Source organism: Lotus japonicus, chromosome 3 (genome assembly GCF_012489685.1).
Source record: "Lotus japonicus ecotype B-129 chromosome 3, LjGifu_v1.2".
Classification (NCBI taxonomy): Eukaryota; Viridiplantae; Streptophyta; class Magnoliopsida; order Fabales; family Fabaceae; genus Lotus; species Lotus japonicus.
Genome location: NC_080043.1, coordinates 78,435,682 through 78,496,629, shown reverse-complemented (window position 1 = coordinate 78,496,629; position 60,948 = coordinate 78,435,682). Strand labels below are relative to the sequence as shown.

The 60,948-nt window shown below is 36.3% G+C and overlaps 4 protein-coding genes and 2 long non-coding RNA genes across 8 annotated transcripts; 3 read left to right on the top strand and 3 right to left on the bottom strand.

The window, feature by feature from the left end:
• Positions 1-603: 603 nt before the first annotated feature.
• LOC130746162 (WRKY transcription factor 22-like) lies at positions 604-2,334 on the bottom strand. Its single transcript, XM_057598710.1, has 3 exons — positions 1,818-2,334; positions 1,500-1,610; positions 604-1,387 (listed from the first exon to the last, which is right to left on the bottom strand). The coding sequence occupies exons 1-3, from the start codon at positions 2,192-2,194 to the stop codon at positions 877-879; spliced, it is 999 nt and encodes a 332-aa protein (XP_057454693.1). The 5' UTR covers positions 2,195-2,334; the 3' UTR covers positions 604-876.
• A 19,389-nt stretch (positions 2,335-21,723) lies between these two features.
• Positions 21,724-40,169, bottom strand: LOC130744774 (protein FAR1-RELATED SEQUENCE 5-like). Its single transcript, XM_057596932.1, has 4 exons — positions 40,020-40,169; positions 24,320-24,415; positions 21,880-24,237; positions 21,724-21,771 (listed from the first exon to the last, which is right to left on the bottom strand). Exons 1-4 carry the CDS (start codon positions 40,167-40,169, stop codon positions 21,724-21,726), a joined length of 2,652 nt encoding a protein of 883 aa, XP_057452915.1.
• A 1,204-nt stretch (positions 40,170-41,373) lies between these two features.
• On the bottom strand, positions 41,374-45,047 carry LOC130742715 (uncharacterized). 2 transcript variants are annotated; one of them, XR_009021249.1, is made up of 9 exons: positions 44,798-45,047; positions 44,574-44,697; positions 44,438-44,490; positions 43,934-44,120; positions 43,654-43,696; positions 43,486-43,530; positions 42,829-42,912; positions 42,030-42,097; positions 41,374-41,581 (listed from the first exon to the last, which is right to left on the bottom strand). It is a non-coding gene; the product is annotated as an uncharacterized LOC130742715 (long non-coding RNA). The 2 variants fall into 2 exon arrangements; XR_009021250.1 differs by lacking the exon at positions 44,438-44,490.
• A 2,503-nt stretch (positions 45,048-47,550) lies between these two features.
• Positions 47,551-48,927, top strand: LOC130743108 (uncharacterized). The gene is made up of 3 exons (XR_009021348.1): positions 47,551-47,577; positions 47,995-48,061; positions 48,765-48,927. It is a non-coding gene; the product is annotated as an uncharacterized LOC130743108 (long non-coding RNA).
• Positions 48,928-50,531: 1,604 nt separating this feature from the next.
• Positions 50,532-51,333, top strand: LOC130744773 (seed linoleate 9S-lipoxygenase-3-like). Its single transcript, XM_057596931.1, has 4 exons — positions 50,532-50,788; positions 50,937-51,010; positions 51,136-51,243; positions 51,322-51,333. The coding sequence occupies exons 1-4, from the start codon at positions 50,650-50,652 to the stop codon at positions 51,331-51,333; spliced, it is 333 nt and encodes a 110-aa protein (XP_057452914.1). The 5' UTR covers positions 50,532-50,649.
• Positions 51,334-53,806: 2,473 nt separating this feature from the next.
• On the top strand, positions 53,807-58,087 carry LOC130746161 (uncharacterized). Of its 2 annotated transcripts, none has more exons than XM_057598709.1 (9): positions 53,807-54,005; positions 54,105-54,372; positions 55,015-55,116; positions 55,200-55,282; positions 55,392-55,508; positions 55,731-55,833; positions 55,928-56,516; positions 56,647-56,840; positions 57,561-58,087. In XM_057598709.1, exons 1-9 carry the CDS (start codon positions 53,887-53,889, stop codon positions 57,675-57,677), a joined length of 1,692 nt encoding a protein of 563 aa, XP_057454692.1. In that variant the 5' UTR covers positions 53,807-53,886; the 3' UTR covers positions 57,678-58,087. The 2 variants fall into 2 exon arrangements, with proteins under 2 accessions (XP_057454692.1, XP_057454691.1); XM_057598708.1 differs by having other exon boundaries at positions 56,641-56,840.
• Positions 58,088-60,948: the final 2,861 nt, after the last annotated feature.

The following is a 60,948-nucleotide window of genomic DNA, read 5'->3' as shown; positions in this document are numbered from 1 at the left end:
TTTTTTCCAATTTCACTTGTAATTTCCACGTGACAAGTCCAATATATAAAAAAAAAGCTAAATCAGCTCATTCCTTTAGTTTTTTAACGTCCTCCTGACGGAGGGATAGACGGTGCACTGTTTGAAAAATGAGGGGTAGAAACATCGACAAAAATATAGTAGGGGCAGAATTTGCACAAACGTGAAACATCAGGGGCCAAAAGTGCTTTTTAGCCTTTTTCTTTCTATCTTTTTGCATTTTATGTCAGACACTACACTGTTACATCACATATCATATCACTTATTTCTTTCTCATTTCTTCACTAGCTCCCAAGATGGAGTGGAATTGATTGATGAATAAAACATTATTGATGATACAAGGAAAGAGTTAAGGAAAGCCTAATATCTCAATTTATGATACACATTGATTGGATTTCGAATGTATAAAAGGCTGAAAGGCAAGTTTAGACATGTTTACTTTTGTATTTTCGGGGACTATGGTTTGAATCTTGATTCAAACTTCCTCAGAATTCACTCCGTGAACAAGAGTTATAATCAATTCATGGAAGAAACGTGTGTGCGATTATCTTCTGGATTGTAAAATTGATTGAGAGGAAAGACAAATTAATCCAAACATGCTTTAACACTCTAGAAATGAATTGTTTCTACATTAGCAGAGCTAGAGCTAACAATCACTAGGAGTAACAAAGATATAAATGCCTAATCTCTAGTCTCTACATCATCACACTATACTTTGGGAAGAACTTTTCTTCCCCTTCACAATCACAAAGCACTGTTGGTTAAGATTCCTCCAAAATATACCAGCTCCTCTACAAAAAGAGACAAAAAACAAAAAGCTCCTGTTCTCTGTAACAAAAAAAGCATGAAACCAATGAGTCAGCTACCACCAGCAGCAGTGGCAGCATTACTGGCCACCCAAGAAGGAAGAGTAATACCACCACCACCACCTACAAATGGGTCACCAGAACAGTCTTCAGTAGTACCTACAACTGCAGACCCTGTCAGTTCATCTAAACCCTCAAAGAAATCATCTGTTACCAACATATCTGACACCCCAAATTCATGTTCTTCTCCATCATCATCATTCATCAAATCCTCCAAATCCTCTTTGCTCTCTGATAGGGGTGCAACCCCATCTTCTTCCGCCCCTGGGGTCTCTGGAGAAACGGGATTTGTCAGTGCTTTGCCGCCAGAGTCCCCTGCAGTGGCGGTTTCAGGTGTCAATGGCTTCTGGCGGGTGGAGCCAGCAAGGGAATTCCGATGAGTGGGGGCAGGGTGGTTGTGTTCCCCTGTGTAGGTGACAATGAACATTGCTGGTTCTGATTTGTTCCTCTCCACTTGTTTCCTAGCTAAACACCCTTTTGAGCTGCTACATCTGTAATATCCCCTGTTAATCACAAGCAAACAGAGATTGATTAAGCCCATATTTCACAATCAAAACTAACTTCACCCCATTTTCCCCCCTTTGATAAGAAAATTGAAATATTGAAAGGGCTAACCTTGGATATGGTGACCCTTTGATAGGTTTCTGACCATATTTCCTCCATGCCCATATGTCTGAAGAGAGATTCTCAGCTGAAACTTGACAAACCTTCTTAAACTGATTCTTCCTGAAACAGAGAAACCAAGCATTTTTCATACTCACATCATGAATCAATGACATGGGTTTTAGCTTTTCAGAGTTAACTAGCCTAGTGAATCAAAAGAAAGAGTTAACTAGCCTAAATTCAAGATCATTTTGATTTGGGGTATCTGATTCTGATCCCCCTTCAACAGTGGAATGAAAAACAAAAACAAAACAACAAAAATCAATTTACCTTCTTTTAGATCGTGGGGTGGTGGCAGAACCAGAACCAGAACCAGCAAGGTGATGCTGCTGCGGTTGCTGTTGTTTTTGCTTCATCTGAGGAGGCGATTTGGGTGAATAAGAGAAAGGAGGAGCCTGTGATTTGATGAAGAAAGGCTTGCATAGCTCATGAAGTCCACCAATGGAACCCTTTGATTCAAAGGGGTTTGAAAGGGACAAAACTTGGCTTGCTGGGAAGAAGGTGGAGGGAGGTGAAGATTGGTAAGAACTCCCAATAGCAGGGGAAGAAACAGAGGAGGCGGTGGCGGCGGCGGAGAAGGAGGAGGAGGAAGAGGTGACGGTGGTGCAGCCTCTGACGACGGCGTGGAGATCCCAATCGTCGTCCATAAGCGAAGAGACAGGGTCTGAAAATGTCTGTGTTGTGTACCCTGTTCTGGCTCTGGCTCTTGTGAGAGAGAAAGGGACAAAAGATGGCGCTGACTTTTTTCGAAGAGATAGAGAGAGAGAGAGGTGATAAGGTGCAAGAGGTAGGAAAAGACAAGTATATATAGATGGAGTTAGTGGACGATTCACAAAGTCTACTTTAAAAAATAAGAAATGGGAAACATTATACTCTAATCAAACCCTAATTTTACAACCCGCGGCGGAAAATATGAACGTTCTAGAGACATACGAATGAATGACGTGATGAGTGATGTAATAGAAAAAAATTATATATAAAAAATAATATAAGGAAAAAAACTCGTGATACTAATAATTTATAATCGTTAGAAATGTGCGTATTGACAATCACATTTGCGTGTCTATTTTAAACCTCCTGTTAAACCTCCTATCAGGTTTATTTTAATTTTTAATTTTTTTTACTTGGTGGCGGTTAAAAACCACGATAGATTGAGTTCGCGACAGTTAGAAATCGCAATAAACTACCTATGTCGATTTGATAACTATGAGCTTAGGGAAGAATGTTTCGAAAATAGTAGTACATTGGCGCCTCTACTTTACCCTACACTTTGATAAAGAGAGAAGAATACAAGAGAGATAAAAATGTGAAATGTGGTGAGTGATGTGATATAAGAAAATGATAATAATAATAAAAATATTATGAAGGCGAGAAAGCATTTCAAAAGTGATAAAAAATTGAATTCAAACATTGTGTTAGAGAAACAAATTTCTCTTAAACTTTGTCATTATATACTCGAAATGTGCCAAGTGTAGGTGACTTTTATACAAAATAGTGTAAAAGTTTATATACACATATAACTAGATATAATACTCGTGTGTTGCACGACTTTATTTACAATATTTTTTAACATTATGTAAATGTTAATATAGGTTAAATAAAAATTAGAATAATTTTAATTATAAAATATAATAAAATAAAACACTAATTGTGTTAAGACATTTTAGTAAATATTATTAGAATTATCTTTTGTAAATAATTAATATTAATATTACTAAATTTAATAATTAATATTGATGTGATTTTAAAAAATTAACAATTTATTTAATAATATGAAAAATCATACAGTTAATTTAAATAAAAATATTTTGAATTAATTAATAAGTTTTTAATATCATCAGATAAGTTGCAATAGAGTTTTTTCGTACTCTATACTGACAAAATTCAATAATATAATTTCAATTTTTTGAGATATAAATTTAATATAGTAAAATATTATTTAATAATTTTTTTTAACTATTCTAATAATTATATTCCTCTATTATATATGCTTCCTCAAGTCATATTTACTAATATATAATGAATAAAAATTATATTTAAAGAATTTTTTACATAATACACACATACATTATATTTTATAATAAATACCTTATAACGGAATATTTAATTTTAAAAATATTTTATCTAAAATATTTAATAATAAATATTTTTGTAATTAATTAATTTTAATTCTTAAAATTTTCATTGATGTAAAAGGTAAGTCAATTTTCAAGTTTATAAATATCATTATTTAATATAGGTAATTGAATAGTTTTGAAAAATTCAATTTTTTATGTTTTATTTAAGAGATTAATTTCTATGCACCGGCGGTGTAAATAAGTTTTACACCATCATTCAATCATATCCCTCCATTTTGTTAGCTCACAATTAATTTTGAATTTAATAATATCTAAAATAGAAAATGGAAGGTTGTGATTGAATGATGGTGTAAAACTTTTTACACCTTCGATGCATATAAATTAATCTCTTTATTTAATATATTTATCACAAAGGAGATTTGTTATTGTATTTAATGCAAAAGTTTAATTCTTTTTTAAGTCAATTTTTCATGTTTATACATATACTGATATACATATATATATCACCATTTATTTTATCTCAACTTTAGATCTATAACTAATATTTTCGCTACTTATTATATTTTAATTTTTAGTTATATACATAAGAAGTTTTAAAGATTTTTTTTTTTTGAGAACAAAGCTTATATTATTAGATGAGAAAAAACAAAGAGGATAAGAGTCCCTCTAATATGTATTACATAGAGATAAGCTCATTAAAATAAAATAAATCCTTCTCATGAGCAACCCCTCTTTTTGCCAAACTATCAGCCGCACCATTTGCTTCCCAAGAAGTTTTAAAGATAATGTATAGGTAACAATGAAAATGACGATAAATAATTAATTAATCTTGTATCTGATGTAAAAATCAAATTAATTTTACAAATTTAATACTTAATATATTAACATGATATTTAAACTTAATACTTAATACATTTTTATACATTTTCCGATGTACCAAAAAAATACATTTTTATACGTTAAAAATAGTAATATATTAACATGATATTTAAACTTAACAAGGAAGTAGATATAGTTTTATATATGTATCTATTTTATTATTTAATACAAAGGAAATTTTTATTGTTTAATGCAAAATTTCAAGTATTATATATATATATATATATATCTATATACTATTTTTATTAATGTAAATGTAGAAAATTTTAATCATTTTTTTATTTCTCCCCAAGTTGTGATTAATAATCAAAATCAAAATGATATTTATATTTAATTTTAAATATGAGAAATTGAAAAGTTTAATAATTATTAATTAATATAATGAATAATAAGTAGACTTTTTTTTGTAAGTTTTTATTTTTATTATTTAATGTATTTAATACAAATGAATTCCTTTATTGCTTAATGAATTTAATGCTTTGTTTCAAGTGTGGTCTAATTATATATATATATAGATATAGATAATGCTAGTGTTTATTTATTTAGTTATTAAATGGTGATAAATTAACTATGTATGGTTACTTATCTCGTTCTTTAACTATAAAATTGAAGTTCAATACTTATCCATAAAAATAAAACACATTTTGCAATAGTTGTTTTAAAGCGAGTATACACATCAAAAGGATTAGTTATTGGCGTGATATCTTCTTCTTGAAAAAGAGTGGCAATTTGGCATCCCTATGTGCTTACCTGTTTTGGGGTTGACATTATACAAATGTCAAAGTGAGGACTTGGTTGTGGATTTTGGTGAGGAATCAAAAAGCCACACGCACCCTTACTAGCGGCAACGTTAATGCCGACAACACGGAAGTGATTAAATAATGCAATTGCCAGCGGTATCAATAAGATTTAGATAGACACGAGATTACTACATCGTGAGAACAAGTTCGTTGAATCCATTCAACCGTCGCTGCAATTTTAATATAACCAACCTCAAATATTTTTTCAAAATAAAAACAATAATTTTCGAATATTAAATGTTTGTATCAATAGATCAAATATATTTTAATTTACTAACGCGGGTTCTTTTAATAACTTAAAATCTAAGTTTTCTCTTGAAGCCTATATTTCTCGTGTTTCAGTTTCCTGTGTGCTTTTACAATTTTCTCAAAGGGAGTTGATTGTTGTGGTCAAACTTACACTTGATATTTCAGCAGGTATGAGTAATAAAATATGTTTAAACATGGGAGCATGGGTTTGCGCAAAACTTCCAACGCGTGATGACATTGGATATCATATGGATGAGTACTGGGTACGGGTAGTATATGTTCATCACTCACTTTATGCCTTTAAGGGTAAAAATTTACACTCATATCTCCTTCATATGAATTTTAATAGGATTTTTGAATGTCCACGGGTACCCATTAAGTGGATATTCATGAATAATTATTAAAAAAACTTAGTTAAATATAAATCTGAAATAAATAAATAATTTTAAATATATCAATTTGTAATATAAGGTTCTCCCTAATATACACCACTTTTAAAGTGGTAAAAGTGGTGTAATTTTACACCGCCTACTTTGACCTGGTATAGTATGTTAACACATTATTTTTTTTTTAGAAAAAATATCATTAAAAATTTGTCATATATTAAATTTCTTTAAAAAAATATATGTTGACCTGTTATAGTAGGTTAAAAAAAGTAGTGTAAAATTACCACTTTAAAAGTGGTGCATATTAGGGGCACCCGTAATATAATAGATACGTCTAGCCTTTTTACGCCGTTACCAGAGCAAGTGGTGCAGCGTATGCAGGGTGTTGTTCCTCATATCACTGCTCAAGTCCAAGACCATTGGGTTTGGAAGCCGAGTAGTAGAGGTATCTACACGACGGCGGAGGGCTATGCTTGGCTCAGTTCTCGTGATTTGCCTTCATCTCCTCCAGATTCGTGGTCATGGATTTGGAAGGTTAGAGCTCCTGAAAAGGTGCGTGTTTTTATTTGGCTGCTTATGCATGAGGTGATTCAAGTTAACAACTATCGTTTTCGTTGCCACTTGCCTCCTCGCCTAGTTGCCCTCGATGTTCTCATTCGGTGGATGATGTTTTACATTGCTTGAGAGATTGTGCTTTCTCTAAGGAGGTTTGGCTCAGGCTCAATGCGTTGTCTTGGTCTGGTTTCGGTGCCACAACCCCCCGTACTTGGGTTCGTTCGCAGCTTCGTGGAGAGCATAGTAGTTTGTTTCTTGCTGGCATTTGGGGTTTGTGGCGTTGGCGGAACATTGCAGTGTTAGGAGATAACAACTGGTCAATGGAAGTGGCAACCATGTGGATTTTGCAGGAGAGTAAGGACTATGATAATTATTTGAGCCTCGGTGTTGATTTAGTTGATTCTGCGATTGGTTTTGATCGGTGGAAGCCCCGCCCGTTGGTATGCATAAGTTAAACATTGATGGTGCCTTTCATCATACTGTGGAGCGAATGGGTATGGGTGGTGTCCTTCAAGGGCCAGCAGGAGATTAGGTCTTTGGTTTCATCGGCGGTGGTGGTGGTGGGAACCCGCTCATAGTTGAGATTCAAGCTTTGAAGATTGGTCTCTCTATGCTTAGGGATTCTAGGATTTGGGCTGCGGTTTGTGAAGTTGATTGTTTGGAAATCGTCGAGGCTCTGCATGGTGATTCGTTTCATTTTCATGCTCCAGATTTGGTGGAAATTATGCAGTTGTTGCAGCGGCAATGGAGTGTGCAGCTTCATCATGTTCCCAGGAGTGCCAACGAGGTGGCAGATTGTTTGGCTAGTATGGGTGTGGATCGCGGATGTACACCCCTTCGTTTGGAGGCTCATCCTCCCCAGGTTGCTCCCATCTTGGCTAGGGATTTATTAGTCTTGTAGTTTTCTCTTCCCGTCTTTTAATTTTCCGATGTACCGAAAAAATATAATAGAGCTATAGAGCTTGGTATGCGGGTTATGGCATGCGGTTTGGATTGTCAAATCAATTTGTTACACTTAAATCCTGTTTGGAAAAACTTATGATCAACTTAATCTTTAAGATAAACATTTGTATATGTATTCGAAGATGTTATTAAAATAGATTTTAAGCTTCTCATAAGCTGTTTTTAGCTTATTTCAATAAACTTCTACTAATAGTTTGTGGAACAGTTGTTTTGGAGCTTATCTCTGTATCTCTTTCGAATCCTACACAGTTCACTTTTTCCACTTCTTATTTTGATTTTATTTTTAAAATTTAGAAACCTCAAATCTCAACTCATTGTCTTTCTTTCACTCACGTAACTTCTCATTCCATCACATCGATCCCCGCTCATATTTGTATATTCATCTTCTTCGTATGTGTTTCTCTTCCAGGATTTAATTTTGTTAGTATTTGAGATTTGTTTCCCTTCGTTTTATTTTTCCAGGTAATGCTTCGTTCCGTTTGTCCTTTCCCTCTTCAACCCTCTTCTGATCTGTAAGCTAGAGGTCTCCTCTACCTTTTCAATTTTCATTCTTAAGACATATGCAATTCGTTGATTGAATCTACCTTGGTTTTTTTATATTTCAAATTCTCCTATCTGTTAACTTTTACTGATAGTTTTCTGCTGTTCCATTTTTTCCCCTTTCATAACTTTTTTAAGGCCCCTTTCGTAACTTTAATTCTTCAGTTTTTAATTTTTTATCTCAAGAAGTTCTTATGTAAAAATGTACTCAAAGACTTTAAGCTATTTTCACTGTGTGCATCCAAACGGAAACAACTTATTGAATTGAAGTGCTTATAAAATAAGCTCTTATACGATAAGCACTTAGGTCCCATTTGAGAAAACAATTTAATTAAGCGCTTAAGGTCATAGGCTACTAGGAATTGACATTTTTACTTTATGTATTTTCATTAAGATGTATAAGCCATGAATGAATAACTTGTGAATTCCGCTCTACTGGAATAGTCAAAGATAAACCCCACATTCAAAGATTGAAGAAACTTATGCTCCATACCATGCCTCATCGTAATAATAAGAGCGCTATTAACATAAACCCTAAATTGAGAAAAGTTAAAATTTTGATTCTAAAAGTTCAATCTCCTATGATTTTAGAGCCGGCCAAGATCAATGTAGTATCCAGATTGACCTTAGATAACACAAAGAGACATTACATTTTTTTTTTTGAAATTGACATTACATTTTCAACAACAAAGAAATTGGTTTAGAGGAGATGAGCGTTGAAGAAAAGTGATTAGGGATTCTCTGTGTATTCCTTTTTTTACAAAAGGAATTCTTTGCTATTATCTTAAAATTATAGGTTTGTTCTGCAATTAAATCATTTAATAAATTAAATATTACGAAAATGTTAAATTAAAAAGTTTATTGAATGAGGTGGATAATATAAAGACACATGTTATAAAATGATTGGTACACATGAACAATGGGTGATTTAACCCAAAATTTCGCATGGGTTATTTAGACAGCCCCTTTTTCTATGCAGCGTTTAATTTAATTTATCTTTTTCTTTTCTTTTGAATTCTGGTATATACACGATACCATAAATTCTTGAATTTATCATTAAGATGTCAAACAATATGTTTTTTTTGTGTGTTTGTCGTGGTACATTAAGTTAGGTCAAGGTATGATACCTAAAATCAATTGCTATAATAATAAAGACTCATGTCATGTATCACATGAGTTAATAATTGTATTTTCTCAATAATGTACTCCTTAATATTAATGGCATCGACTTCATCAGTGTCAGGCCTCTCCCTTGATCGAAACCATGTCGCTCAGGCCCAATGTTACGATTGAGATTTGCGGCAACCGCTTTAAGGTTGCGGTGGAGCCGACATAGGTTGTCGAAGGATAGTTGAGTTGCCTAGTGAACGAGAGCACTATTTCTCCAACATTATAACTTCGAGAATTATAATTTCAATTACCACATGTTATTAATCTACTGAACCACCTAATGTGGGTATCACACCCCAAAAAAATGCGGATACCACATAATTCACCTTCTTTTTTTCTACATTCCTTTTCACGTGTCAGTGAGATAAAATTAACATTTAATGTTTCTGATCAAGTTAATTATTTCAAAATTCAGGAATAAAATCAAATGAAATTTTCCTTAAGCTTCTAAGTATCATTAGGGTCAACCTGATTCCGTCTTATATTAACATGGTCCTAGTTAGATCCTTCATTAGGTTTTTCTTAAAGGGGTTTTCCTAGTAAGGTTTTAATTATGCATTTTTAATTAGTCTAGCCTCCAAGGGGATACGTTAGTGTATGTCGGATTTTCCTTGATTCTTGTTTATCTATCTCTTTGCATTGGGTTGAAGTACCCCTTATACTTTACTTCAATAAATTTCTTAGCTTATCAAAAAAAAAGTTTATAAATTGACCTTATCAACATTTAAAGTTAGATGAGAGACAACATACTTAAACCTATTTCTGGTACACTGTGAGAATTCGCATGTGCACAAACAAATATTATTTTTGAGAGATAAAAAAGTCGCGTTCGGCTAACATGGAGCCAGATTTTGGGGCTCCAATTTTGGAGCCCTGTGTTTGACCGGTGATCACAGGTTGCTTATTTCTTTTATTTTTTTTCCTAATTGTCATTATGTTTTAATTAAAAAGTGTTTTGAAATAAATAATCTGACCCTACTATAATCGAATATTAGGTTTTGTTGAGGTAATGGGTATCCAATTTCAACTGTAATTGGGTCCGGGATCGAGCATCGTGGATCTGCCCCATCTCGTTGGCCGCCGTTGAAGCTTAACCGCAACGGCCGCCGCTGAAGGTTGACCGCGACGGTGAAGTTGCATGTGATGGAGGAATTTCCGGCAACGGGCATCGTGGATCTACCTACTCCATGCTCACCTCGTGAATTGCGGTACTGTACAAACTTTGAATCTCCCGGCAATGATGTTCTATATGTTGTATCCATGATGTTCTATGTGTTATCTTAGTCGAGTACAGACTCAGATCTTCTGAGATGACAATCAAACGAATATTAGAAGTTTTTTTGGTAGGATTTTTGATGTGTTAAGGTAGGTTGGGCTGGAAGAGGCCCCGGACCCGTATTTTTGTTAATTTGAGGCCCAATTTATTCGGCTGTAGATATTAAATTTATTTGGGCTTGCAGAGGCCCGAACCCGTTTTTTTTACTAGGTCTGTTAAAAGTTAAAAGTAATTTATGTTCGTAGCACCTATGTGTCATAGGGACCCATGTGCCATAAGCAGACAAATTTTGTATCCACTATCATCTCCATTCCATTGCATGGAAAAGTAGATTCAGATGTTGACACATGTCCCCACTAACCCCAGTAACCCTCACATATGAGTATATGACCAGACCCCAACTAGTGTTTGTATTATTGTTTTCCATGGTCATGGTCAAGAGGCTAGTGGGACCCTAGTGGACCATCTCAAAACTGCCAGTTAATATGCTTCCAGTGGCAGAAAGAAAATGTGTTCCCTTGACTCAGCACATTTTACGAAACGTAGCCTTGCATGGATATATATGGAACTTACACCATTAGTTGAACTTACAAGCATTTTCTTTCACAGTGTAATGGCTCTAGCGATTCATCGGAGGAGGAGTATGAAGAGTTCCTGCCTGAATGGGATGTTGTGCTAACTAAGCATCAGGCATCAGGGGGACAAACACTGGTTTGGGCTTATTCTTTTTTATCCTAACCCTTTACATTCATGTATATTTGTTTGCTTTGTTTATTTTGACATATAGTACCTTGTATGATTTTGATTTCAGGGTATCCCGGCACGTATTGTGAAACGCTTCCTGAGCCACAAGCCAAAAACACTTCAGATCTGGGTTGACACCGATGGCGACCTTTTTAGGGAACCCATAAGAACTTTTGAATTGAAGTGGTGGGACAATAGACCCAGGGAAAGCTCTTTTGCGGGTGGCTGGTATGAATTCTGCCACGACAAGAAACTATGTTGTGGTGATCGTGTGACTTTCATGTTGGATGGTGATAATGGTAATTGCACTAGTGCAACCATACTCATAACAAGGAAAAGAAAGAGGGGAGGGAGGGAGGGAGGCCCTAGCCAGTAAAACACTGTGTGCTATGTTCTTTACTTGTTTTGGTTGATCTTGTTCAAGTGTTTATTGTACACAAATGAAGTGTTTTAAAGAAATGTTATTTTCGTCGGTGTGCTTATCCTTGTTTTTCTAATTACTCAGCTCATTTCACACACATCATAACAAATTTGTGAAAAAGGACCAATGAAAGAGTTGAACAAAGTTAAAGCACAAGGTAAATAGAAATTATGCATAGAGTATTTTGCTAATACACTTAAATAGTAAGTAATTACAGACATAGTTAAAGCACACATTTAACAGAGTTAAATCCTCACATGAGGGTTCCAAAAAAATAAGCAGAGTACATTTTAGTTCCCATTGCCATCCATGAAACGAACGAGTTGAACGTGCAATTCTTGTGGGTTTCCAGCATTCCAGAAGGAGATTGTATCACCGTCCTTCATGTTCAGGGCTTTGCACAAGGTGTACCATCCTGGTCCAACATATACTTCCTTTCCCCCACCCCGCTTATAAACCTTAAGCTTAGCACGACGTACATCAGGCATTCCGTTGCAAAGCAAATCAATGGTGCTTTGTCCAGGTAGGAGATAGTCACGGACAATTTGAGCAGGTATATGCTTAAAAAAAAGAGAAATAGAAAAAAACTGATTTAGAATAAATTCAAGAGTCCTAAAATAAACGAGCAATAACTAGAGCCCCAATAACTATTTCAGCAAACAAATGAAATGCTAGGAACAATAAAATTTAGATACACTCACCAAAGGGTTTTTACCCCTAGCAAATTCTATGGTCACATCTCTATCCCACAATAGAATTTGTTGTGGTTGTGGCTGTGGGTTCTCCACAGGTTGTTCGATTATGGGATTTGCAACAGGCAGCACTTGTTCTGGAACAGCAACATCAGCATCTGGTTGGGGGACAGGGTCTGGATACTGAATTTCTTCCAACTTCTCATTCAGTATTGTTATGTCAAACATACACGCTCTTCTGTACTCCATTCTTAACCATTTGAGACCCCTAAGACCATAAAGATCGACTAGTTTGCCTGTCTCCTCTAAATAACCTATAGTCACTAAATTCTGCCGCATCTCTCTTACCATCAACCTAGAGACATTACCTTTTGGGTCTTTTAATTGAACTTCTCTGTTGAGGATCTCTTCCTTATGTAGTTCATAAAAAGTCTTGTTCAAATAAACAGAATTCTAATCATAAAACAGATAAGTTAAGTGTCAGTTATTGCTAGTAATCTATTAAGAATATTTTGTCAAAATCATCAACAAAATAGGCTACTAAATGGCTAAAATTGCAAGTAATTGCTAAAGAAAAAAAAACAACTAGTGTCATGTAAGTTAGAGAGTAAAACTTACACGATCAGAACGGATTCTGACAGCGAAAGTAAGCATGTTCGATTCAGTCCCAAAAGAGTCCATTTTGTCACTGCATGAAGACAAAGACACAAAAAAGGTTCTCAATAGGGTAACCCATAACATGTCAAGAAGATGACAGTGTATGTAGAAAACGATAGTTACTCATATAAAAACAAATTTTCAACAATGTGAATCTGGGGCTTTTGAGGATAAGTTAAAAAAAAACATTCATGGGTCCCAACAATTTTTTTTGTCAGATATGGTAAACAAAGAAGAGCATATATTCATTGTGCATGATAAAAATCGTTTTAACACCATATAGTTACCATTTTTCCAGTAATAGGTAAACAAGATCTAACGAAAATTTACCTTATGTTTTCTGGGTTGATTGGATCGATAAGAGGTAGACAACGTTTGGTTTTTGATTTTTACTTTTTGTGGGATGGGATAACTTCGAACTTTATGAGGGAGGGATTGAGTGAATGGTAAGAGAAAAAAATGATGGTTGAGTAGATATGATGATGACGGTTCGCAGTTTAAAAAATTAATTGCAGGAAGAAGGCTTTTCACCTTTCCACGAGAAGGCTTTTCACCTTTCCACGCGTCTTATCTCAAAGAACCACCGTTTTGGGAAAATCTTAAGTGTAAAAAACACAACTAGTGTCATGTAATTTATTATTATTACTTACTTAAATTTATTATTATTACTTAAATCTTAAGTTAAAGATTTAGCAAAAAAATGTGTACAAAATTTGTACCTAAATTTCAATTTAAATTACCATATATTTTAGTGGGTTTTAACTTTAAATTAAAATTCCACAAGGGTTTTTAAACAAAAAAGTTTTAGTATAGCCCAATCCTTTGGTTGGTTTTTGTTAACTTCATTTTTTTATTATGGTTTTTCCCATTGTTTATTAAGATTTATTTGTGCTCGAAAATAGTAATAAAAAAACAGTTTGAAGAAAGGAAAAGTGGAGATAAAAAAACACAAAAAAACAAAAATTGGAAAATAACATAATTTCATTCATGACAAAGGGGAAGAGGGAAGGGGAAGAGGAAGGGGATGGGGGAAGGGGATGGGGGATTACATTTTCATATTAAAAAAAAGGAGGGGGGCATGGAAGCCTACTCCCATAAGCCCCCTGAACAAAACTCCCCTGGTGGCCATTGTTGTGCCAGGGGTAGGAGATTTCGCCTTCACCATCCACCGTGATCCTCATCATGAAAATGCCAGAGGCTAGCATCTGGAAGTGCAATCGGACCGGGCCGTTTGGATGGTAGAGGCTGATCACCTCTTTACTGAAGTCTTTCCAGAAGTAAGCATGTTTGCCCCAGCGGCGAAGACGGCAGGAGAAGGAGTTGCCCACAGGGTCGATGATGGTGACTTCATCGTCGATCTCGTCTGCCCAGTCATTCCAGAAGTTTGTTGGGATGAAGAAAGAACGTTGCTGCAGAAAACAAAAACAGAAACAAAGACGTAAGTAAACAAACTTGAAAAAATCAAACAGAAAGCAACAAGTGTAGTGTAGTGTTGCAAATTTACATCTTCCCGATCCCACTGGATCGTGAAAGCTCTCCAGTTGAATCCCCAGACGGAAGGTTCTATGAATCTGGTAGTGGAGTGTTCTGGGAAAGTTGAAGACGAGAAAGGAGAAGATCTAGTGTAGTGTTTAGGGTTTGTGAGTTTTCCTTATTTGCATCATGGAAGTATTTATATAGTTGTGGAAAGGTGGTGAGTGCGGTTGTGAAGGTTTAATAAAACGTGTTTCATTGATTACCCCACTACTTCGTGTTCCGCAATGGTTCATTTTCCCGGAGTGATTTGAATCGTTTTGCCCTTTGGATCCAACCTTTCATTTAATCCTACGGTTTGGACGCGGCCAAGCTTTGATGTTGATTTAATCTATTTAAATGGAACCCTTTGGAATCTTAATCAATGGTGGAGAATGCACAGTTGCACTAATTCGAAGTACAACTGAGCGTAGATAGCCAGTATTCTAACTTTGGATGATGAGATGGAGTAATTTTTTTTCGGAAAAATCTCCTCATAATGACCTCCGAAACAAAATTTAATGTTAATAATATATGGTTTATTAGCTAATTATACAATTACGTAATGAAGTTACAAATTTTTAGTTAAATAATGATTTTTTATTAGCTAATTATACATATTAGCTAATTGTATATGGTTTATTTCAAAAAATGATTGTATATGGTTTATTTAAAAAATCACACATATTTTTATTTAGTTAAATAATGATTGTTTATTAGCTAATTATACAATTACGTAATGAAGTTACAAATTAGTTAGGACTTTAGGTAAAAGTTTTGTGTTTATGAAAGATTAAGGCCAATTAACAAAGGTTGTGTGTTACTAATAGGTTTATGATAAATAAGGCCCATTAGCAAAGGTTGTGTGTTAATAGGATTATGATAATTAAGGCCCATTAGCAAAGGTTGTGTTAATAGGATTATGATGACCTTATGAGAGTGATTAGGGTTTGTTGACTAGGATAGTGCATGTGTGGTTATGGGTTGCTGACTAGGGTTTGTAGCACTAGAGGTGTGATTAGGAGTTGTTGACCAGGATGATGATGACCTTATGAGAGTGATTAGGGTTTGTTGACTAGGATAGTGCATGTGTGGTTATGGGTTGCTGACTAGGGTTTGTAGCTCTAGAGGTGTGATTAGGAGTTGTTGACCAGGATGATGATGACCTTATGAGAGTGATTAGGGTTTGTTGACTAGGATAGTGCATGTGTGGTTATGGGTTGCTAACTAGGGTTTGTAGCACTAGAGGTGTGATTAGGAGTTGTTGACCAGGATGATGATGACCTTATGAGAGTGATTAGGGTTTGTTGACTAGGATAGTGCATGTGTGGTTATGGGTTGCTGAATAGGGTTTGTAGCACTAGAGGTGTGATTAGGAGTTGTTGACCAGGATGATGATGACCTTATGAGAGTGATTAGGGTTTGTTGACTAGGATAGTGCATGTGTGGTTATGGGTTGCTGACTAGGGTTTGTAGCTCTAGAGGTGTGATTAGGAGTTGTTGACCAGGATGATGATGACCTTATGAGAGTGATTATGGTTTGTTGACTAGGATAGTGCATGTGTGGTTATGGGTTGCTGACTAGGGTTTGTAGCACTAGAGGTGTGATTAGGAGTTGTTGACCAGGATGATGATGACCTTATGAGAGTGATTAGGGTTTGTTGACTAGGATAGTGCATGTGTGGTTATGGGTTGCTGACTAAATGTCTGATAATTGATATTTTGAAAATAAAAAATTATTTTTTCCAAAATATCAATTATTAGAAATTCATCAATAGGATAAGTTAAGTGTGATTACGGTTGATTAGGATTAGGACTTGTTGATTAAGATCATGACCCTAATTAATTTAGAACGTCCTAATTTATTCAGATAATACAGTTATCGGTAATGGAAACCGCCTTTCCTCTCTCTCGCTGAAAATGTCAAATCAATTTCAAATCAAAGTAGATGGAGCCAGCTTGAAATCGTAGGTGACGTAGGCCTGCGATAGGTTCAGCTGCGTCAGAAGTAGCAGCGCCAGCGACAGAGTTGCTTGATTGATCTTTACGGAACCATATGACAATCAATCACGGTACAAAGTCAGTCATTGCAGCACCACTAAAATGTGAAAGAAATTGAAATCAGCCAATCAGGTTAAGGTTTATATGAGACAAAAAGCAATAAGTGGAGACCTCACATGTGGATGGAGGGTTTTATCAATTGGATTGTGGTGACCGAATTACATAAATGACCCCTCATTAACTTATGGTGTATATGAACTAGGGTAACCCTATGAACTAAAACTTAATTATTGGACCCATATAAGCCATATTAAGAAGCACATAAAAAGCAACCTTATGTTCAGTAAATTTTGTTTCTTACAAAATTTGTTTTCAAAAATTTAAATCAATTATATTTTGGAATCTCCCTCATTTGTCGAACAAGGACAATAGGGTCATTATACGTGTGGAGAAGGAATGTAGTAATGAGGAAATGGGGACCAAGTACAGAGATGTGATGTTACTTCTATGAAAACTGCAATTAAAGCAAACTTTGTTTATCCTGTAGGTTGTGTCACATTTAAACAATCACAACGGCTAGTAAAGGCACATTGCCTATATATATGGACCTTTACTTTTATCCATTTATTTAATCACATTCACCTAGACAAACAAGTTCTTCCCTTGCAAATTAGCTTCTGTTGTGTGGTATGGAGGCTCCAATGATCCACCAGCGTCAAAGATCCAAAAGATATGTGGTTTTCAAGGGTAGGGAGCCAGGGATATACTCTTCATGGGGTGAGTGTAACAATCAGGTTTCTGGATTCTCAGGCAATTTGTACAAGGCATATAATAGTGAGGAAGAAGTTTTGTCAGCATGGAACCTGTACTGGGCCAAAGCAATGTCAACGAAATATGAAATGGCTCATGTGGACATGTCAATTGCTGGAGATGTGCAAACTAAATCACTTCCTGGAGATGAGTGCATGCCACAACTTATGGACATTCAAGAACCAATCAAGAGTTCTCATCCACATGAATCCCCAACTGTCAACGAAGAAATTGTTGAAGGCAAATTAACAACCGGTGGTGCCATTATTTTTGGAATATTCGTGGGTGTAATCCTATTGAAGATATGGCAGCTCATATTTTAAAGTGTTGTTGCCTGATCCACCTAATTGTTGTTAGGACCTTGTTGTTAATTATGCTAATTTGGGTATATATACCCCATCAATGTTTGAGCCTAATCCTATAATTTCCTTTGCATTTCAATTTATGCCTCTTAATATTTGTGCCCCCCTCACATGGAGATCCAACTACATATCCACTGGATAAAGAATTTATGTGCTGAACCAACTTTGTTTAGATTGAACTAAATAGTTGAACTAGTTAGTAAGCGTTGAGTTGCGTGCTGTTTAGTTTAAGACAAAATAAAAAAAAACATCGTCGTACGACATAAGTAGTTCAAACCAATTATGCGGTGACACGTAATCACACTGGTTTTAGAGGGAAAATTTTTGTTCGGACAAGCTTCTTCCCAATGTGGTCCAAAATAAGAGAAACAACCAATCACCGTATGGACACGTAGCGCGTTTACTTTTGAAGGAAATTAGGTTTCAGGAGCGAGAGCATCCCAATGTAATCGGTTGGCCGAATGAAATCGTGACACGTAAGCTCACCTACTTTATGTTCAACAAAGGTCTGAAGTGCTTCATTCACATTCTACACACTTGACACTTCTATGAACTGCACCTCTGTTTAAACAATCCAACAACCAAAGTGTCAACCTTTTTTTCTGAAGATCCCATGGAAGATCCCATGGAAGAGATTGCATCAAAGAACTCTGCCGGTGTTGAAGCAAACAACAACATGTAAGTTCACTTAAACCATAAACCTTATTTGTTATTTTCCCCTTAAACCCTAAACCCTCAGCTCAAACTAATTCTTCTGTCCTCTTTACTGAAGGTTGGAGAAGGCTCACATAGAGGACAAAGGGCGCGGAAACGGAATGGATGTTAAGGACGATATCTCACAAATTAAAATGGCCATTAAAGCCCTTACTGAAACGGTGACAAAATCACTTGTGCAGAACAAGGTAAGTTTATCTTTTCCAGTTGCTATTCATAAATCAAGTCTGATGTGGTTTAAAAGCTCTAATAAATTGTATTTTTTACTAATAACAGGTGATGAACACTCGTGTTGACGAGTTGAGCTTGACAATGACCACCATACAACACTCCATTCAGCTGATGGGGAAATCAGTATCTGCAAGTGATGTAACACATCTGAAGCACACTCCAAAACAAACAACACAAACTGATGGAAGTCAAAGCTGCACCCCAGTAGCTGCAAGTGAGAATGTAACACCAAACACGACTGCTGCTAAATCTGTAAACAAGAAACGCGAGGTGGACCTTATTGGGGATGAAGACCTTGACTTGCTGACATATATTTCAGATGATGAATACGTGGCTGATGACAATGACGAGGTTATGCTTAGCCATGAACAACACAAGATTGGTGCCTTTTCTATCACATGGGGTCAAAGATTCGTTAACCAATCAGTCAACAAAGCACGCAAGACACCAGAACAGCCTAGCCCTACTCAGGTGGTGGTTCATTACCAAATTATTTTTTTATGAATCGTATGTGTAATGTAGTATGCTTGCTGATGGTGTAATATCTTTGTTGTGCATCGACAGAGTCTGATTCGTGCATTCAACGTAGATGATGGACTAACAGGGAAAAAACTTTTTCATTCACCAACACCAACCAAACGCAAGGGCAAAGATTCCAAAGCCGATGAAGATGAAGACCTTGTTAGCGCTAGCACTGAAATGTTACCTTCATCAGATCCCCCAAAGCCTGACAAAAAGGGAAAGGGCAAATTGTCTGCTGCAAGTACTCCAAAAAATGGGAAAAGGGGTAAAGAAAAACCACCTTCTTCAGTTGCTGAAACACCTAAAAAGAAAGGAAAGGAGATTGATACTGCTCTGAAGCCAGTTGAAGCTATCCTCAAAGAGATGAAAGAACCTAAGGGTCACACATTGCCTCAGGTTGTTTTAGTTCCTTTTTCTTGCATTTTCCTTTGATGCAACAGTTTATGATGAAAATGACATGTTTATGTTTGTTTTGACATAGGGGATTCTATGCTATTTTCCCCCAACAGAGGAAATGCTCCTGGGGATGACTGAAGTGAAGCTTGCTTGCTATGTGTTTCATCCAGCTCTGGAGGCAGGGTGAACATCTTTTTACTAAACATTATCGGCGTGAACATTATCTTAATTGTCACATAAAAACATAATTGGATGAAATTTTGATACAGGGAAGTGTTGCGTTTGGGAGACATGTCATTGACCAGGCTAGATTTTCACTGCATGTGCCCAGAGATAGACATCAGACCAGAGGTAATGTAGACATTACTAGAAGTACAATCACTAATATCTGAATGTATTACAATCATAACTGTATGCATGACACTTTTCTCCATTAATTCCAGATGGTAACCTTAATGAGCATGAAGAGCACATGCGTGCAACATGATGCAATAACTCCAACGGTGTGGTCACTTCCACCAGCTTTCGTGGTGTGTTACGTGAACGATTATAGTGTTTATAATATAGTAGTACAATATTGGTCAAAATGGAAAATTTCATTGAATTGCTGCTTTTTGCAATGATCAGGATGATGTTTTCAAGGGACATTCAATTAAACAACTAACAGAAACATATGCTGAAGTCTGGATGAAACCTTTTGAAAGACTGAAATATGTAATCGCTCATCAAATGTTGTCAAATTTAATTCAATATCAATGTCAATGTCAAATTGTTTTTGGAATTCCCACGTGTTGACTACAATTTCTTCTTTGTGACACAGGTTTACCTTCCCATAAGAAATGAATATGGCCATTGGTTCTTAATGGTCATCTCCCTAGTTCATCAAAAGGTTTTCCATCTAGACTCATATTTGAATCGGATGGATGTTCTACAATGGTCTGACATGATCTCTACTTTGGTACAACATATTAACCTTTGTATAATTGTGAATTAAATCTGGAAAATGTATTAGAAGTTGTCTTCACATTTGTGCTTTAATCAGACCACCGCTGTATCGGACATTGTCACAATGGGGGTGTACCCACCATTGTTGACAAAGCTTGCTGCGAAGTTCCCGTCCTGGAAAATCAAAGAGGCTACGGGCACACCGAACTGGGGAAACAGGTTGGCCACATCATTGTAGTCTGTAGTTGCCAATAATATTTTGATACTGGATAGTTAGTAATCCATTGACTGTTTAACGTAACAATATCTTCATGTATTGAAGCAAACACTCTGGCATTTGGACAATGCATTGGATGGAGATGGAGGATGCATTCAATCCAAATCTTATTGTCAGTGTAAGCACACTCTCACTCTCACTGCCTTTTTTGTTGAATACAATAGCTAAACTCAAAAAGAAGCTTAATAGATTGGGTTGATTATTTTACCATATTTTACTTTCAGATGATGCCAAGCCCTTTGAGGATGAGGTTGACTCTTTCTTTGCTGACTGGATGGTACAATGAGGAGAGGAGGAAGCTACAGACAAGCAGTGAGGCCTTCTGGGATACTCTGACAAAGCTGAGTTGATGTTGGGTGGTAGTAGGTCATGCACATAGTAGCTTAAGATTTTTTGAGAACTAGACGAGGTTTTTGGTACTGTGTATGTTCCCCTCGTACTTTTGGTTTGTAATGTGTATGAACCTGGTTAATGGTTTGTAATGTTGTTGATGTTGGTGCTTCTGAACCTGCTTAACACTTTTGGCTCGTAATGCTTACGAAGCTGCTTATTGGCCTGGGCCCGTTAACTTTTTATTTTGGGCTGGCCCAGAAAAATACATGTAATTAGATCTTTAGGTGTTTCTTTTGGCACACTCATGGAAAAATATATGGTTGTTTGTGACAAATTCTGTTTTTCGTTCATTGGTGCCTATCCCCATCCCCGTGGCCCATTCTACACTTTTAATTTTATTAGTGCACCTTTAGGCAGCACTCATAAACCCTTTCCTACCCCAATATGAACTACATATTAAGTCAAAACATGCAAATAAACTACATATTAAGTCAAAACAATAACACAATATGAATCCAACATCAAATTAAACTTAATACACACCACAAGTCAACATTTACTCAATACAAATCCAACAGTAACACAAATTATTTTGTACCTAATACACCACAATCTAATTAAACTTTCTAATTAAAAAAGACATACTACTAGGGTTCCATGGAACTAAACTACGTCAGCCTCCGTAAACCACACCAGCAAAGGATCCACAACCTGAAATTTATACGCATATTAAGCACAATGAAACCATTCATTTGAACAACATAAGCACATGAAATCATAAAAGAGAGGATAGTTACCTCCTCAACATCTGTCTCAAACATTTTCATTTTCTTCTTCAAATAGTCTCTGGGTGAGACCAGCACCAACTTGAGTTCCTTGTTGAGTTCCTTGTTGAGTTCCTAGTTGAGTAGACGTTTGGCCATCTCTACGTGTGCATGTTGTGCGGTTGTGTCCTGGCTTGCCACAGATACCACAGCGAAGAGTACGCTTACCTTTCATTGACCGTTGAGAGATAATGGCCCCACATCCCTTAGATCTGACAACATCAGGATTCCTAATGTGCCTCTCTTCACCTTCCTCACCCTGTCCCTCATCAACTGTTGCACCATGGTCAGCAGCACCATCTCCAGCTGTCACGTCAACCTGTGAATTACTGCTCAGTCTTTTACAGTGCTCAAATACAAGTGATTTGGTCTCTAGAAATTGTGCACTTGTGCGACAAGCAAGTTTACACAGGTTTCTACAACTTGCAAGCATTGCAGAATATCGACAGACTGTTAGTTGATCCCATTCATTCATTTCAGTTTCTCCAAAGCCCTCAATAGATTCCTTAGCATTAATAGTCCACCTACCAAGAACAAGGGATTTAGGAATCTCAACCATGTCTATGTGCACCATCACAAAAACAATGTGATCACAAGGAAGGCCTACTGACTCCATTCTCTCACAGCTGCACTTTAACTCACTAGTAGGTTCATAATAAGTAACTTGCCAATTCCTTCCAGTTGAGGGGTAATGCTTCACAAAGTAGATAACACACATTGCTGTTCTCTTGAACCCAAAAACCCTCCAAGTTGAAGCCCTTTGAAGAATAGCCCTAAAACGAAGAAATATGTTACGCGTGTAGATCTTTGATGCGGACCTCTCCAGTGCTTTTAGAGATGTCAACAACACTTGTTCCCCATGTGTTGAATTAAAGTCATCTTCAACCTCCTTGAACCTAAAGTAGATCATGCGCCTGTGAAAGTTCTTCAAGAAATTACACAAATTATTTTTATAATTCACATATCTACCGAGCTGAGCATGCAAGCCTTCAACTCGCGAGGTGGTCCTAAAACCACCAAAAAACTGACCGCGCATGTATGCAGAAGCCCACATTTCCTTCTTCTCATACGTCTCCTTCACCCATGGTTCATCTTGAACTTCAAATTCTATCACCATCTTTTCCCACCTATCTTCAAACCCAGCCACCTCATAGTCACCCAACATGCATCTTTTAAACATTTCTACGAATTTGGGCTTCTTCACATTCCTTCCTGCGTTCTCCAATAAATGCCACGCACACAACCTATGGTGGACATCGGGAAATACTCTTCTAATCGCATTCCTCATGGACTTGCATCCATCAGTAATGACAGATACAGGAGCTTTGCCTTTCATTGCATCCACAAATTTTTCCAGCAGCCATACATAGGTTTCTTCTTTCTCATCAGATACAATTGTTGTGCCAAACACAATGGTCCTGTTATGATGGTTGACTCCAGACAATACCACAAGTGGGCAACTATATTTGTTTTTTCTATACGTAGCATCAAATGCTAACACATCACCAAAAACACCATAGTCTCTACGACTTTGTCCATCGCACCAAAACAAGTTCAGCAACTTTCCTTCCTCAGACTTCTTATGGCTCCAGTACATGTCTGGATCTGTGCTTCGCAAAGTACGCAGATAGCCAAATGCACCTCTTGCATCAGGCAACTGGTTTCTCCTCTCCTTATCCAATACATTGTACATGTTCCGCTGATTAAAATTTACATTCAGATACCCACCCGCTTCACCAGCAAATGATGCATAAACTTGGGGAGGTGAAATACCAACTCCAATCATGTTGTTCATCTGGGAAACATCCATGTCACACATCTTCCTATGATGACCGGCTAGCAAACCTACATGCTTATCAGGGACAACCAAGTGACTATGGCCATCATCGAGATGTTTAACAACCCAACGTTGACCATATTCAGATTCATCAATATGGACCTTGTAGTGTGCTAAACATCCACACCTAATGTCCCTCCTAGGTTCACGCTTGCGAACTCCATCTCCCCCAAACCTATCTTCTCTGTGACCTTGTTTATGACAGACAAAATTCTGCTGCACAATTTCTCCCTTAAAGTTTTTCTTGACAACGCTCCGACGGGCAGAAAATCCATTAAAGCGAGCATACATATTGTAAAAATCGTAGGCAACATTGCGATTTAAAAACCTGTATTTCTTCATGTCTTCAAATGTTAAAGTGACGAAATTGATGTTACCCATATCTTCAACACCATCTATGGGAATTGTACAAGTTTCTCCAATGGATTGCACAGCATCTTCACCATCACAGAAGTCTTCAATTTCCTCACTACCAGAAGTCTCATTCTCGTCATCACTATCGGAATCCTCGTTCTCCTGAACAAAAATAACGAAACCATTCGTAATAAGGAACAAGGATAGCATCGTCAATAAGGTTTGAAAACAATAATTACTAAACCTGCAAAAAATCTTCTGCATTATCAATCTTTCTTTCTCCTTCCCCAGTGGCCATCTTTGAAAAGTTGAATAATCGCCGGAGTGCTGCCGGAGCGATCTACAAACAGTAAATCACAAACATCAGTTATGTGTATTCGAATTGAACTAAGAGCATCTCAACATAAAAATTTGAATTGGGGGTTTTCAGATCTATAAACACGACAAACGAAAAATCGTGATTTCGAAGGATACCTTTGTTTTCGCTGCTATGGGTTACGGGGTTCGTGGGTTGGATCTGCCGGAGGAGGCTGGTGGGGGTACAACCAGAGCTAAGGAGCTAAGGGTAAAGATGAATGTCCTTCTTCTTGAAATGTGAAATTAATTCCAGCTGAGAATATATATTGGTAATTAGTGCGGAATCATGATTAGCAATTAATGGAATAATTAAAACTTTAACTAAAAACATTTACTTTTAATTTTTTTATTTTTTTTTAACCGAAAGGGTGATGGTAGGTAAAAAACAGGGATCCAAAATTAGAGCCCGAAAATATGGGATCCATGGTAGCGGGACCAAAAAAGTCAGCCCATATCTTGCACATAGTGTATTTTATATGCCCACATGGCATCTTAGAACAACATTTGTTTCTTGTAGATAGAGAAGATAAACTGGCCCATTTCACTGGCGACTACTATAATGGGTTTGGGAGAATAACATGCAAGTGACAGATACCTACAAGCATCATCAAAAGAGGTACGCATCATGTAACTGATAACCTAGTAGTGATCACAATAGCTCCAATTAGTTATGGACATGCATTGTATGAAAAATCGATGCCTCTGAAATAAGAGTTGATAAACAATTTTGGTAACTAGCTAGGCTCCACTCAAACTCAATTTGCTTCATGAGATATGGAGAACAGAGGAAGCACTTTATAGTGGGGGAGGAAGGTGCTACTACTCTAGAAGATTATTAGGAGGCGTTCCACCATGTGAGGGCAATTCCATGTGTCTCACCATAATATACTTTACGTCTCTATCCATGTTTTCTCATATGCAAACTGGACTTGAACTCTCAACCCCTATATGTGCCGTCCTTCATCATTAACTACTATCATTACTTGTTAGTGCAATGATATAAAGTTTTCAAAAGATGGTCATGATATATATGCAATGCTGATGCCAAAACGACCATAAATTTCACAGACCTATTTCAAACTGCAACCATAAAAAATAAAAATGAGTTGTTTAAATCATCGCTGAGGGTGATTTAACCTATCATAAAATGAACAATAGAATTTAAGAGAAATGCGTAAATAAATTTATATTTTTTTTTTGAATTCCTTAATTTTTTGTTGGAATTGATTCGAAATTAAAAAGTGAAAGAAAAAAAGATGGGAATGCGTAGATAATAGATTTTTTTAGAAGTAATTACCTTTTTTTGTCAAGTTTTTAAAGCTAACTAGTGCAATAACCCGTGCGTTGCACGGAATTTTATTTTAAAATTTTTTAATAAATAAATTAGTGTTCATATATATATATTTGTAATTTTTAATTTTTAAATTATAAATAAGTCAATCGTGTATGAGTCGATCGTGTAATAATATATGAAGAGAAAAAATGAAAAAAATAAATGAAATTGTGTTGTATACATCAAACATTTCCAAAATTCCTTAAACGCTACATTTAAAGTACTGATATGTTGTTTGTCCGACTCATCCAGTATACAAAGTTTAAGACGATTTCTTGAGCGTACTCTAGAGAGAGCTACATATATCTGACCATGAGTGAAGACGGGTCTCGGAAGGAAGAGTCCAATCTGAGATAGTGTTTATGCTTGATTTTTGTTTACGGTCCTCACAAAGCATACTGCAATCGAAAATGATATGCGTCTTATGAGAAATATACCAGAAAGTATTTCCATGGAAAAATATTTTTCCCCGTGAAAGTTTTTACCCTGTAATTTGTAACAAATGAAAGTAGATTATAATTTTATATTTCTCATGTTATGTTTTTTTTCTCATTAATAATATATTCATCTTTTCTTTCAAAAACAAAAGTAGTGATTAATACTTATTTCTCTATTAGAATTTACATGAAAGTGTTTTTATGCACAATATTTTTTTTCATGGGAGTTTTTAACACTATAATTTAAACATAAATAAATATAGATTATGTATATGCATGAATGCTGAAGAATCTTCTCTTCGCACGACATATGTTCATGTATATATATATATATGTGTGTGTGTATATATAATAATTTAATTTTTAAAAAATATTAAAAATTATTTCTAAATTACTTTTAACATTGTATTATTTTCATGTAAAATATTCCTCTATGTGAGTTTTTGAATTTATAATTTAAACAAATAATTAAAATTATATATATATATATATATATATATATATATATATATCAATGTTTTCACGAAAGTATTGTACTTTCACTATTTGTCTTATGTTCCTCCCCTTTTGAGCTCTTTACTTTGTAATTTAATCATAAAATAAACATAGACTGTAAGATCAAGTTTTGATCTAGTAGTACAACTCTATGTTTTGATGATTACAAGTTAACCTTTTGATATGAACAATTGTGGTACTCTAATGTGTTTTTCTGAGTGTGCTATTTACAGGCTCTGACCTCAACTCAATTTCACACAAATCAGAAGCACTGTGTATAAAGGGTAATCCAAGCAACGCTTTCGCATTCACCATGTTCAGCATGAACAGTGGAAAAGCTTCAGAAGATCTGAAGCTATACAAACTCTGATGAGGACTCAGTCGCTAGAAGCTCTGAAGATCCAGAAGTTCTGACAACCAAGAAACACTGAAGGTTCAGATGTTCTGATGGTGTAGAAGACTCTGAAGATCCAGAAGCTGAATAGTGGAAACTCTGAAGTCCAGAAGCAAGAAACTCTGAAGGCCATGTTCTTCCCTCTGAGTTCAGAATCAGAAGATACAATGGTCAGAGGATCTGTGCTTTCCCTCTGACTCTGATCAACCGGCTTCACAAGTTCCAATATGAAGTATTCCTCTGATCAGAAGTCTCCTAGGTTAAAAGGTCAAGTCGCTATCCAAGTACAAAAGCAGTGTACCTTCCTGACGACCTACCTAACGTTCTCAGCCACAGCAGAAGCTGGATTTTCCAGAACTGCCCTCCAACGGTAGCATTTCCCATGCAACGCTCAACCCTAATCCTTGGAGTATATATAGAGGCTGAAGATTGAAAGAAGCGGCTAAGAAACTAAGAAGAAGCAACACGCGCAAGATATTCAAAACATTCTAAGCTTTCTTTCATCTTGTAATTTATTTAGTTTACACTCAGCTTATTCAGAAGCAAACCCTTGTAAACACCAACCTCAAACAGTTGTTTGATTTTCCTTTAGGAGATCAAGGTTGATCGGATCCTAGAGAAGACTAAGAGAGTGAATCTTAGTGATAGCTAAGTCAGTGTATTGTTAGTCACTTGTAGGTTTCAAGTGCAGTTGTAACAATTATCTGATTAGTGGATTGCCTTCATTCTAAGAAGGAAGAAATCACCTTAACGGGTGGACTGGAGTAGCTTGAGTGATTTATCAAGTGAACCAGGATAAAATCCTTGTGTGCTTTTCTATCTCTATCTTTTGCACTTAGTTCTCGAAAAGATTTGTTAAAATCTTTAAGGTGGTAGTTTTGTACTGAAAACGTTATTCAAACCCCCCCTTTCTACCGTTTTTCATACCTTCAATTGGTATCAGAGCGCAAGTTCTGATTACCACACCTAACAGTGTTCAGTGATCCGGGCCGGTGTGAAAAACAATGGCTGCCACCACCAGTGAAACTCAAAGAGATGGTTACAACGCAAAGCCTCCTATGTTCGACGGTCAAAGGTTCGAATATTGGAAAGATAGACTGGAAAGTTTCTTTCTGGGTTTCGATGCAGATCTCTGGGATATTAATGTGGATGGCTACGAGCGTCCAGTTGATGCAGATGGCAAGAAGATCCCAAGGTCAGAGATGTCTGCAGATCAAAAGAAGCTGTACTCACAACATCATAAAGCAAGAGCAATTCTTCTAAGTGCTATCTCCTATGAGGAGTACCAGAAGATTACAGATCGTGAGTTTGCTAAAGGCATTTTTGATTCTCTGAAGATGTCTCATGAAGGAAACAAGAAAGTCAAAGAATCAAAGGCATTGTCTTTGATCCAAAAGTATGAATCCTTCATCATGGAGCCAAATGAGTCCATTGAAGAAATGTTCTCCAGATTTCAACTGCTTGTAGCTGGCATACGTCCTCTCAACAAGAGCTACACAACAAAAGATCACGTCATAAGGGTCATCAGGTGTCTTCCTGAAAGTTGGATGCCTTTGGTGACTTCAATAGAGCTCACGAGAGATGTTGAGAATATGAGTTTAGAAGAACTCATCAGCATTTTGAAATGCCATGAGCTGAAGCGCTCAGAGATGCAAGATCTCAGGAAAAAGTCCATAGCCTTGAAATCCAAATCTGAAAAGGCTAAGGTTGAGAAGTCAAAGGCTCTTCAAGCTGAAGAAGAAGAATCTGAAGAAGCATCAGAAGATTCTGATGAAGATGAGCTGACTCTGATCTCCAAGAGACTCAACCGCATCTGGAAGCACAGGCAGAGCAAGTTCAAAGGCTCTGGAAAGGCAAGAGGAAAGTCTGAATCCTCAGGTCAGAAGAAGTCATCAATCAAGGAAGTCACTTGCTTTGAGTGCAAAGAATCAGGGCACTACAAAAGTGACTGTCCAAAATTGAAGAAGGACAAGAAGCCAAAGAAGCACTTCAAGACCAAGAAGAGTCTGATGGTGACATTCGATGAATCAGAGTCAGAGGATGTTGACTCTGATGGTGAAGTCCAAGGACTCATGGCTATTGTCAAAGACAAAGGAACAGAGTCAAAGGAAGCTGTTGACTCTGACTCAGAATCAGAAGGAGATCCAGACTCCGACGATGAAAATGAGGTATTTGCTTCCTTCTCTACCTCTGAACTGAAACATGCTTTGTCTGATATCATGGATAAGTATAACTCCTTGTTGTCTAAGCATAAGAAGCTGAAAAAGAACTTATCTGCTGTTTCTAAAACTCCTTCTGAACATGAGAAAATCATATCTGATTTGAAAAATGATAACCATGCTTTAGTTAATTCTAACTCTGTGCTTAAGAATCAAATTGCAAAGTTAGAAGAAGTTATTGCCTGCGATGCCTCTGATAGTAAGCATGAATCTAAGTATGAAAAATCTTTTCAAAGATTCCTGGCTAAAAGCGTAGATAGAAGCTTAATGGCTTCAATGATCTATGGTGTAAGCAGAAATGGAATGCATGGCATTGGCTATTCTAAACCAATTAGAAATGAGCCTTCTGTGTCTAAAGCTAAATCCTTGTATGAATGCTTTGTTCCCTCTGGTACCATATTGCCTGATCCTGTACCTGCTGAAGTTGCTAAAAACCCTCTTAAAAAGGGATCTTTCTCTATGACTAAATATCATGCAAATATTCCTTTAAAATATCATGTTGAGACACCCAAGGTGATCAGAACCTTTGGGGTAACTAACAAAAGAGGACCCAGAAAGTGGGTACCTAAGGACAAGATTATCTATGTTGCAGATATCCTTGATAGCTCCACTGAAACACCAATCATGGTATCTGGACAGTGGATGCTCGCGTCACATGACGGGAGAAAAGCGTATGTTCCGAGAGCTGAAACTTAAGCCTGGAGGCGAAGTTGGCTTCGGAGGAAATGAAAAGGGTAAAATTATTGGTACTGGTACTATTTGTGTAGATAGTAGTCCATGCATTGATAATGTTTTATTGGTAGACGGCTTAACACATAACTTATTGTCTATAAGTCAATTAGCTGACAAGGGTTATGATGTTATATTCAATCAAAAGTCCTGCCGGGCTGTAAGTCAGATCGATGGCTCTGTTCTGTTTAACAGCAAGAGGAAGAACAACATTTATAAGATCAGATTATCTGAGTTGGAGGCTCAGAATGTGAAGTGCCTTCTGTCTGTTAATGAAGAGCAGTGGGTATGGCATAGACGGTTAGGGCATGCCAGTATGAGAAAGATTTCTCAGCTGAGCAAGCTAAACCTTGTCAGGGGCTTACCCAATCTGAAGTTCGCTTCAGACGCTCTTTGTGAAGCATGTCAGAAAGGCAAATTCACAAAAGTCCCTTTCAAGGCAAAGAATGTTGTCTCAACCTCAAGGCCGTTAGAACTTCTGCATATCGACCTGTTTGGACCAGTGAAAACTGAGTCTATAGGTGGCAAGAGATATGGGATGGTTATCGTTGATGACTATAGCCGCTGGACATGGGTAAAGTTTCTAACCCGCAAGGATGAGTCTCATGCTGTGTTCTCTACCTTCATTGCTCAAGTGCAAAACGAGAAGGCTTGTAGAATTGTGCGTGTCAGAAGTGACCATGGTGGAGAGTTTGAGAATGACAAGTTTGAGAGTCTGTTTGATTCCTATGGAATTGCACATGATTTCTCTTGTCCCAGAACTCCTCAACAAAATGGTGTTGTTGAGAGGAAGAACAGAACTCTTCAGGAGATGGCTAGAACCATGCTCCAAGAAACTGGCATGGCTAAGCACTTTTGGGCAGAGGCAGTAAATACAGCATGTTACATTCAGAACAGAATCTCTGTGAGACCAATTCTGAATAAGACTCCTTATGAATTGTGGAAGAACATAAAACCCAACATTTCTTATTTTCATCCTTTTGGCTGTGTTTGTTATGTTCTCAATACTAAGGATAGATTGCATAAATTTGATGCTAAATCTTCTAAGTGTCTATTACTTGGTTATTCTGATAGATCTAAAGGTTTTAGATTTTATAATACTGATGCTAAGACTATTGAAGAATCTATTCATGTTAGATTTGATGATAAGCTTGACTCTGACCAGTCAAAGCTAGTTGAAAAGTTTGCAGATTTAAGCATTAATGTTTCTGACAAAGGCAAAGCTCCAGAGGAAGTTGAGCCAGAGGAAGATGAACCAGAGGAAGAAGCTGGTCCCTCTAACTCACAAACTCTGAAGAAGAGCAGAATCACTGCAGCTCATCCTAAGGAATTGATTCTGGGCAACAAAGATGAACCAGTCAGAACCAGATCTGCCTTCAGACCCTCTGAAGAGACCTTGCTGAGTCTGAAAGGATTGGTGTCCTTAATTGAACCCAAGTCCATAGATGAAGCTCTTCAGGACAAGGATTGGATTCTGGCCATGGAAGAAGAATTGAATCAATTCTCCAAGAACGATGTTTGGAGCTTAGTGAAGAAGCCTGAGAATGTCCATGTTATTGGAACGAAATGGGTATTCAGAAACAAGCTAAATGAGAAAGGAGATGTAGTCAGAAACAAGGCAAGGCTAGTTGCTCAAGGCTACAGCCAGCAGGAAGGAATAGACTATACTGAAACATTTGCTCCGGTAGCAAGACTGGAGGCAATCAGATTATTGATTTCTTTCTCAGTAAATCACAACATAGTTCTACATCAGATGGACGTAAAGAGTGCCTTCCTAAATGGTTATATCTCAGAGGAAGTCTATGTTCATCAACCCCCAGGTTTTGAAGATGAAAAGAAACCAGACCATGTGTTCAAATTGAAGAAATCACTCTACGGTCTGAAGCAAGCTCCCAGAGCATGGTATGAGAGACTTAGCTCATTCCTTCTGGAGAATGGGTTTGTAAGGGGTAAAGTAGATACAACTCTCTTTTGCAAGACTTATAAAGATGATATCTTAATTGTGCAAATTTATGTTGATGATATTATATTTGGTTCTGCTAATCAATCTCTATGCAAAGAATTTTCTGAGATGATGCAGGCTGAATTTGAGATGAGTATGATGGGAGAATTAAAGTACTTTCTGGGAATACAAGTTAATCAAACACCAGAAGGAACATATATCCATCAGAGCAAGTACACTAAAGAACTTCTGAAGAAGTTCAATATGCTGGAATCTACAGTGGCCAAGACTCCAATGCATCCAACATGCATTCTGGAAAAAGAAGATATAAGTGGTAAAGTATGTCAGAAGCTCTATCGTGGCATGATAGGTTCACTTCTGTACTTAACTGCATCTAGGCCAGACATATTATTTAGTGTTCATTTATGTGCTCGTTTCCAATCAGATCCAAGGGAAACCCACTTAACTGCTGTTAAGAGGATCCTGAGGTATCTGAAAGGCACCACTAACCTTGGCTTGATGTATAAGAAAACATCAGAGTATAAGCTTTCAGGTTATTGTGATGCTGATTATGCTGGAGATAGAACAGAGAGAAAAAGTACTTCTGGAAATTGTCAATTTCTGGGAAGCAATCTAGTCTCATGGGCAAGCAAGAGGCAATCAACCATTGCTCTATCAACTGCAGAGGCAGAATATATCTCAGCAGCAATATGCAGCACTCAGATGCTCTGGATGAAACATCAGCTGGAGGATTATCAGATCCTTGAGAGCAATATCCCAATCTATTGTGATAACACTGCTGCAATTTCGTTGAGCAAGAATCCTATCTTGCATTCAAGGGCAAAGCACATTGAGGTAAAGTATCACTTCATTAGAGATTATGTGCAGAAGGGCGTACTTCTTCTGAAGTTTGTTGATACTGACCATCAATGGGCAGATATCTTTACAAAGCCCTTAGCTGAAGATAGATTTAATTTTATTCTGAAAAATCTAAACATGGACTTTTGTCCAGAGTGAAGATAGATCAGAACCTCTGACTATGATACTTCTTGATCAGAAGATGTCTAGTCCAGAAGGTAACTCAATCAGAGTGTGTGTGCCCACTGGTACTGACTCTGAAGCTGAGACAACAACACGTGCGTCAGAATTTCTGATGCATAGTTCCTTGTGCCCGTGTGACAGTCTGTTGTGATTGCGTGTAGATATGCTTATCTTCTGTGTGTGATTGTGTATTTTACTGTTACTGTCTATCTTTAATTTTCAACCGTTGATCTTAAAGTGTTTTTTGAATCAACAACGGTTATTTGATAAAACCCACTACACACACACGTTCTCTCTCACTTCCGGTTTTCACTCTCGCAATCCCTGCTTTTCAAAACCGCCTCCTTCGTGATTTCTCTCTCGATCTCTCTTCATCCTTCAAACTTCATCTTCAACCTCAAACCTTCAACCTCTTCAAGATGGTGAGACAAACCAGAAGATCTACTGCAGATGCACCTCAGTTCCCTCATATGGTAGTCGGTTTGGCAACGGGTCAACGGGGCCCTGAGAACCCAGCACAAGAACAAGCTCAAGCTCCAGAGCAGGTTGTTCCTATTGCAGAACGGGGCTGTGCCGTTCACTGTGTATTTCCTCCTGAGGAACTCCAAGTCCTTGCAGAATGGAGATTCAACCTCGACAACTTGGCTGCAAATGGGTTTGATCTCCGTCCCGAAGTCCAAGCTCAAGGTTGGGGAAACTACTTCAATCGACTTCGAGGACCGGTGTATGAGAAGCTAGTAAAGGAATTCTGGAAGCACGCTGATTGTGATGACACTCAGGTGGTCTCTTACATACTGGGTAGGAAGATCATCATCACGGAGAAGTCCTTCGTGAATCTGCTAGGTGCAGAAACTGCTCATGGGTATCGGTTCTCACTGACGGAATCGAAGCTGAAACCCAGAACCAAAGACATCGTCAACAAGGCCCTGTACACCACTTTCAAACCGGGCAAGACGAGTTACAAGGTGATGGACCTTCACCCCAAACTGAGAATCTGGCACAAGATCCTCCTCAACTGCATTAATCAACGACCAAAGGGCAGTTCTCCAGACTACATCAACTTCAATCAGAAGGCGATGCTGTTCTTCATTCAAGACAAGGAGAAGATCTGCCTTCCCTACTTCCTGTTCTCCTATCTGAAGGAATGCATCCGGAAGTCTCGCACCACCTCCTCCATCAAGTCAGCCATCAAATATATCCCTTTTGGGAGGCTGCTCTCAGACTTTCTGATTGAAAGCAACCTGGTGCAAGATTTGATCAATGCTGGTTGCACAGAGGACTTGAGCACAATTGTCAGCGATGTCTTCACCGCCACCTCTCTGAAGAAGATGGGCTTAGTCCAGAAGAAGATTGCTCCTGCTCATGAGGACACATCTTCTGAGATCAGAGGAAGAAGAATGCCTCTGAATGACTACCCTCTGTGGACTCAAGCAGACCATCCTGAAGCCATCAGATGCTATGTTGAAGACCTCAGGGCTCAAGGATTCGAGATTGACCTTGATGATTTCGTCAGCAGACTTCCACCAGCTCCAGAGTTTCCTTCTCCTCCCAAGAAGAAAACCAAGAGGAAGATGGTTCTGGACGAATCCTCAGAGGAATCTGATGTCCCTCTGGTCAAGAAACCGAAGAGCAAGCCTGCTGATGATGATGGTGATGATAGTGAGGATGGTCCTCCAAAGAAGAAGCAGAAGAAAGTCAGGATTGTGGTGAAGCCTACTCGGGTGGAACCAGCTGCTGCAGAGGTCAGAAGGACTGAACCTCCTGCCAGAGTGACTCGATCATCAGCACATACAAGTAAGCCCGCACTTACCTCTGATGATGATTTGAATTTATTTGATGCACTCCCAATTTCTGCCTTACTCCAACACTCTTCAAATCCCCTCACTCCTATTCCCGAATCCCAGCCAGCCGCACAAACCACCACTCCACCACATTCCCCAAGATATTCATTCTTTCAACCTTCTCCTACTGAAGCACCACTCTGGAATTTGCTTCAGAACCAACCCTCTAGGTCAGAAGATCCAACCTCTCTCCTCACCATTCCATACGACCCATTACTTTCTGAACCCATCATCCAAAACCAACCAGAACCCAACCCAACAGAACCACAACCCAGAACGTCTGATCACTCTGCTCCCAGAGCATCAGCACGTCCTGCTATCAGAACCACGGATACAGACTCTTCATCAGCCTTCACACCTGTATCCTTCCCCATCAATGTCATTGACTCCCCTCCTTCCAATACCTCTGAATCACTTAGAAAATTCATGGAGGTTAGGAAAGAGAAGGTATCTGCCTTGGAAGACTATTACCTTACCTGTCCAAGCCCTAGGCAATATCCTGGCCCTAGACCTGAACGTCTAGTTGACCCAGATGAACCTATCTTGGCCAATCCTATCCAAGAGGCAGACCCCTTAGTCCAACAGACTCACCCTGTTCCTGACCAACAAGAACCAATTCAACCAGACCCTGAACCTGAACAATCAGTATCTAACCAATCCTCGGTTAGATCACCTCACCCTCTGGTTGAAACTTCAGACCCTCACCGTGGAACCTCTGAACCCAATGCTCCCATAATTAACATTGGTTCTCCACAAGGTGCCTCTGAAGCTCATAGCAGCAATCACCCAGCCTCTCCTGCACCCAACCTCTCCATCATTCCCTATACTCACCTTCAACCCACGTCTCTCTCTGAGTGCATCAATATTTTCAATCATGAAGCCTCCTTGAGGCTCCGTAATGTGCACGGTCAGACTGACCTCAGTGAGAATGCTGAAAATGTGGCTGATGAGTGGAACGAGTTGAGCACTTGGCTGGTGGCTCAGTTTCCCGTTATGCTGCAGCTCCTGCATGCAGAAGGCAGTCAGAGCATTGAGGCTGCAAAGCAAAGATTTGCTAGGAGGGTGGCTCTTCATGAACTAGAACAGCGAACCAAGCTTCTTGAAGCCATTGAAGAAGCCAAGAGACAGAAAGAACAAGAAGAAGAAGCTGCCCGTCAAGCAGCAGCTCAGGCTGAACAAGCCAGACTTGAGGCAGAACGTCTTGAAGCTGAGGCTGAGGCAGAGCGACTTGCACCAGTTCTGTTTACTCCTGCTGCTTCTGCTTCCATTCCAGAACCTCAAGCTGCTCAGAACGTTCCTTCAAGCTCTACTCCGACAAGCTCATCCAGACTCGACATCATGGAACAACGTCTTGACACTCATGAATCCATGCTGATTGAGATGAAGCACATGATGATGGAACTTCTGCGCCGTACTGACAAACCTTAGTTTTTAGGATCTCTTCTTTTTCTTCCTTTTAAGTCTCTTCTCCACAGTCTCCTTCTCTTCCAGCAGATTCAGCTCCCGCTGGCAAAGCTCCTGAATCTCTTCCACGAAGCAGAGGAACTCCTTCAGATCTTTCTCCATCTCTGGACCAAGATCTTCTTCCAGCAGTGTCTTCGTCAGCTCTTGTATGGTCTTTGTACCATCGGGATGCCTAATATTGAGGAACATATCTTCCTCAAACGCCTTCCTTCTGAGCTCTTCTAATGCCATTCTGTATGATGCCATTTTTCTTACTGAAAATTATTCGAGATGTGCAGCTTACCTTTCTCTCCAACGTTTTTATAGGCTTCACTTTCTCTCTGAAAGTTAATGCTCTTACAGTTTCTCAAGGTTAAGTTCTTGGTAACTGACCCTTCTATTTACTCCCTTGACCGGTGGTAAACGTTCATCCCTTGCATTAACTCTTCTATTTATTATCGCCTCACTCTGACTCTTACATCGTCTTCATTTTCTTTCAACTTAGACCTTCTCTAAGGGGGAGTACCTTGTACTTCAAGCTAAGTTTTTCACACCCCGAGCTTTTTGCTTATGACAAAAAGGGGGAGTAAACCCAGTTTTTGATGTGTAAGATGTGTTAGTGTGACTTATTTTTCTTTTGGAGATTTTAAGAGTTCCACCTTCATGACCATAGATGTGTCACTGGGCAAATACAAGGAATACATTTCACTTCTTCTGAAGTGATTCTAAGTTGACTCTGATACCCAAGACTCTGATACCTTGTCCATGACTCTGATCACTTATGCGCTCTGATTATTCATTTTTCATCTATGTCATAAGCTTTTCACTCTGAACTCCTATATAATTTAGCTCAGAATCTAGACTTTACTAACGTTTTCATCAAGTATTAGATTCAGGGGGAGCTAAGCTCAGAATCAAGCAGTGACTTGAATTCAGAATGAGCAAGATAAACTATTCACATCAGGATAAGTCTTATTCTATATCTCTAAACTCTGAGTGAATTCAGTTTAATGTTTAAGAATTGTTCATCAAAAATCTTAGTTTTGTCATCATCAAAAAGGGGGAGATTGTAAGATCAAGTTTTGATCTAGTAGTACAACTCTATGTTTTGATGATTACAAGTTAACCTTTTGATATGAACAATTGTGGTACTCTAATGTGTTTTTCTGAGTGTGCTATTTACAGGCTCTGACCTCAACTCAATTTCACACAAATCAGAAGCACTGTGTATAAAGGGTAATCCAAGCAACGCTTTCGCATTCACCATGTTCAGCATGAACAGTGGAAAAGCTTCAGAAGATCTGAAGCTATACAAACTCTGATGAGGACTCAGTCGCTAGAAGCTCTGAAGATCCAGAAGTTCTGACAACCAAGAAACACTGAAGGTTCAGATGTTCTGATGGTGTAGAAGACTCTGAAGATCCAGAAGCTGAATAGTGGAAACTCTGAAGTCCAGAAGCAAGAAACTCTGAAGGCCATGTTCTTCCCTCTGAGTTCAGAATCAGAAGATACAATGGTCAGAGGATCTGTGCTTTCCCTCTGACTCTGATCAACCGGCTTCACAAGTTCCAATATGAAGTATTCCTCTGATCAGAAGTCTCCTAGGTTAAAAGGTCAAGTCGCTATCCAAGTACAAAAGCAGTGTACCTTCCTGACGACCTACCTAACGTTCTCAGCCACAGCAGAAGCTGGATTTTCCAGAACTGCCCTCCAACGGTAGCATTTCCCATGCAACGCTCAACCCTAATCCTTGGAGTATATATAGAGGCTGAAGATTGAAAGAAGCGGCTAAGAAACTAAGAAGAAGCAACACGCGCAAGATATTCAAAACATTCTAAGCTTTCTTTCATCTTGTAATTTATTTAGTTTACACTCAGCTTATTCAGAAGCAAACCCTTGTAAACACCAACCTCAAACAGTTGTTTGATTTTCCTTTAGGAGATCAAGGTTGATCGGATCCTAGAGAAGACTAAGAGAGTGAATCTTAGTGATAGCTAAGTCAGTGTATTGTTAGTCACTTGTAGGTTTCAAGTGCAGTTGTAACAATTATCTGATTAGTGGATTGCCTTCATTCTAAGAAGGAAGAAATCACCTTAACGGGTGGACTGGAGTAGCTTGAGTGATTTATCAAGTGAACCAGGATAAAATCCTTGTGTGCTTTTCTATCTCTATCTTTTGCACTTAGTTCTCGAAAAGATTTGTTAAAATCTTTAAGGTGGTAGTTTTGTACTGAAAACGTTATTCAAACCCCCCCCTTTCTACCGTTTTTCATACCTTCATAGACTAATATTAATATATATATATATATATATATATATATTATAATCCCCAACATAAATTTTTCATATTTTATATAGGTTTAATCCCAAATATATTTGAAACTTGGAACTGAGAAATAATTGATAACAAATCCCTTTTAGAGCAAACATGGAACTGAAATGCTTCTAGGTCCATGCCCCAAAATCACCATCAGGAGCAACTCCTACTGAAGGTGGACATGCTTATCCTGCAGAAAAAAATCATTTAAATAGGGAATAAGATAGTGAATGATATAAAGCATTCTAATTTTCTACTTTCAAGACATGTCCAAGAAGTTAGATTAAAATATAACAAATATATCTCATGTAGAAGAAAAGAAGGAGATTTACCTGGTAAAGAAAGAAGAGAGAAAGAGATGGCTATGGATATCATAGTTCCAGAAGATGAAAGCCCCCATATATCATGGATTTCTTGAAAACCACGCTTTTTCTCTACCATTTCCTTCATCTGCCCAACTTCACATCTAGCCGGCTCCAATTCACATGGTATTCTACAGTTGCATATGAAACCTGAAAAATTGCTATCACCATGAACAAAATAACAGCTCTTTGTATAAAAGTTACATATATGAATTCCACAGCGAAAAACACAAACTAAACGCTGACAATCAACCTTTCCGCTTCTCAACCACTCAAATGAGCCCTCATTTTATTGTTACTTCTTTAAGCCAATCTATACTGGTATGTTACTACATTTTACCGGCCCTTAGAATTGCAGGTCTTTCATTATGTGCGGAAGGTCAGGATATGTATATTTAATCAATTTCATTCATGGGTCAGGACTAATTGGGATGTGCAGATCTGGCGGGATTTGAAAGTTATACTCTCTTGCTACGGAATTAGGATGATCACCATTTATAACTCTTTGATTTTAAGAATCCAATCTGCAAACTCTTTGATTTATTTTTCTTCATCAATCGTCTTAGCTGTCGTTAGGCACATGTTCTTAGACAATTTCATAATTTTGCAATGCTTCCACAATGACGAATAGTTTAGAGTAGCTTCCTCTGGTTATTACAGGTAGTATTTGTCTAAAATCACCTCCAAGTATTACTACTTCTCCTCCAAAAGGTTTATATACGTTGTCTTCATTTTTCAACCTCATTAAATCTCGGAGTGTAACGTCTAGAGCTTCGGAACAAAACTTTTTCAACATTGGAGCTTCATCCCATATAATAAGGTTTGTTTCAAGCAGAAGCTTTGCTCGTAGACTTCCTGCTTTATATTACATGTTGAGGTCTTTGTAGCATCTAATGGAATGCAAAATTTAGAATGAGTGGTTCTACCTCCAGGCAAGAGTAATGATGCTATGCCACGAGAAGCAACATTAAGCACAATTAGTCCTCTAGATCTTTAAGTGACGCATATAAATTGTATAAACTTAACGAAAGATACCTTCTCATCAAGTAGTATCATCACAATGGTTGTAAATTTGGTGTGGTCATTGATATCTAAATCGTTCCACTTCCTGATGACTCTGGCTCTGACTCTCCAGTCCACCTTCACAGGCTTCATTTCAGATAAAAGAGTAAATTGCTTAAACATTGTAACAAAAGGTAGGTTTAGAGAAGAAATAGATTCAGTAGCCCGTGCAATACACGAGGTTTTTGAGTAAAATATATATTTGATTTTTTAATAATATTTATGTTAAAACTAAGTTTTTTTATAGGCAAAAATATTCCTAAGATAAATATATTTTCTAAAATGAAAACCTAAATGATATAACAGATGAAAGAGTAAAATAGCTGATCAATATAGAAATAATATAATAATAAATTTTTGTGAGAAAGTTATATATATATTTTTAAAACAAAAGTTATATTTGATAACATTTATTTAGAATAGAAACATTTTAAAAAATTAACTACAACATATATTGATTGGATGTTAATAATTTAGTATAAACTATTTATACTGATTGTATATATCCATTAAACTCTTAAATAATAAGCAAAATATGTAGGGCTTGCCCCTCCATGTTACCTAAAAAAAATAAAAAAATAAGCAAAATATGTATTACTGTTTTTTGGTAAAGAAATGATTATTACTCATTTTTTTTATAAATAAGAAAAATAAATTTTAGCCAAATATTTATTACTCTAAAGTGAAGTATTTTAATGCTTAATTTCAAAATAATTAAAATTTAAAATCTTTACCAAGAGGCACGAGGTATCAATGCATGGTAAATAGGTAACAAAAAACTGATTGGCAACTATTACTTGTGTGAGGCACTTCTTGCCCAATTGCTCTTCTAATTATGTTTTGTCCTTTTTTATCACAAGACCCTTCATTTTTACTCTTAGCAAGGATGAGAGACAATACCTTGAGAATCCATGATATGATATAAATTGTCAACTTCAGTGTGTCTGTTTGACATATATTGACTAATATGGAAATTCTTAATCATAAAGTTGAAGAATATTGGGAGACTAAAGAATCACAACTGTAATTGCAGATGAAGCACTATCTAATACTACAACCTTGTTATAAGTCAATTTCATGTTAATAACTAAGACAACAATAACAATAAAAGCTTTATCCCACTAAATGAGGAAGGAGGGCAGTTATATGAATCACATTACGTTATTGCGCTCTTTCAAAAACTTAATTATGAGGGAATATTAATGCTAATAGATATAAAAAAAAATTGTTAGAACCTAGAAATCTCTCACAATCATTACTCGATAGTTCCATGAAAAGATCTTGTTCTAATACCAGAGACAACTAAAAGATCTAAAGAAAACAAATATGAATAAAAAGCTTGAACTTCACTAAGCAAAAAGACCTTAGTAAGGATGGCACAACATACAACCATCAATAAGACTAACTTAATGAATATATTAAAACATAGACATGAGCTTAGACACTGCCATTTTATCCGAGTTGTCACTTTTCAAAATCTTGCAATATGTTCAGGCACCTTGTTGGTTGGTTATTACCCTTGGTGGAAGGCAATCCTGGTCGAATAAAAAACAACAAAATCAGTATTGTTTAATGGAACTATAACGCAAAAAAGGTATTTCAACAGGGAGTCTATAAGCTAATTTTGTTAATAAAACTCTACAGAACTGATAACACATTAACTCTTTAATTTGTGAAGTGACTCCATATAATATATGGAAATGGAATCCTACATTTGTCAGCTGATGGTTAAATGTGAAAAAGAAACATTTCTTCAGAGTGAAATTAATAATCCTATAGTTTCATTATTAGATTCATCTCTTTGGGAGAGTGAGATTTAGGATCCATTCCAATGAATCCATATGGAGATACAACAAAACATGTTAAGAAACATCTGAATGGAAGAAGTTTGTCTAAGCCTTCCAACTCGGTTTAATAAGTTTAACTAACTTACCAAAGTGAAAAATAAATTATAATAAACTTGGCTTATGTTGCGGGCTTTACCTTTACTCCTTTCTCATTCTGCCTTTACTCTTCTCTCCATTTCCAACCCACGATGTCTTCTTTGGATTCTACAATGAAAAATCCTCAAAACTACAAAATCATCACTCCATTTACAAATTCATTCACCCAAACACAATAATGATATTTTCAGTCACTTGTAACATGCAAGAAAAGAAGGTTTCATATTATGTTAAGAATTTTTCTCTTACGATATAATCATCTTCCATTTAGCTCCAATCATGTCTGAAATGTTCTTAAATTCTGCCCCTGGGTTTAATTTCTTATTCTGCCTAAAATCGCAATCCATAGATAAAGATCACAAATACCCAATTTCCATTGAGGTTTATTATACCATGTAATTTGATGAGAGCTAGTGTTATCAGTTCAAGGAAAAGGATGCTGCTAGCTGGCATCTTATATGAAGGCTGAAGGTAAGAATGCAATGGAATCTAAGGTGGAAAATGGTGCTATTGTGTGTCAGAACTGTTGATGATCTCAATCCTTTTGGATTAAGGAGAATTTAAATTTATAAATAATAAAACAGATTCACAAAAGCATTTAAAGAGAAACTGAAGATATGATAATTAATAAGACTTGTAGTATTGCAAAGTTTGCTAATAGGTGTGTTGTTCATAAACAAAAGACACTCTAATTAATTAAATTTTCACCATTCCACTCACTCACAAACATAAGATATTTCAATCATCCCTTTCGTAAAAGCCTTAGGAGAAACAAATAGCAAATAAGCAATAGTTTACAACATGTGCAAAAGGGAGAAAGAGATAAAACAGTCCCTTACAGTGGCACTATGATACTCAATTTCTCGGGAGGATGAATCACCGATCGAGTAGCACTCAATAATGAACATAAGAAATTCAGTAAACTGCAAAGATTGAAATTTTTCAAGGTTGGAAATCATGGAATGGTAAAAGGGACATAGTAATAATAATTAAAAAAGCTGAAACTTGAGTTTTGAGGATTGGAGCTGATTCAACATTTCCACTCTTTCCAACCTTATCTTTCCAGGGAGAAAACCTCAACTTCAATAATAGTTGTTAGAATATAAATACTCTAAGTTTGCTTGACTCTTTGAATTGATAAGCTTTCATATCTCATAACCATGAATTCTAAGTTTTCTACTGCAGACAAATCGGTGATAGAAACCTTAAAAAAAGTTTAAGGGAACACACAAATCCCAACCCAAATTTGAGCAAGACAAACAAAAGCTTATTTAAAGAAATATAAAGTAATCAATTTCTTTATGAAAAACCACAATTTACTGGTTTCAAACTAAATACAAACAAAAGAACCAATATCCAAAGCAAGAGTTAAATAGAGAAAACGGTGATATTGGTCAAAGAAAAAAGAACAAATTCAGTTAAGTCCAAAAACCACATGAAAGTAAATAAATCAGATCACTAAAAATATAAACCAACAACTTAGGAGTGAAGAGTACCTGATACATGAATCAGTTGTTGCTAGGTGAGTGAGCATCAAGTCGCTACGGATAACCATCGCAGTACCCATAACCACATAAGAGAGAAAAGAGGAAAAATATGAACAAAATAAAATAAAAAAATTCCAATCATGTAACCACATAGAGAGCAGAGAAAAGATAAAGTACCTGTGCAATGAAGCCTATATATCTCGTAACAATGAAGAAAAATCTGAACCACAAACGAAAAGAAAAACTAATTAGAAAATAAGCATAAACAATGTCATGTAAGTTCAACATGTCAATGAAACTGAAATCTAGTTGACAAAGGGTTTGGATTTCATCACTAAAGCATTTCCTTCTTATCTCAGCGAGCAAATGAACTCAAGAGAGAAGGAGCATCAGTAATTAGCTGAATCTAGTGTGTAAAGATTACTGAAAAAAATGAAAGAGCAAGAGATGCTCGTACTTGGAAGTATGAGCTTTGTTCTCGTAGCAGTACTAATCCCACAGGCACCAAGAAGTATTTCTACAATGTTCAATGCAGAGCTTGGTAGGTTTGGCAAAGCTCTGCTGAGTGCTGACAACATAGGAATCAACCTCAATAGTCAAATTCTTGAGCATCACTTCCACAGTTGGAGCTTTGCTCCTAAGTCCTAAGACAATAGAAATAATCAATCAGTTTAAATCATCTATATATTATATTGGGATCAAATATATAATTTAGTGATTTGATTTCATCTTAAACATAAATTTAACAGATTCTTCTAAAAGTTAATAAAAGGCATAAACAGTGGCTAAAACGTTAGCCTGAAAGTGAAATGCTTGATTGTTGCAGTTATAAGGTTATGCCTAAGAAAAGGATATGCCATCCATTTTCATACGTAGCTCTATGTTTTTCCAAATTCACAGTAATTATAGAAAGAAAAAGAAAAATTAGTGTTTGAACAAACTTTTCATTCAAAATCTATACCTCAAGTCTCTGCCGTAATTCTTGAAGGGTAACACTAATTGGTATGGTAAACCCTAAATCAATCAAAGGACATACAAATTGAGAGTTTGCAGGGTGAAAATGAATGAAATAGAAGAAGGGTATTACGAATCCTAACCTTCCGACGCAGTTGCGGATAAGCTCTACGGTTTTCTCATATTTCCTTATGAACTTTCCAGATTCAACCTCCTCCGTTCTGCACTGCGATCTCACGATCTTATTGGTGGAGCATCGTTCTAAGTCTGAAATTGGCCATCGTCAGCGTCGACAGATTGGGGTTTAGGCCAGATCTGATTTCTCTCACAAAATTACGTGTATAATTTGCATCAGAGATGAATTTACCTGAGTCGATGAGGCCGCGAGAAACCGAATCACGAACTGCTCGTAAACAAATTGGAGAAGATGAAACAGGAAGAAAGGGGGGGTTGACAGGACCAACATCTGAAGAGGCCGTAAGAAACACGAATTAAAAGAGATGGAGAGCTTAGGGATGAAATCACGATTTAAAGTTGATTCATCACGAATTAAGTGATTTCGAAAATATGAATCAGATTTGGGGTTAATTAAGGAGCAATATGGCCACAGATTTGGAATGAAAATTAACCGTGTGGAAAAATAAAAAAGTAAAAACAGCAGGTATCTTAATGAAATTAAGGAATATAACAATAATTTCAAACTTATTTTCCATTAATATTGACAAAACCATGTATGAATAAAGACAAAACCGTGTGCTATTGACATTTCTAATTAATGATTCAATGATTTCGACCAATCAAAATGCAAGGATTTGGACCAATCAACTAACGACATGTGGAAAATAGGTGAAACCAACCAATGGAGCTGTGACATGTGGAAATTAAATAACAGTACGGCCCACTTTGGTGGATGGGCTTTATATATTATTAAGATTGCAAATGACCTAAATTTATTAATTGGGCCATTTAACATTTCAACTATAACAGCGGAAAGGCCAAGATTAATTATTGACCAAAAAAGGTAAGCATAAATTTTTTTCTCATAAGAGTGACTACAACCAATTAAATACTTGATAGAAAGAACTTTGACCATATTGACCCACCTATTTTGAAATTGCGAGAGCAATTTAACATACCAATTTTTTTCCATCACAACCGATAACCGGTAGAGTTCTCTCGTCTCACTGTCAACACAATAAGTAATAGGAGTCTCTTCAAATTAAGCATAATGAAAACTAATTAAAACTTAACAATGTATCTTATATTAAATTCAAAACATCAAATTTTAAAAGTTTTTGAGATTACAGTTGTAAAGCATAACAAAATACATTACTAGTTAGTTGTGTATGACATGATAAAACTAAATGAAACACAATTACTTGTGTTCACAAAGTTCTTTTGCAAGAAATAGGTAATATTTTAAAAACAAAAATTGAAAATAGAAAACCAAACATCTACTACTTCTTATTCTTCCACTACTGTAGCTAGAAGACCTCCAATTACACTTCGACACGTGTCCTTCTTGAAGGTATGAAAAACGGTAGAAAGGGGGGGTTTGAATAACGTTTTCAGTACAAAACTTCCACCTTAAAGATTTTGACAAATCTTTCGAGAACTTAAGTGCTAAAGATAAGAGATAGAGAAGCACACAAGGATTTTATCCTGGTTCACTTGATAAATCACTCAAGCTACTCCAGTCCACCCGTTAAGGTGATTTCTTCCTTCTTAGAATGAAGGCAATCCACTAATCAGGTAAGAGTTACAACTGCACTTGAAACCTACAAGTGACTAACAATTACACTGACTTAGCTCACACTAAGATTCACTCTCTTAGTCTTCTCTAGGATCCGATCAACCTTGATCTCCTAAAGGAACTAAACAAACTGTTTATCAAAGAAATGTTTACAAGAGATTTGCTTCTAAAAAGCTAATAGTAAACTCAATGAATTTCAGATGAAAGAAAGCTTAGAATATTTTGAATATGTCTTGCGCGTATGTGTTACTTCTCCGCCGCTTCTTTCAATCTTCAGCCTCTATATATACTCCAAGGATTAGGGTTGAGCGTTGCATGGGAAATGCTACCGTTGGAGGGCAGTTCTGGAAAATCCAGCTTCTGCTGTGGCTGAGAACGTTAGGTAGGTCGTCAGGAAGGTACACTTGCTTTTGTACTTGGATAGCGACTTGACCTTTTAACCTAGGAGACTTCTGATCAGGGGAATACTTCATATTGGAACTTGTGAAGCCGGTTGATCAGAGTCAGAGGGAAAGCACAGATCCTCTGACCATTGTATCTTCTGATTCTGAACTCAGAGGGAAGAACATGGCCTTCAGAGTTTCTTGCTTCTGGACTTCAGAGTTTCCACTATTCAGCTTCTGGATCTTCAGAGTCTTCTACACCATCAGAACATCTGAACCTTCAGTGTTTCTTGGTTATCAGAACTTCTGGATCTTCAGAGCTTCTAGCGACTGAGTCCACATCAGAGTTTGTATAGCTTCAGAACTTCTGAAGCTTTTCCACTGTTCATACTGAACATGGTGAATGCGAAAGCGTTGCTTGGGTTACCCTTTATACACAGTGCTTCTGATTTGTGTGAGATTGAGTTGAGGTCAGAGCCTGTAAATAGCACACTCAGAAAAACACGTTAGAGTACCACAATTGTTCATATCAAAAGGTTAACTTGTAATCATCAAAACATAGAGTTGTACTACTAGGTCAAAACTTGATCTTACACTTCTTTGACTTAACTCTGTTTTATATTTTTTTTTCCAACTCGCACAAGCAAAAAACGACGCCGTTTCCTTTCACACTGTTCATCACCGTCTCTGAGTCTCTCATCAACCCTAGGTCTCTAATCGCGTGTTCTCTCCCTCACCTACTGATTTTGAGTTTTCGACGGTACCCATCACATCCCGCCAGACTCTTCGCTAGATACAGTTCATCCGCGTACGACCAACTGTTCACTGATATGCTAGGTTTCCTCTTTCCCGTGGTTTTCTTCTCACAAACGGCGTTGTACAACTTTCAATCAAGAAAGGGTTATTAGGTAAGGATGCAGAAGAATAAGCGAAAATCGTGGAAGGAGAAGGAGGAAGCGTGCTCTGTGCGGTTGAGTATGAAAAGGAGAAGCGAAGATCGTGGAACAACAGGTTCGTCTCCTCTATTCATTTCCTCACATCTGGATTAAAATACCATAGTTAATTGATCGTACGAATAGTTACCTAAACCATATGCAAATGATGTGCTACTGGTAATAGGGTAATGGGTTTCTCCTTTTTGTACTCAAGGTCCTCTATAAATACTGGCATCGTTTACCCCTTTATCTCCGCAGCTTATGATGTCCTGTGAATCCCCTCTAAAATTTACTGATTGAAACAACTGGAAAAATGGATGTGTAGCTATTTTATTTATCTCTTCTATAGTGTCTTCATTGAGTTTTGTTTTGCATTTTCTTTAATGCTTCAACTGCAAATTTCATTTATGGTCAAGATTACAAGTTAGAGTCATGTGATATTGTGATCTTTAATTAACTTATAATATTTTCTGCCTTTTCCATTTTTTTGTAGGGTACTCTTGCATATGAGGCAGAAATTGGTTTTGAAAGGCTTGCAGAAACGTCTGGTCATGTGTGTGGTTAGTGCATACTTCATTTCTTATTTAAAAACTTCTTTTAATGCCTTTGGTATATTCATTCATTCATTAGCTTTTTCTAGATATGTATTATGTAACTCCTTCAAAATATGGTGTATCTATGTGCATTGGTTGATTACTTTCATTAAGTATTGTTAATTTGTTGACTATTTTTTCTTTCTTAGTTTCTCTGTTGTTTTTTGTAATCTTGGTGTGTTGTTAATCTGAGGTATTGACATTTTTGACTGGTGAGGTTTAAATTTTATCCCTTTTCAAGCTCAGTCACCAACTCTCTTCCTCTTGGTGGTTAGCTTTTTTTCCCTTCCTTCCTTTCTTCTAATTAACTGCTTTGCTTTCTGATTCTCCTTCCTTCCTTTCCCCAGGTTGTTACTGATTTTCCCCAGCTCAGTCACCAACGCCATTATTGTTACTGATTTTCTTTGATTTCTTTTACTTTTTATTCATCTTTATCTGTGTCCCTTTGATCTAGACAGAATCTAATGAAATAATTAAATACATATGTTGCTTTGGTTTTGTTTCCTAAAGAATTATCTTATAATTATGTGTGGTGTTCCAAATCTTTAGACTTGATGAATTGTTCTTATCTAATAACATTTCATATGATTTTACTGATCTGTTTGATTTCTCCTATTCTCTTATTTCTCATGTATCTGCACACATGAAGCTAATAATTATCTTCATATAGGCAAACCTGAAACAAGAACTGAAGATGCCAAGGTTGCTAACACAGCAAACCTGCTGCTGCTGCTGGAAAAGAGGGAAAAGCTTTGAGCTTTTCTAGGTTGGATGTGTTTGCTGCTGAACCATTTGAGAACTTACCACTCCCCTTGCTACAAAGAGAACAAGAAGGAAAGACCCTCTAAACAGCTTCAATAAGTAGTTATGTGGATGGAATATCAATGACCACCATTATTGGGCTGTAAGCTCATCTAACCATTGTTACTCTCTCTTCAGTAATAGTACATTCTATGTTTTTTTTTTGCTTCCCACTGTATTTTGTTCATTGTTGTTGGTAATAGTTTTATTTTATGGAACTGCCATAACCTACTTTGGAATTATCAGAAAAATGAGCAAGGAAGAATATACTTTGAATGCATCTGAAATTAGAAAGGCTGTCTATTATATTATTAACTTAATACTTTGAATGGAGCTTGCCCATAGTTCTTCTGAGAAAAAAAAAAGATGGTTGTTTTGTTACTTTTATTATAAATGCATAATCAGTGGGAATGATTCTTAGAAGATCATCCATGCTGGAAAGTTTTAAATCACATTTAGACACTGCTATAATCTCTCTTTCTTGCTTTACTATCTCAATAATGGAAGCTTTTTTTTTAAAAATAAAATTAGTGCATTGGTTCAACTATTTTTAAGTACTATATTGTTAGATAACGTCTTTGCTATACTCAATCTGCTTCTACTGTCATGGGTTTTACAATTTCTTCATTTTATGTTTCTATTTAGATTGTGTATTGGCTTAGCTTATAGAAGCATAAGCATTTGGAAGAGAAGCATAAGTATTGGGTATTATGGATTATGATGTTCAAAGTTTGGTTTCCATCCAAATATGCAAGAACAATAACTCTATATTATTAACTTAAGTATTGGGTATTATGGATTATGATTTTTGGTAGATATTATTGGATTGATTACAGAGTACAAGATATTTGGTGGTTGTTAAGGGATTGAAGCCTTATGACATGAAGTTATATTTTCAATTAGGCTCCTGAAAACTTTGATTTCTAATCTAACAAGTTTTCTGGCTCTTCACAGGTGGGGAGATCTTTTTTTATGTTTTAATGGCGGTTGAGGCATAGAGGCATAGTCAGTGTCTATAACCAAGTCGCGTGTGGCTTGCCTGACTAGGTTATGAGGGAATGTGCATGTCAGGTGAAACTTGTGGAATAGGATTGAGCTTTCTATGTGAGGAGTGGTAAGTCATTATGAGAGCTTTAGATCTTATATATTTTTCAGTGTCTACATAATTGTACTTCACTGATATTTGTTTTCTTATGTCTGCAAAGCTAAAGGGGTTTGTCCCACAAGCTTGGCTGTGCTACGAGATGCAGTTCCAAAAATCTTCTTCAGGTGTGTTTCTCCCTTCATTTTAGCTTCCTTCATTTGATTCTGCATTTTTCCTTTCTTTATCCATTCATGAATTTCTAACTATTTTTCTTTCTTTCTTCTTCAATGATTTTTGCTTCTCTCATATTCCCAGCTGAAGGTCATTGAGGTGCGTTTTCCCTTTCTATATTTGTTTCTCCCCTTCTCCATCTTTTCGTGCATTTCTCCCTTTCTCCATCTATTCTAAAATGTTACTTTTGTTATTTTTATGAGATAAAGGATTGTCTAGACTTGATTACATGTTGTGAAAATTATGATGAAGTCTTTTTTTTAATCTTAATGAAAGAATGAAAATTATGAGAAGGGGACACAGGGGTCAAAGTTTAATTTTGATAAACACCCTCAACCACTAACACTTCTTTTTTCTTTCCATTGGCTGGATTTTTTTATTTGTTTTCATTTCAAATTCATTGAGGCTATGAAATCAGTTATTTGATAGCTTTGGTGACATGTATGACTTATATGAAGGGGGAATTAAGCTGCCTACATATATACTGAATAAAATTAATCCTTTACCAGTGTTAAAGGAAGTCTTCAGAACTGATGGTGAACAATTCCTCAAGTTTCCACCTGCTAAAGTGATTCAAGGTTCTCTACCTTTGTCAAAACAGCCACTTCCTCAAAACTGACACTTACAAGCAAAAATGTAATAACTTTTTTACATTTAGCAGCTTGAAAGAATGGATATTTTGACAATGGTTATTTCTTTTTATATGTTGAACAGTGACTAAGTCAGATTGGAATACTGATGAAGAATTTGCAAGAGAGATCATTGCTGGTGTAAATCCTGGTTTAGATCACATCCTTCAAGTAAGCTCAACATTTCATTGTATACTACATTAGTTTCAATTTGGTATCAGCAACATTGATCCACTTAATGTCCTAATGGTGAACAATTGGTTAAATTCCTCATAATTTTTTAAAATTAATTCCAGGAGTTTCCTCCAAAAAGTAAGCTAGACAGTGAAGTCTATGGGGATCGTACAAGAACAATAACCAAAGAACAAATAGAGCTTAACTTAGATGGGCTCACTGCAGATCAGGTAAAGATAAATTTTTGTTTCCCATGATAAAAAATTACGTTTTTTATGGTAAACTATGTTATTGTTTTGTTGCCATAGTCGCTCAAGTAATGTCGATATTATTCTAACCAAGTTAAATTTTGTTGGACAGACTATTCAGAACAAGAAATTGTTCCTGCTAGATCACCATTTCAGCTGTTCGGAAGATAGGACCTTTACTAAAGGTGAGGTGGTTCTGTTGCTTCATTTGTTCTAGGATGTTTTTCATGTGACTGGTTTCACTTTAAATCAAAGAAAGGAAATACATTTGAAGTGAATTTTTCCCCTGCAAAATGCTCATTCTCCCCCTCCCCCTCCCCTTCCCCCGCAAAATGCTTATTCTTTTCATGACACAAACCAAGAAAGCTGCTAATTCATTCCTTTTTGTCTCTTTTATATTATTATTGTTTTGTGTTTGGATTGAACTTTGGACCATAGAATAGTCCTTTGGCTTTTGTGTGATAGATATTAGTGCTCTATATACGATATATGCAGAAATATACATTTTTTTATCACTTATGCTTGGGACGGAACCCACATTTATATAGTGAAATTATGGTACTTTGATCGGGTAATGATGATCCACTTTGTATGTGAGATATTTTAAAGCAGTATATGAAAACATTTTTTGTTGGTTAGCATGTTCAATTGAGTTTTTTTCACAGTTTGGTTTAGCTACCATAGTGAGATGAATGTAGGTTTGGAGTTAAGAATGACAAGTGCAGTACTTGCTACAAAATTAAAAAAAAAAAAGTGAGAATGTGGGCAAAGCTGCACATATTTGCCTCTGTGCACATTTACCTCAATACAAGTTAGTCTTTTATCTTTACTTTGCTTTACTGCAGGTCCTCTCTTAGAATCTTGAACCTTTGTATTGAGTCAGTCTTGAAGAACTATAGAAGTAGCTTATAAAGTGGTGGTTCTCTCCTAAAGTTGGTTTGCTATGGACTTTGGAACCTTTCTATTGAAGTGAGTCTTGAAGATCTATTGATCCAGCTAACATATTGGTGTATTCATTCATTCTTTAACTATTTAGTCATTTCCTAATTGCTAAATTTCATGTTTAACATATTGTGATACAGTTTTAAAATGAAATATAAGGCGATTTTTTATTGCTTTACTGTGTCTCCTGAAGTTGATTGCTTTAGTAATCAACTTTGCTTATTTTATAAGTATTCAGGCGCAAGTACTTTTAAAGTTGGTCTCTTTATTCTCAAGAACTATTGATAATACAATTTGGTTTTAGAGTAGTGTAATCTAATTTATTTGTCATCTGCTACCTTGTGTTCATTTAAATTTTTACCATGTGGTGTTCATTTGGTTATTCCATTCACTTAAATGGTTTACACACGTTTCAGTCCGTATTGTTAGTGTTGTATTAGTTTTGGCAGGATATTGGAAACAGTTGGTCTGATTATTGAGCTGTGGGTTTGCTTAATATACCAAATTGTGTTTTGGTTTTTTCTAGCTGGATAATCAATTTAATTTCTAATTGTGTATTGAAAATGTGTTATTAGAATCAAACATTTTACCTTAACTGTATTTTTTTCATAATCCCATAAAAAAGTATAAAAAATGGTAAATGTATTTGCAATAGAAAAGAAAAATGTTTTTTTTAATTTAAGCTATAATATATTTATAGTTCTTTCAAATGCATCTGCAAAATAATTTTTTTATCTGTTTATTTTATTAGAGCTAAAGATGAGAAAATATGTTATATAAGAGATATTTCTGTACATGTTGAGAGAGGTTGATTGTAAACACTATATATATATATATATATATATATAATATTTTAGAAAAATAATAAGAGATATTCCTATTTGTTTAGTGAATTTAGAAAAATCTCAAATACGTGGATAATAAATTGTTCCCTAAAAAGATAATAACAACTTATAAGTGATTAAGAGTGGAATTCTAATTCAAATACTCAATAATTGTGACTAATAGTGGAGTTCATAAAAAATTATCCGTGCATCGCACGGACAAACGGGGATAATACTAGTACCTATATATTCGTGGCTACACCAAACATTCTTACCAATCTAGTTATTGAAAACCATCAAGGTGTTTAAGCACTTAAGCCAACTAGATCTTGTAAGAATGAAAACATAAACTTGAAGTTGGGGAAATACATTTGTTGAAACTTGAAAAGAACATGTAACCCTTTCACGAATGAGTGACATTGTGGCAACATCAGTGGAAGACAAAGAAAGAAAAACTAAGTATGGAAATATAATGAAAAGTTTGTCTAATTTTATGAGATTCACAAATAATTATCGAATTCATTCTGGATGGCTTCCTAATTCGTAATGATTGTGGCGGGCTTTTTCCCCCAAACAGGTTAATTTGTAACTGTTTTGGGCCTTTGGGCTTCCATTTATAAAAAAAAGTAACACCTTTTTGGAAAGGGTCTAGTAGAGAACCAAACAAAAGACGACCCTTCCCCTTCCCCCCATCACGTGACATGCACGGGGTCTTCACCCATTTTCACTTTTCCTTTTTCCCGCTCTCAGGAAAATTAACTCTGCGCCAGGTTTCAAATTTTCTCTCTATTTTTTTCTCGGGAAAGTGTGGTCAGAAAATCACACACAGCGAAATAGAGAGAGAAAGACACCGCAAGAAATGGTAGATGGCGGCGAATTCGCCGGCACCATTTGCTCGATCTGCTACGAAGGTCTCAAACCCGTCACCGAAGATCTCCAATCCATCTCCATCTGCGGCCATGTCTTCCACGAGCTCTGGTAAATCCCCTCCCACCCTCTTGCATTTTCAAGCGTCGATTGAAGAAAACGCCGCTACAGTTTCCTTCTCTGACCTTGTTTCTATCTGGGTGTGTGCAGCTTGCAGCAATGGTTCGAGTACTGTTCGAAATCGAAGAAGCAAACCTGCCCTGTGTGCAAGCAGAGTTGCAAGGGCAACGACGCGTGCCGGCTTTATTTTCAGTCCGTTGGAGACGCGAGCGACGCTGTTCCCACTCAGAAGTGTGTTGATTTTGAGGAAGATGCTGGTGTTCTGCGAAGGGAAGTGAAGAGGTTCGAGGCCAAAGTTTCGGGGCTTAGTTCGGTTGTGGAACGCCAAAAAAAGGAGTTACAAGAACTTAACGAAGAGGTATTTTCTACTTTTTTATGGTTTTTGGCTTTAGTTTTTGGGTCTTTTAGGTTAATTTGTTGGGTGAATGAAATGATTCTTAGGTAGGGGGTGTGTAACAATCAGTTTAGTTAGAATTTGTACTGGAATGCTGTGCTGGTATTGATTTGTTGATTGCTGAATATTTTGTTGATTGTTTGATTGAAATTTTATTTGGAAAGGGACTTGTTCTTTCTATTGTGTAATTCTCTTGGGTACTGCATGCTTTTCCTGAGTTGTTAAGCTTAAGAACAAATTAAAGAAACCTATGTATTTGTTGATTCCTGGGCATTTGGATTAACAGAGGAAAGAGATAGGAAAGTGAAAGAAGCCAAACCTTGTTCCATGTGATTTTTTAAAACAAGATATATATATATATATATATATATATATATATATATATCTTTACAATCAGATTATGTATGAGGTGTTACATCAATTTTCATATTTTAAATCCGAGTTAGGTAGTTACATGGTGTAAAATATATCTTGACAACAAACAGCCATGCTTTCAAATAATAGTGATCCGAATATGAAATTTGCTTTTATAGTTACTTATATATATTTTCATTTTTTCAATAATGCTGTTGATTTCTTATGGCTCTTAAATGGGTCTGTCTTCAGTTGTGTGTTTGCAAGGAGAAGGCAAAGATAGAATCAGCATTTAAGAATGAGGCTATAAGGCAAAAATCATCTATACATTCCCAGCTTAATATCAAACTAGAGGTGAATTACTCTGTAACCTACTGTTGTATTTGTGATCAATTAAATATCTACAACCTGAATTTGATGGTGCAATGGTGATGTAGGAGCTTAGCAAGTCAACTTCAGAATGCTCTAAATTACGGGACATAAATATGGCTTTGGCTAAAGAAGTTGCAGCATTAAAATTGTGAGTTGAGCTGCATTTTTGATTTAGTATCCATATTTTGTTTATGATATACCATTAATTGAATTTTTACTGCTTGCTAAGTTGGTTTATGGTCTGATCTGTACCTCAGAGTGGCTGATGTGGACCTTGATGAAGATGAGATTTTGAAGCTTGCCACCTTAGGTAATGGGGCTAACAGTAAAGACACGATAGACACATTGAAAAGATCTCTTGTCCTGCGGAACAGGTTTATCCATTAAATCTTGATTTGTTCAATAAAAGCTAGGTTGAAGAGTTGTATTCAACTTTCTAGAATTTCTGTATGGACTTGAAATCAGTAAATGTTATGTTTTCGGGCTTTAGCTTGTGGTACTCTTCTATGTATGTGACTATACCGTTGGCACAAAATTCATGTTTAGCCCTTGTAATTGTGCCTGGCTGACTAAAACTTTTATGCCTATTTTGTCAGGAGTTACAAAGAATTAATGGCCAAGTGCAATGTTCTAGGAAGAGGTGAGGCTCGATATAGTAAAAAGCATGAGAAGGCTAAAGAGAAGATCATTAAATTGAAGGTAAGCACATGGTGTACTGTACTTGCTAGATGGTAATCTCATTAGAAGCAGTTTTTTATGGAGCGTTAAATATCAGTCTTTTGGACATTGCTAGGCTAGGGTACACGAACTGGAGAGAGCAGCTGAAGTAAAAGAGAATGAATATTTGATGTCTCTGAAAGTTTCAAAGAAAACCAAGTCTTCAAAGAAGGGTTATGAGAATAGCACCAATTCTGATTCTGATGTATTCACAGCTGGCAAATTTTCTTTAGATGAGCAGAGCAAACAAATTTCGACGCCCAAATCTGGAATTGATCTGACTGCGAAGAGTGGCAGTAATTATTTACAATCTTTGAAGATACAGAACTCCAATTCTACTAAAAATGAAGCTGTGAATATTAGTAATGGAAGTAAAACTACCTTGTCAATGGATGAAGACATAGATTGTATCCTTATTGATGATGATGCTACTGAATGTACTTTTAGCAAGCCGCTTGCGAAGCCAGAAGCAGCACCTGGCATAGTGACTGAAACATCATTGCAACGAAAATGCAACTTGGTTGAGTCTTCAAGGGTTGATATTGGACTGGATGACATTTCTACTGGCAATATGGATGAAGATGTTACGTTACAAGCTAATGTTAAACAAGCTCAACCTGTGGTTAACATTAGAAAGGAGTCAACATTAACACCTTCAAGTTCAGGTATTCTGCTGGTTGAGCTTAAAATTGTGCTTCTTTCTTTCTTTTAAGAGTAGTAGATCATGTTGTAGATTTTTGCAAATAATTAAGAAAACTTAAAGCTGGTATATCCTTCCTTGTCTTTAAGCCTCAGGGGACATCTGCTTTTCTGGTGGGTTGATTGGTCCTGATGGTACTCATCGATACTTGGGTAAATGGTGCAAGCGTGGACAAAATAGTGAATCAACATCTGCAAAAGGATCAAGTAATGGGGATTTAATATCGGTTGGAGCTGATGGTAGAGGTGGCAGAATAAAAGTTCTAAGGACTCAAGGCCAAAGCTTCCCGGTGAGTTCTGTACTTATAAGAGTTTAATTTTAATGCAAAGTCAGTGTAAAGCTATTTTGGCCTATGAATGTTCTCAATCATATCCATGCTTGATTCGTTTGAACGTAGTGGCATTACCTTATGCATATGCTTTTTATCTTTTGTAAGTTGTAATTAACCAACATATAATTTTGTTTAAAGATGTCTATCCTTCAGAGCTTTTTACCTTTCTCTTCAGTTGTGTATCTACCTTTGGGAGTATCATTTTTGTCATGATATGCTGTCACAAAAAGTTTAAAAAATGGTTGTTGACTTGATCCTTTTCTTAATCCTTCATGTATAATAAGGGCAGAACAGTTGCTCGGTAACCATATTTGTCGTAGTTGGATCTTCTGCAGCAGAGTTTCTCTACAACATCCATCCTACACGATTATAGCTGTTGATTCTTGTAATCAATGATTAAGATTAATCTAAATAAAAACACCTTATCAAATTAAAGAATTTATGCTGATCTCTTGGCTGCAGAGGCTGGAGAGAATCTGAATACACATTTATCTTCTAATTACCAGTATCCTGAAGATTTGTGAAACACCCATCGACTCTTGACTAAATTTGATGATATCCAAATCTTTGTTGTCAGTAAATATTTGACAACATTTTAATGGTATTATAGCAACCTCATTATATTTGCTGATGTTGCTTTGAAGCTGTAAACTGACTTCAGAAGTTTTTTATTGGCAGGATGGAATGGAAAATTCTACAAGTTCAAAAAGGTTGAAGTTAGGACCTAAAACAACTAGTTTGCAGTCCAGGGGGTGCCTGCAGATAGAACACTTCTTTGGGAGGGTAAGTCAGTGATTAATTGGCCAATGTCTTGGTCTGGTTGTGATGTCCTTGTTGCAAAGAGCCAAGGAATGCATCCAATGTCAAGAACCAAAGCTATGAAAGATTAAAGGAATACAATTTTTGGAAAGTTCTCATCACTTTGAAATTTGAATGCAATGCTTTGGAGGATTTTTGGCCAAAAGTGTACCAAAATCGTGTAATTGATTCTTCGCTTCAGGATCTAACCAAATAGCAAAGTGGTCCTTTCCTTTCAGTTTACTTCAAATCAGGTTCTATATCTAACCAAGTTTTGCTTACTTGTAAATCAGCACCATTTAAAGTAGCTTAGATCTGGTTAGACAAACACAAAGTTCTTGACCATTTTCTATTGTGAAGCTAGGCTGACCTCAAAAGATTCTTAATGGACTGCTTTTTTGAATTTATTTTTGAAGTCGCCTTGTTGAAATATCACAATCTTTCTAGGCTGATGATATTTGCAGACTGTCCTCACGGATCCCTTAAAGCTATTAAGTTGAGATGCATATGGATCCTTCAAACATGTTAAGTAGTTGGAAATTCTGCAAAGTGTTTTGTAAAGATGAAGTTTGTGCGAGCATCATTGTTGATTTAATAACTGCAATAAAAATGTAGCAGTTGCATTTAGTGTATGTTTGGATTTTCATTAAACTCAAAGTCTAGTCACGTTTGAGTTAACATAGCAAAATCTTTCATCTCTGCTGATCTGCTGAGATGTGTAAGTGTGTTTTCTTATTTGTGTCAACTTTATTATTGATTAGATGTGATTTAATTTTTTGAATGGATATAGCCATTTGGAAGAAACAATATGCATATTTGCATTAGTTGGTTGTAAGCCTTGAAATACAGTAGTGTTCATAGTGATCTTAAATTCGAGAATTATTTGAAGGATTGGGGACTTGAAATAAATTCTTGTTATTCTTGAAGTAGTTTATAATGTTAAACTTAAGATTAATTGTAGGGACAATCACTTACTGTAAAGAGAAGAAATGAAGAACCTGTACTAATAATATTGATGCATAAAAAGATAAAACATAAATTTGAAGTAATAAAACAAGTGAAAATAGTGGAATTGCATTCTTGTTTCTTGGTTTTTTAGTAGTTATTTGCAACTAGACTTAATAGGCTTCTCAGCGAATTTGAGTGAACGAAATCCAAATCTTCTTATTAAGTGTAGGGGTGTTCATGATTTGGTTATTCAAAAAATTAAATCACATTCATCTTATAACCAGTTTTATGATTTTTTTTGACGTTCAGTTTTATGATTAAACTTTCAAGAGTTTGAATTATCATTTCTTTTATTGAAAGGCTTGATATTTGGTTGTTTTTCAAACATATGCTAAAAAATCAACTAAAATTTGATTCTAACTTGTGAAAATTCAAAAAGTTACGAATCACTAAACAGCACAAGCATAAAAAATAAAGTTCAATCCAAGTCATTTTAGAGTTTCTGACCACAATAATTAACTCAAGTTCATAGTTGATTCAAAGATTCATTGAATGATATAAGTTGTTAAACATCATCATTGATTTTAATTATTGTAAAATTTAATCATGCCCGTATAGAATACGGTTTTAGCGTTTTTTCTTTTGCTTACACGGTTTCAGTAACTGAATGCAGGTGATATCGCATTATAATTTGGATGAATATTCTATTATGAATCTTTACATGTCTTCGACATAAAAACATGTTATATATTTTTGTCCCCTTGAATTTTGTCTCTTTGAAGATCCGTGTTTAGATTTATACATAACCTTCTCATCTATAATTTTCAATGTACTAAACATGTTACATCATTGTCCTTTGAATAACTATTGCCTCACTCAATTACTCTAGCTTGTCGATTTGCAAATTCAAAGTAGCTTATTTTGCTTTTCAAAATCCACATAGATTTACCAAGAAAGGGTGGAACAGTTTTCAAAGTTACATATACTACGAAAATATAAATGGAGAAACTATAGTTACGTAAAAGAATGGAAAGTAAGAGCATATTTGACTTGATGTATTTTTCTTTTCATTACAAACAGACATAAAAACATGTTTAATTTGTCAATTTTATTAGAGAAAATTCTTCAAAAAAAATCATAAAAATGATGGTGAATCTGAAAATGAAAAATAGTTAATTTTTTTTTCATTTTTATTGAAATAAATAGAAGTAAAGTTCAATGCTTCGGTGACAACTCAAAGATGAAGATCAATGTTTTGGTGAGCATAGATTCAAACGTAGCAATAACGTAAAGAAACTTGAAGAAACTTCATGCAACAAAACTTAAATAAAATTGCAAGAATAATAGAAATTAAATGACTGCAGTGTAAAGATCGGTAGGAAGTCTATTTAGCTGAGACTCCAGATAGTCATTGTCTTAACAACATACTTGATGCATTTTCAAAGCTTTCAGTACAAAAATTCAACCCTGTATTTCGAATTACAGACTAGTATGCATTTTTTTTATAGACCAATGTTAGTTGTTAATAATGTTTGTAAATTAGTATGCATATTACTACGAGTTGTACCTACTAGTGTTGTCAAACTCGCGAGTTAACTCGTCTATGTGCAAAAAAATGAGTTAACTCGCAGGTAAACTCGAAATTTCCTTGACTCGAGCAAACTCGTGTCAAACTTGGAAGACTCGTTCAAACTCGCGAGTTTACGAGTCAAGGAGGAAATTGGATTTTTTACTAAATCTCAAAATTAAAAGGGTAATTTGGGGTCCAGATCAAGTTTCTTCCTTCATTTTCTCAGAGTTCTGACCTCAACCGACCTTATCCTTGCTTAGAACATGAGAAAATATGTTGACTTGATAAAACAGTTTACTAAGCCAAACTGAGTATAAGTTTTGCTCTATTCTTTTTTCAATTCATTTTTCATTCAAAAAGAATATTAAACTATGTTTTATTATGAAGTTGGGTGTTGAATTTATTTGGTTAATGTCTCCTTGATGGTTGTAATATGTGTTCTTAATACACAATGATAAGTTTTTTTTGGTAGACTCTTCCGAGTCTACGAGTTAACTCGGCGAAACGAGTTTACCTCCCCAAAACGAGTCTACATAAACTCTCGAGTTTGACAACCTTAGTACCTACTACTTCTATCGACAATACTTAAACGTAAAAACTAGCTTCTAAATCCAATGACTTACAATACATAGGAATTAACTTATAAAAACTAGCTTTTTTTTTTTTTGAAATCAACAACCAGATAACATTAAATCAAAGCAAGTTCGGCATAGATGCCAATACATCATCCCTCAAAAGACTAGACAACCC

Coding starts and splice junctions, on each gene's coding strand:
- LOC130746162 (XM_057598710.1), bottom strand. CDS start 2,194: ATGGACGACGATTGGGATCTCCACGCCGTCGTCAGAGGCTGCACCACC. Junction 1,611..1,817: donor ACCCCACGATCTAAAAGAAG/GTAAATTGATTT, acceptor TCTCTGTTTCAG/GAAGAATCAGTTTAAGAAGG. Junction 1,388..1,499: donor AAAGGGTCACCATATCCAAG/GTTAGCCCTTTC, acceptor TGTGATTAACAG/GGGATATTACAGATGTAGCA.
- LOC130744774 (XM_057596932.1), bottom strand. CDS start 40,169: ATGTTTAAGCAATTTACTCTTTTATCTGAAATGAAGCCTGTGAAGGTG. Junction 24,416..40,019: donor TGATACTACTTGATGAGAAG/GTATCTTTCGTT, acceptor TACTGTTTGTAG/ATCGCTCCGGCAGCACTCCG. Junction 24,238..24,319: donor ATGCAGAAGATTTTTTGCAG/GTTTAGTAATTA, acceptor ATTTTTGTTCAG/GAGAACGAGGATTCCGATAG.
- LOC130744773 (XM_057596931.1), top strand. CDS start 50,650: ATGTATGACTTATATGAAGGGGGAATTAAGCTGCCTACATATATACTG. Junction 50,789..50,936: donor ACCTGCTAAAGTGATTCAAG/GTTCTCTACCTT, acceptor TGACTAAGTCAG/ATTGGAATACTGATGAAGAA. Junction 51,011..51,135: donor GTTTAGATCACATCCTTCAA/GTAAGCTCAACA, acceptor AATTAATTCCAG/GAGTTTCCTCCAAAAAGTAA.
- LOC130746161 (XM_057598708.1), top strand. CDS start 53,887: ATGGTAGATGGCGGCGAATTCGCCGGCACCATTTGCTCGATCTGCTAC. Junction 54,373..55,014: donor TACAAGAACTTAACGAAGAG/GTATTTTCTACT, acceptor GTCTGTCTTCAG/TTGTGTGTTTGCAAGGAGAA. Junction 55,509..55,730: donor TCTCTTGTCCTGCGGAACAG/GTTTATCCATTA, acceptor CTATTTTGTCAG/GAGTTACAAAGAATTAATGG.